The sequence below is a fragment of the Schistocerca serialis genome, chromosome 7, assembly GCF_023864345.2.
Source record: "Schistocerca serialis cubense isolate TAMUIC-IGC-003099 chromosome 7, iqSchSeri2.2, whole genome shotgun sequence".
Lineage (NCBI taxonomy): Eukaryota > Metazoa > Arthropoda > Insecta > Orthoptera > Acrididae > Schistocerca > Schistocerca serialis.
The window spans coordinates 317318546-317390634 of NC_064644.1; positions in this window are offsets into that span (position 1 = coordinate 317318546).

Below are 72089 nucleotides of genomic sequence, written 5' to 3' on the forward strand. Positions count from 1 at the left end.
GCACGTTACTAGGCTGACCGTCACATTTATTTGTTGAACATCGTCTGAGGCGATGAAGCATAGGTTCATTACTTCGAACCGGAGACAACTAGTTAATTCATGCCGGCCGATGTGGCCGTGCGGTTCTAGGCGCTTCAGTCTGGAACCACGTGACCGCTACGGTCGCAGGTTCGAATCCTGCCTTGGGCATGGATGTGTGTGATGTCCTTAGGTTAGTTTAATTAGTTCTAGGCAACTGATGACCTCAGATGTTAAGTCCCATAGTGCTCAGAGCCACTTATTGATTTGATAAATGCCGGCCGGTGTGGCAGTGCGGTTCTAGGCGCTTCAGTCTGGAACCGCGCGGCCGCTAAGGTCGCAGGTTCGAATCCTGCATCGGGCATGGATGTGTGTGATGTCCTTAAGTTAGTTAGGTTTAAGTAGTTCTAAGTTCTAGAGGACTCATGACCGCAGATGTTAAGTCCCATAGTGCTCAGAGCCATTTGAACCATTTTGATTTAATTCATGGAGTGTCACGACACCACCTTTTCTCCGAGGAAAAAGTTAAAAGCAACACCTCCAGGTGGTAAAGTCGTGGCTGCAGTCTTTTAGGACTCTGAAGGGATAATTCTGGTTGATGTCGTCTCTCATCATTGCAACTAATATCTCTTTAGGTGTAGTGACCTGCCAAGAGGAAACTGAAGAAACGACTTCAGCGTGTTCGTTGCAACAAAGATGCTAATTTGTCCGATCTCCAGCGTGCCAGCCGGTCGCACACAGCTGTCACTTGTCGTTACGTGCAGACACACTCATTCGAGGTGATCGACGGATCACAATCAAACACCTCTGCTCAACTGGACGTCTCTGGTGGTAATGCTCACATACTCGTCCGTCAATCTGGGTACTCAAATTAGTGTGCCTCGTGTATTGCTCGCCGCCTAACAGAGGACGGTAAAGAGCAACAAGGGACCTCCCGTGTGGAATTGCTTGCACGTTACGAGGCTGTTAATAATTTTCTGCCGAACATCGTCACAGACAAGGATACATGGGTTTATCATTTTGGTCCTGAAGCAAACGGCAATTCTTGGAGCCGCACCACAATATCTCTCCTCAAGAAAAAGTTCAAAGCCTCACCACAGCCGCTAGTCATTGACATCCTCTGGCATGGAACCACGGTCAATTCTGAAGTGTCTTGTGCTATCCTCAGAAGATGAAGAAACGACTTCAGCCTGTTTTTCGCCACCAAAATGCAAACGAACGTCTCCTTCCCCAAGACAACGCGAGTCCTCACGCAAGTCAGCGCATCGGAGAGAAGCTCAGAATACTTCATTGGACTGTTCTTCCTCATTCACCCTACATCCTGAAACTCGCACCTTCCGACTTCCGTTTGTCTGGCCTATGAAGGACGTACTCCGCGCGAAGCAGAACGGGGGTGATGGGGAGGTTATTGACGCAGCGAGACGATGACCTCGACGTCACCAGTAGAGATCTACCTTACGTGAACACAGGCCCTCAAAAATGGCTCTGAGCACTATGGGACTCAACTGCTGTGGTCATAAGTCCCCTAGAACTTAGAACTACTTAAACCTAACTAACCTAAGGACATCACACACATCCATGCCCGATGCAGGATTCGAACCTGCGACCGTAGCAGTCGCATGGTTCCGGACTGCGCGCCTAGAACCGCGAGACCACCGCGGCCGGCTCATAGGCCCTCCCGGTAAAGTGACGTAAGGACGTCGCATTGAGTGGTGATTATGCTAATAAGTAGAGTTTTGTAGCCAAAATAGTGGGTAATAGTATTTTGTATTAGATTCTGAATGAAACCAACATGCACTCAGAAAAAAATGTGTTAATTTACTTACGGAACGCCCCTCGCCATTGACATTAACTGCATGTCGTAGTTACACCCATTACTTTACGTTAAGGTATGATTACGCAGATAAACAGAACAAGGAAATTAGTGAACAATCACTTCGTTTTACGCATTACATAGATCGGAATGTGCTCGAGAAAGGGACAAGGAAAGGAAAATCGACCTCTTTTCGCCGGTGAATTCATTAGAGAGAATTACGTGCTCGCAATGAGGAATGGAGGAGAAGGAAATACCGTTGGGTACCATTGTCTTGAACAGTTTGGGAAAATCACAGAAAATGTTAATCTGACCTAACGGAGATAGGAAACACAATCCCCGTCGAGTTTGAGTAAAGTATCTTAGCACTGTCCAGGCTAACTGCGTCGTTATGCTGTTGATTCTTCGTGAGTGCTGTTGCTACTCACTGTCAGCTGTAGCAGTTCTTACAGAGCTGCGCAGCATGTGACTAATACAATCTGGTGCTACACTCCTGGAAATGGAAAAAAGAACACATTGACACCGGTGTGTCAGACCCACCACACTTGCTCCGGACACTGCGAGAGGGCTGTACAAGCAATGATCACACGCACGGCACAGCGGACACACCAGGAACCGCGGTGTTGGCCGTCGAATGGCGCTAGCTGCGCAGCATTTGTGCACCGCCGCCGTCAGTGTCAGCCAGTTTGCCGTGGCATACGGAGCTCCATCGCAGTCTTTAACACTGGTAGCATGCCGCGACAGCGTGGACGTGAACCGTATGTGCAGTTGACGGACTTTGAGCGAGGGCGTATAGTGGGCATGCGGGAGGCTGGGTGGACGTACCACCGAATTGCTCAACACGTGGGGCGTGAGGTCTCCACAGTACATCGATGTTGTCGCCAGTGGTCGGCGGAAGGTGCACGTGCCCGTCGACCTGGGACCGGACCGCAGCGACGCACGGATGCACGCCAAGACCGTAGGATCCTACGCAGTGCCGTAGGGGACCGCACCGCCACTTCCCAGCAAATTAGGGACACTGTTGCTCCTGGGGTATCGGCGAGGACCATTCGCAACCGTCTCCATGAAGCTGGGCTACGGTCCCGCACACCGTTAGGCCGTCTTCCGCTCACGCCCCAACATCGTGCAGCCCGCCTCCAGTGGTGTCGCGACAGGCGTGAATGGACGGACGAATGGAGACGTGTCGTCTTCAGCGATGAGAGTCGCTTCTGCCTTGGTGCCAATGATGGTCGTATGCGTGTTTGGCACCGTGCAGGTGAGCGCCACAATCAGGACTGCGTACGACCGAGGCACACAGGGCCAACACCCGGCATCATGGTGTGGGGAGCGATCTCCTACACTGGCCGTACACCACTGGTGATCGTCGAGGGGACACTGAATAGTGCACGGTACATCCAAACCGTCATCGAACCCATCGTTCTACCATTCCTAGACCGGCAAGGGAACTAGCTGTTCCAACAGGACAATGCACGTCCGCATGTATCCCGTGCCACCCAACGTGCTCTAGAAGGTGTAAGTCAACTACCCTGGCCAGCAAGATCTCCGGATCTGTCCCCCATTGAGCATGTTTGGGACTGGATGAAGCGTCGTCTCACGTGGTCTGCACGTCCAGCACGAACGCTGGTCCAACTGAGGCGCCAGGTGGAAATGGCATGGCAAGCCGTTCCACAGGACTACATCCAGCATCTCTACGATCGTCTCCATGGGAGAATAGCAGCCTGCATTGCTGCGAAAGGTGGATATACACTGTACTAGTGCCGACATTGTGCATGCTCTGTTGCCTGTGTCTATGTGCCTGTGGTTCTGTCAGTGTGATCATGTGATGTATCTGACCCCAGGAATGTGTCAATAAAGTTTCCCCTTCCTGGGACAATGAATTCACGGTGTTCTTATTTCAATTTCCAGGAGTGTATCTCGACTCTAACGTCGTTGCTGCTTTAAATGTTGTCGGAAGTTCGGCTGCTAACCGAAACTTCTAACAGCATTAACATTTAATGGCAATGGAATAGCAACTAGTGAAGGAATTAACGTGCTACGAGGGTCAGTCAGAAGGTAGTGTCACCTATTTCTTTATAAGAAAATTGTTTGAGCTGTACGTAGATTAACAGCTATACTCGTAACATTGATTTGTCACTTATCAGTATAATAACCATATTTCTCCACAGTTTTTTCTTCACCTTGGAACGCAAGCATGTCTATCTGTGCCGTACAGATCATGGTTCTGCCTCATCAGCCATAGAAGTTTTCAAGATCTGCACCTCTTCCAAGTGAGGCCCCTGATGAGCTTCTATGAGTGAGCCGAATAGAAAGAAGCCTCATGGTTCAATGACCTATGATTTGGTGGAAACTCTAGATGTTGTGTGAAGTCACTGCACACATTGGCCAGCTGCTCAGTGTTGCATCAGCAAACTGTGTTTGCAAACCGTACTGGCGCAAAACCCTTTCGGACCCTCTGGCTACAACTGTGTGCATTAGCTTTTACTGTTTCTTAGCTGCAACGTATGTATTTTTCCCAATGGAAATCCGAGGTACACATATTCGGATATTTATCTTCTTCATCATCATCCGCAACTACTGCCAACTGTTGGGTTTCGCTAAGAAAATATCAGCAAGTCAGTAAACCAGTGTGCAGCAGATCGTGATGGTGCGCAGCAGCTCGTGATCACCACAATACATGGATGTTGTACATTCCACTATGTATTTGAATATTGTTATTATGCAAGTTAGTTATTGAATGATCATTTTACTATTTATCACAACAGAGAATATTTCGTAATTAGTTATTTTAGTCCCTAAAATAAAGCCAAGTGTACAAAGTATGTTATGAAAACGGGTTCAAATCTCGGAAATAAAAACTTTAAAAAAATCACCTAAGAGCCTTAACACACAAAAAATTTTCCTTGCTCCAGAAAAAATTCACGTGTGAAAGGGTTTAATCTGCGTACCGATCCTGGACTTAACGTGGGACCTTTGCCCTTTCGCAGTTACGTTCTCTACCAACTGAGCTATTTTATTAACTCATGATTTTTTTGTTTACTCCGTCTAAGCTAGACCGGTATACGTTAAATATTATGACACCTTTATTTCATAAAAGCTAGAATTGAATTGATAAAGTGCTTAACGAAGTTATTTTTGAACAACAAATAATTTTTTTCGAATTATATATACAAATTTATACAACATGAAGTTGTACATTAACAAACATCAGCAAAATTTAAAACTATCAAAGTTAAACTTTTTTTTGAAGTGGTTTTTAATATCGGTGCGAAGAAAAACATCTCTGCAGTGCTGCGACAATGAAGTAAATTAACACAACTCCGCAACCATACATTGTATGAGAAAATAATTGAAATTAAAGCTGTAATCAGATCTTCTCATTCATATAAATATTAGGTATAAAGTACAGGAGATAATATGTAACCGAGACCTGTTTTTCAGTTAATTGTTGGAAGTGGATTTGGTGGATGATCTGTGGAGCCTTTCTTAAGCATTTCAACTTGACTTCGAAGTGAATTTATTCGCAATCTGCTTGAAAATTGCTGAGGAGTAACTGACACTTGTTAAGGAACACCTGCCAACTGCTACGTAACAACCGACTATTGCTACGGAACACCTGACCAATGATAGCTAATAGAAGTGTAGGGGACGGGAAAAGTTATCTGCAGTGAAGCCTATGCATGAACGCTCTATATGCATTCTACTGTTCACGCAGTACCGTGTTTGACAAAGGCAGTTGTGGAATCTATTAGTGCGACATTCGGTGTTTTGCTGCCTGTCTGCAAGACATCATTTGCTCGCTCGTGGACGAGGAGCTGGACGGCTTGAAGTCGATCAAAGTTTCGCTATTGTGACCATAGTAATGTGTGTCCCCAAAAGTGTCATCTCACAACTAAAACAAGCCGCTGAAGGTGAAATACTATGCTACAACATGCTGGTAGTCATAGACGGAGCATCACACCAGCAGAGGATCGATACAAAGATCTAATGGCAAAATGGAACAGACATCTCAAACCTAGGCAGATCGCTGCAGACCTTGCAACCGCTAAGGCTGACAGAAACAATCCGCAGTGAATAAATGAGGCAGTTTTGTATTCCTCGGAAGCCTGTTAAAGGCGTCCCTCAACAACCACGCCATCTTCGAGGAAGAGTTCGTTGGTGTAGGGAGCATGTAGGGTTGGCGACAGCAACAGTGGTCCAGATGATTTCTCCGAGGAATCCTGTTTGAATGTGGCAACTGATTCAGGCTACCAGTTAATGTGGACAAAGTGGAAGGCCCGTTACACACCACAGTATATTAATGATCGTCATCGGTGTGGCCTACGCGGGGTTGCGTACTCAGGCATTATGCATAGTTGAGAACTTTTAACATATCAGAGCGTCAGCAATCGTGAATAATTTAATGATTATAAAGAAACGGTCTGGATTGCAACTAGAAACCGGATGTTGACCTAGGTTTCGGCGTGGATAACCACGTCTTCGTCGGAACACAGTAAAACTAGAAACTACCTAAAGAGGCATGGTCCAACATTAACACAGAACGCCCAAAAGGGCAAAAGACTCGCATAAAATGTAAAATAAACGATACGTGTGAACCACGTCAATAGCTGTACTTAGCTCAAACGTCAGAAGCGTGCTTCCTCACCCCAGCCAACATTCGATGGGCCGCGGGCTCTCAGATAAACTAAGCCCAGTTTACCTGAGAGCCCGCGGCCCACCGAACGTTGGCTGGGGTGAGGAAGCAAGCTTCTGACGTTTGAGCTAAGTACAGCTATTGACGTGGTACACACGTATCGTTTATTTTACATTTTATGCGAGTCTTTTGCCCTTTTGGGCGTTCTGTGTTAATGTTGGACCATGCCTCTTTAGGTAGTTTGTAGTTCCAGTGTGTTCCAAAGAAAGCGTGGTTATGCGCGCCGAAACCCAGCTCAACATCCGGTTTCTGTTTTCAATCGAGGCGGATTCTTTATAATCATTAAATTATGCATAGTGGCCGAACACGGCTGGCGTGTGTTGTCATTAAAGCACAGTAGTACTGCAAGGAGATTATTCTGGGTTATATGCGGTAGGTCTCGACTTTCTGTTTATGTACGACAGTGTCCACCCACACAGTATCGCTGAGGTGTCGCACACACTGGAAACTGAAGATATTGAACGTATTGAAGCGCCTGCGTACTCCCCGGATCTAACTCCTAAAGAGTTTGCCTGGGGTGCTATTGGCAGACGTATTTCTCAACGAACATCCCCTCCCCGAACCGTGCAAGAACTGAAAACTGCCTTGAGAGAGGAGTGGGGCAATACCTAACGAGGACTCCTCAGAGTTTGCTAGGTAGCATGAGCAACAAGTGCATAATGTGTATTAGTGCCCGAGGAGGGCATGGTCCTTACTGAGAATCCGATATAACTATTTATGTGGGAGTCTGACCTGTGTCAAACATAAATGTTATTTTGGTCTTTCACCCTGCTTTCCCACGGGGTGAAATGTGTACCATTTTTCGCTATAAATGCCGAATCCCAACTCTAATACGTATGTGCTATGTTTCATGTCGTGGTTATTCCTGTCCGACAATGTCTGTGTTCCTTACCAGTGTGGTATGAACAATATCAATTCTACAACAATATGTAGGGGAATCATCATATTTGACTCTGTTGGTGGCTCGCTGCGCAATTTTAGAAAGAATTCATCGTCCGTACACCACAATACAGCTGCCGCCGTGGTAACGCCAGACACCACATCGCTAATTCATAGCTGTACGAACATTCGCAAAGATCGACGCAGTCATCCGAAAAGCTCAAGGAATGATTTCTCGAACTTGCTCCCAGGTCTAACCAAACATGTATTTTTTACATTTCAAGATCGTATATGCGTCTCTACCGTTATCTCGTTACGTAATAATGATACCCAAGCACAAATAGCGACCCGCCAGTACGGCTTTACCTCTGCCTGCCCTCCAAACTTCACAAAAGCTGTCCAGCATACTTTGCGGGACCAGCACTCGTAGAAGGGAGGAGTATTCGTGCCGCAAGCTAGGTTGGAGATCATCTGTGATGTTTGAAGGGAGGGAATGAGGTACTGCGTGACGGAAAGTTATGAGGGCGGATGCTGAGTGGAGCTTGGATATCTCAGTCTGTAGAGCACTTAACCGCGAAAGGCAGAATTTCAGGTTCGAGTTCCACCAAAGCACACAGGATTTATCTGCTAGGATGTTTCACGTCAAGACACAGTTCGCTGCATATTCAACATATATTCTACAAACTAAATTTGCTTTTCTGCTCCTCTACCGCCATGAACACAGAGTTTAATAGTGCTGACTTCCACTGTAGCACCTCCATACAGCGTCTTCAGCATTTCGTGAATACTATTGGGCGTTTCAAATTATCAATAATGAATTCAATGAGAATTCTCTCTTATACCTGAGTCAATGTCGAACATTTGCCATCTGTTGATTTATGACGACGTTACTAGAAGGCAATAGAAGATTTACGGAAGTGGGCCAAATTGATGGTTAGTATAACATCAATTTATTGACGAAGAAAAAAATAGAAGGTAATACTTTCTGACTCACCTTTCTGTATCACTTTTGTGTAAATGAAAATAAAAGGTAAAAACTACCTTTCGGATCGTTATTACTGGTTCAGTACTATATCCGGTCTCGGAAAATGAACGGATGTACTCGTATAAGGCTAGATGTGGCAAGTGTTGCCCTCTACACTGCTGATATGTCCAAAGCAACTCCACCAAAGTGTCATATTCAGTACGCTGATGACACTGCTTTTCTCGTCGTCTACCCTAAAGTCCAGAAATACCTGCGATCTCTCCTAATCCACCTCAATCAGTTTACCAATGGCGCTTGTAGATTAACCTCTATAAAACACAGGCAGCAATTATAGAACGAACCACCCGCACCTTTCGTCTCCATGACTTTTACTTTACCGTTTATGATCGTCCTATCCAGTTTAGTAATATACTAAAATTTATTGGGCGAACACTCGAGCGGCAATTAATGTGAGAGCCCCCCAACTAACCATCCAGCAGAAAACCCCAAAACTACGTAAAATTTTTAATAGGCCATACTTACGGATTACACCTCTCCACTAACCACCAAACCTACAAAACGCTGATCCGATACGTCCTCTTCTACGTAAATTTCTCATGGGTCACGATCCCACCAGAGCTCTTTATGGCCCTCGAAATCCTCGAAAAGCATGCACACCGTATCGCTGTCCGCAACCGTTTACCTCGTCCCCACATGTACCCGCTATACCCTCTTCAAATTCCCACCACTCCTCACTCACACAGAACACCTCCGCATCTCTTGTACTATTCACAAAGATTTGATAAGCCCCATTGCGTCCTCTCTGATCACCAACTCTGGCACAAATACGTTTCACCTTCCCTACAATTACACACACTCCGTATCTTAGTCCAACACAACTTCAACCAACTCTTTCTTCCAGACAATGAGATCTGCTCCAGTATTTACTTCTCCAATTAACTTTAACTCTTCTACACCTATCACGCTTCACTTTCGTTTCGCTTCTCCATCCATCTACATAACTGGCCTCTTGTTACCAGTAAACTAAGCACATACGCCGAACTCCTCCTCACCGTCTGACTTTCCCATCTTCTGTCTTTCCACTAGTTTTTCTACCAACAACATACTCTCTCCTCCTCAAATATTCTCTCCCAGTGCACATCCTTCAGATTTTAACTGAAAGTGAAATTCTTCAGTGCTTTTACTTGGAAGAATTTCACCATTCCACGATACATTTTCAAGATGTAGCACTACATTTTTTCGTTTTTTTAGTTGTCTATTTATGATGTTCAACTTAAAAAAGAAAGAGAGTTCCAAAGTTCTTTTCTCATCCTTAGTATATTTTTTAAAATGCTCTTGGCCGAGTAGCGGAAGATGGTACAGCTGGCAGCCCATCACTACACATCTGAGGCCAGGGGGATGGAATAACAATAAACCAGAAAAGGGAACTGTTACGTACAATCCTGATATGAAACCCTCTCTCTAGCTCCGTCAGGAGGTGTAACTCGAAAACGTCAAAAACACGGCGAGGCTGCCAAACAGTGCCACAATGACAGAAAATACCTAATAATGAATTCTACAGCATAATTTATGATAACATTTCACTACCTGCTGCATCCCACTTCCAAAAAATTAAACAGGATTTTTATGCAATTTGCATTTTATCTGCGAGAAATTGGACATGATTACGGAGCGCTAATTTGCCGCTGATGATCCATTACCTCTGATTGCTGATGGTAATTGTACGTCGAGCTCCCACGCCATTAAAACCACAGCACGAAACAAGGGCATGCGGCCGCGTTTCCCTCGCCGTAGCGGTAGTTGGCTTTTAGGCCGAAGTTATAGCCCTTCATATATTTTTCCTTGGCGTTGTATGCACCGAAAGTCTTTCGCCGTTTGCTCATATATATGCTATGAATAGCTTCGTCTTGTGGTAGATTATCCAAGTTCTGCGGTATTTACCATATGAAAGAACTAATTGTGGTATTAGTAACAATCATAATGATAAATGACACTGTTCGCGTCACTTGATATAGAACATGTTTTATTAGGATAAACCGTTTCGACGTTTGGTGTAGGTTAATCTCAGATCCACACCAAAAACAAACGAGGAGAAAATGCTGGGAAGCAAAAACCTGATGATACTATAACATACAACATTTACAGTGTAATTGTTTAATTACTGTGAAGTGCGTTGTTAGCAGGGCGTAGAATCGGTTAAACGTACGAAAACTGTGCTAATGTAACTACGAGAAAAGTTTTGTATATGCGAAGTAGTCAAATGGCTGGAAATATACTACAGCACCCCTTTTACTCTTTCGTCAGATGCGTTGATCTGAGAACAACTATCTTTGTTCATTATTTCATGAGACGCAAAATATGAAGATTAATTGTCAACACCTGGTGATGAACTCCACCGGCAGCGGCTCAAGCTCTAGTGGTAGTAGCTAGTACTACCTACGTAAGTAATCAGAAGATGGGGTATTGTAATACAATCTCCTGTATTATACTCTCCAGCATCCACTGTGCAGTGGAGTGAGCAGTTTTTTGTCGCTGTAAAATATTAAATAAATGTTATTATTTTATAAAACACTTGTTTTCGAAATTAAAGTGGACATATACCGTTCATAATAATTCAATGCTTAAGAAAGTTTTAAGTGCTCTACTTTCATCGTTGCACTTTTGTTTAAGATTTCCTTTCTTTCCTTAGTGTCACCGTTTTTCACAGCACAAATTGCGTGTGTCTGTGTCCATTAAATTTTCTAGTCCAATATGAAATCCGTGTAGATGCTAATAATTATGATGTAGGAAGGCCTTAAAAAAAAGCGGTGCTCCACATAGTGGAGGAAGAGAAGCCTTGTTTCCTGAGGCATATCAAACATAGAAGGCTCACGTGGGTCAGCAATATGCTGAGATATGATGGTATCATCAAAAGTATCATTGAAGGAACAATATAAGCGACGAATGCAAGAGGCAGACTGAGACTAGAGTACGTCAACCGGATGTACCACCTATACCGCTTTCAGCAGGAAAGGTGCTACTAATCTACCTGATGATCGAAAGCCGGAGAAGAGTCACACATCCATATTTTGAGAGTGTGACGTACAAACTTCTACAAAAATTTCGCGTTACTCCTTCATAACGAAATTATTGATAAAGAAAACAGGTATTGGTTCTAAGAAATGCGTGTATATTCATTTACAATGTGCCTAATTCATCAAAAATAAATAAAAAATAAAAAATGTTCAAAATTTTTCACGATAAGATCTCTGTTTTTCACGGGGGATTTTTCACAACACTCCTGAGCAATGTCAAGGAGTCGTGGAATGACCCCTCGCTTGAATGATGTACTGAGTACGTCGTGGCATGCCATTTATGCGATCATCAAGCTAACTCTGGTCATAATTGTCCCACTCTGCAGTATTGATTCTGTGTAAATAGTGCAGTATGTTGTCGTTACAGACCTCCAAAAACACCTCGTTTCAGTCGATTCCACACATTTTGGATTGGCCTCATATCTGGGGAATGGGCAGGCCACTCCATTCTGGTGGGTCTAGCTTGTTTAAGAAATGTGTTAACGAGAAATTACTTCTGTTAATCAAAACCGTGTAGAAATATTGTTATTTCCTATTATATTGCAGTTTATAGAGGTAAAGCTCAGAACTGTAGCTACGAATCCCAAAAGTACACTCAAAGTCCAGAAACAGCTATGAAATAGTTAAGAACGAATCAAATATAGGAATTACTTAAACCATATTAGTCCAAATGGCTACAGTCGTGGATGGACAATAATGTTTACTGTGTCTTAGCTGCAAGAGAAATATTTACTCCAAAGGAAATAAAAATATGTATGCATTCATGAAGGTTCACCCTTTTCATCAGCAACAAGTGCTGCCAATGGTTGGACATCACTATAAAAATATCGACAAATAAGTGTAATAATGCTTAGCAGCTTGTGACCGTCAGAATATACGGAAGCAGTTAGTTAGTTATATTCCAGCGTAGAAATAAATATTATTATTCTTATTTGGGGTGTGGTAATCAGTGAATTATCAGTTTATTTATTTCAATAGTGAATTTCCAAAATTAGATATTTTAGACCATGAAAGAAGCCAATTGTAAAAAAGTACATTTTCAGAAAATTAATTTTTGTATAAATCTTGCAACTAAAATCTCTAAATTATTACAGTGTAAAGAAAATTTCTCTTCTTCCAGTAAAAATTCAAGTCTGCAACGGTTAAGCCCCTTTACCTTATGGCTAAAATGGTAAAATTGCACTGCATACTGTAGTTTCAAGTCTGATGTTGTTCCTAGCTAGGCACATGTGCCAAATGCTGGAGCGTGTTTTATTTTATTTTATTTTACTTTTTTTTTTTACTTGAGCACATCTGTTCTTAATTCTGGCAATTGCTTTCTCGCAATGTAATTTTATGGTTTCTCAAAATTTCATTCTGGTGAAGACATCCCTAGAGGTGTCGAAACCTAGGCCAATGTACCGAACAGCTATTTGCAACATGTTGGTTGTGCGATTCCTGTGTTGGAACTGGATATTGTATTTGAGCGTGGAAATACACTGTTACGAATACGTACGAATCTTCTTCGAAGAATATCATTTGCCTAAAGGACGGTATGAAAGAATAGGTACATAGTGCGTAGAAGTTTTGCTAGCCAAAAATTCAGATAGGCACAGTCGAGGGTCCTACACGATTACGCTAAAGCGGTGTCGACAGCGTGGTTCGTTCCACAGACAATGGCACGGCTCAATTCTGTAATACGTACCTACTCGAAAGCCATCGGCAGCAGAGAATGCGGCGCTCACGAATTTCATTTCAAAGTTTCACCTCGAGAACGCTCATATACATGCAAATAGTAATAAAATTTCTTATTTGCATGTAAACACGGCGTGAGAGCGACAGTTGTTGGTGCAGGCTATTAAAAGTTCTCTCTGTATTAAATTAAAGAAGACGACCTTATTTCCTTTTCTGAATTAAATACTCGCTCCTTCAGGTAACAGCACAAGATTAATTTCCCCTGAGTGTCGTCTTTGATGCTGTTCACTTATTTGAAGAAATGTAACAATATTATCCACATGAGCATGCAGTATAAGCGGGATATAATTCTCGTGTTACGAGAATTAAGAAAAACACCACTTCATAACCAAGCTTCGTTGGAATGGCAGTTGAATCGCTTTCACCCTAAAAAATCTGATACATACTCCAGCTTATCGTTCTGCAGTAATTTTCATACATCGTAATAAGCGAGTAAAAACGTATTCTACATTTCATTTACCAATTCGTCCTGAGATGAAACCAGGAGTTAAAAAATATTCCGTTAATTTCACAAGACTATCCTCGGTAAAGTTCTTCTAACGAATAAGTTTTTATTAATTTTGCGGCTATCAGGTTCAAATTTGGGAGTTTTACAGCGAAAACGCGCTTCTTTACTACCCCAATAATGAAATGTGGCTCTGCGTATACTAAGTCACATAAAAATGAAAAGAATGTCACTTTGAAATAACAAATCAAACGTTATATTACCTTTATTGTACTTTTGGCGTGTAACACATTTCCTACCAACGACTAGGCTCAATCAATCTTTCGTAAACTGTTAAGCTCATGTGCACTGAATTTCTACATTAATTTACTAGGTTATCACTATTCGCGGAAGCCGCGCCGTATCTGTTCAAATATCATACGTTCCGCCAACTGAGATTACTGGCCAACGACCATGAAACTGTTTCTTGTACAAATTCGTAGATAATTCCTCGCACCTTTCCGCTAATAACCCGAATCGCAAACTACTTTTACTTCTACAATCTGACTAATACTTGCAGCTTATGATCGCATTCTAACGAATTCTTTAGAGCATTGCGACATGGCTACTCGCGACCGCTTCATACGGAACCCAAACAGCAACTCTCTGCTCACATTTATGTGCGTGATAAGGTTGGGATATGGAAAGACAAACATCGATATTTGGTATAATCAAATACAGTAGGACTAAACATCGGTACCGACATTTCGATATATCTCTGCCAATGATTTACTTTCAGAACTCAGATTATAACGTATGGATTCCGTGTTATTTAAAACAGCGAAGAATGGATAATTTTTAATTTATTTTGGGTGGAGTCACAGTGATGGTAAATTTTGTGAATGGTGGTGCCGCCATTTCGTTGCAATCATTTTTATTTTATTGTTCGACGATCCAGATTTCAGCCTTAGGCCATTTTAAAGTACAGAAATTTATTTGTATCTCAAAAGACTCAGACTGGTATAAAACACAGGGCCTAGTGAGATATAGTTGTCATATCAGTCTGATGTCTTTAGAAGTATAAGTAAGTTTTCGGACTTGAAAATGCCCACAGGTCGAAATCTTAATTGTATAATAGTAAAATAAAAATTGTTACAGTTAAATGTGAAGAATGATATTGATGGATTAATAAAACAAATAAGGAAAACCGGATTTAATAATAGATTATTTTGCATATAAACACAAACTTCTTTGTTGTTGTTGTTGTGGTCTTCAGTCCAGAGACTGGTTTGATGCAGCTCTCCATCCTACTCTATCGCGGGCAAGCTTCTTCATCGCCGAGTAACTACTGCAACCTACGTCCTTTTGAATCTGCTTAGTGTGTTCCTCTCTTGGTCTCCCTCTGCGTTTTTTTACCCTCCACGCTTCCCTCCAGTACTAAATTGGTGATCCCTTGATGCCTCAGATCGTATCCTACCAACTCCTCCCTTCTTTTAGTAAGGTTGTGCCATAAATTCCTCTTCCGCTCAATTCTATTCATTATATTCTCATTAGTTACATGATCTACCCATCTGATCTTCAGCATTCTTCTGTAGCACCACATTTCGAAAGCTTCCATTCTCTTCCTGTCTGAACTATTTATCGTCCTCGTTTAACTTTCGTACATGGCTACATTCTACTTCAGAAATGGTTCCCTTACACTTAAACCTATACTCGATGTTAACAAATTTCTCTTCTTCAGAAAAGCTTTCCTTGCCATAGCCAGTCTACATTTTGTACCCTCTCTACTTCGACCATCATTAGTTATTTTGCTCCCCAGATAACAAAACTGATATACAGTTTTAAGAGTCTGATTTCCTAATCTCATTCCCTCAGCATCACCTGAAATAGTTCGGCTACATTCCATTATCCTCGTTTTGGCTCTCCCTGCTAGCCGTGCGGTCTAACGCACCGCTTCCAGAGCGGGAGGGCGTGCCGGTTCCCAGCACAATTCCGCCCGGCGGATTAGTGTCGATGTCTGGTGTGCCACCCAGCCGGTGGATGGTTTTTAAGGCGGTTTCCATCTGCCTCGGCGAATGCGGACTGTTCCCCTTTTTCCATTCAGTTACACTATAACGGTGATTTCTGCGCGAACATTGTCTCCACGCGCTGGTACACCATAATTACTGTACCACGCAATTGGTGATGATGATATTTGGTTTGTGGGGCGCTCACTTGCGCCGTCATCAACGCCAGTAAAAAGTCCCAATTTTCTCACAGTCAACATTTTCACATTCCAATCTAGCCCGTCATGGATGATGATGATGACGGTGCCCAGTTCGTGGGCAAAGAAAATCCCCCAACCTGGCCGGCAATCGAATCTGGGACCCTGTGATCCAGAAGGAACAAGAACATAGACGTTGGGGTTACACTTACACTCGCACTCGTCTGGAATGAGACGTTTCCGGAGGGGGTGTGAGGGGGGGGGGGGGGTGTCCACTGAGGAGGTTTGGGGTGGGGTCAGTGGACTGTTGTAGCTGGTTGTGTACCACTGAAGGCTACGACAGGGGCGAAGCCTCTCCGGCCTTTCTAGGTCCCCAATTCAATCCGTTCAATAAATACTCGTTTTGCTTTTGTTAATGTTCATCCTATATCCTCCTTTCAAGACACTGTCCATTCCCTTCAGCTGCTCTTCCAGGACCTTTGCTGTCTCTGCCAGAATTATAATGTCATCTTCGAACCTCATAGTGATTATTTCTTCTCCGTGGAATTTAGTTCCTACTTCGAATATTTATTTTGTTTCCTTGTTCAATATACAGATTCAATAACATCCGGGACCGGCTCCAACCCTGTCTTACACCCTTCTCAACCACTGCTCCCGTTTCTTGCTCCTCGATTCTTATAACTGCAGTCTGGTTTCTGTACAAATTGTATATAGCCCTTCACTCCCTGTATTTTACCCATGCCACCTTCTGAATTTGAAAGAGGGTATTCCATTCAACATTGTCAAAAGCTTTCTCTAAGTCTGCAAATGCTAGAAACGTAGATTTTCCTTTCCTTAATCTGTCTTCTAACGTAAGTCGTACGGTCCGTATTACCACGCGTGTTCCAACATTTCTACGGAATCGAAACTGATCTTACACGCGGTCAGCATCTGCCAGTTTTTCCATTCGTCTATTAAGAACTCGTGTTAGTATTTCTCAACCATGACTTATTAAACTGATAGCTATGACTTATTAAACTGATAGTTCGGTAATTTTCACACATGTCGACACCTACTTTCTTTGGGATTGGATTTATAATATTCTTCTTGAAGTGTGAGGGAATTTCGCCTGTCTCATACATCTGGCTTCCAGGTGGTACAGTTTTGTCATGGCTGGCTCTTCCAAAGTTATCAGTAGTTCTAATGGAATATCGTCTACTCCCGGGGCCTTGTTTTGACTTAGGTCTTTCAGTGCCCTGTAAAATTCTTCACGCACTATCATAACTCCCATTTTATCTTTATCTACGTTCTTTTCCATTTCCATAATATTGCCCTCAAGTGCAATACAGTTGTATGGACCCTCAATATACTCCTTCCACCTTCCTGCTTTCTCTTCTTTGCTTTCGACTGGTTTTCCTTCTGAGCTCTTGATATTCATACAGGTGGTTTCCTTTTCTCCAAAGGTCTCTTTAATTTTCCTGTAGGCAGTATCTATGTTGCCCCTAGTCATATATGCCTCTACATCCTTACATTTGGTCTCTAGCCATTCTTGCTTAGCCATTTTGCACTTCCCATCGATCTAGTTTTTGAGACGTGATTCATAGTTAGTATTTCCCTCACCACAGATCAGGTTTCTGTGTGATGCCTTACAAGTAGCTTTCTACGGTACGATCCGGTGATTTGTCCTGTAAGATATTTCAGAAAAACATTCTCCGAATTTGGGTGTACAAGATCATATGCACAATCACAGTTATCTAGAAATTATGAAGGCTGTTCTCTGTCTCAGTCAAACTCGCTATGCACTAGCTTTGTGGCCTCACCATAACTCAAATACTGGTGGTCTACACGCTTCATAGATCTAGATGTCGAATCAGCGGCAGTTGTCATCCACACCGACCTTCTGCTGGTGTTGCACAGCTAGTTGTACCAGTCTGCACACTGTCTGGCCCTTTCGTACGGTGGGCCTCTCGTTCATGATGCAGGTAGTGACGCCTCTGGTATGGTGAGCCTCTCGCTTTTGTCTGCTGTAGATGCTGATGACACATGTGTGGTTAGCCTCTCGCACACGTCAGCTGCGATGCCTTGCGTATGGCGAGCCTCTCGCTCCGGACGGCTGTAGATCGCCACGCTTCTCTTGTCCCCAGACCTTGGCCTATTCTAATGATCTTCCTAACACCTATTTCAGTATTCTGTGTCTCTTCCCTATAAACCATCCCTATAAACCACTGATCGATATTACCAAATACCTCGCACCAGTTTTTCATCCGTCCTTGTCGTATCCTGAGGGGGAGTTAGAAGGACACGTTGCTATTACACCGGTGTCTTAGTCGAATATCTGGTTGAGTGAAAGTAGGCGTCAGCCACTTGCAGAACTCTGAATGTTGTTGGACACAAATTATAAGTGAAGCTAAGTATGCAACTCGGTGAGGGTATTTTAAGGAGGCAGTGCAGAAAAGCTCACAACCCCGTTAACGGAAATGGAAGGCTCCTCTATCACTACCATTAAGCCTGACTTCTCATCAGTTTCCCATCTACTACTCTGGGTGTATCTCCGAATCGACACCTGGCGCAGAGGCTAGCAACTCGGCCCATCTCCGACAACCGGTGGCATGTGGCACAGAGGCGGTGTCGTCTGTATCTCGTCTGTCCTGTGTACTGATGTTCATTTACTTTATGTTTCGTAGGCCGTCACAAGGAAGTTTCTACACCAGTCGGCGACGCAGGAGGCGGGGATAGTCACGTACACGCTAAGCTTTCATTACATTATTTGGCTACGTCCGGAAATTTCCCTTGGAGTTGCGCTAGTTTTAGCTTGCTATGGGTTACATAGACCTGCCTGTGAGTCAGCTTATCAAACACTTCCTGCCCATATCCGGTTTCGGCGTTTCTGCAGCACTACAATTCTCAAGTGACCAGAATGAGATTTGCACTCTGCAGCGGAGTGTGCGCCGATATGAAACTTCCTGGCAGATTAAAACTGTGTACCGGACTAAGAGTCGAACTCGGAACCTTTGCCTTTCGCGCGCAAGTGCTCTACAAACGGAGCACAACTCACGACCCGTCCTCACAGCTTCAATTCTGCCACTACCTCGTCTCCTACCTCCCAAAATTCACAGAAGCTCTTCTGCAGAAGAGTAGTCGGAACGGTAGCTCACTGTGTTCAGTCAGAGGGTTAGCAGCCTTCCGTAATAAAAACAAAAACAAAAAAAAAACAAAAAAAAACAACTGAGTGCATGAATCAACGATGAACTCGAATAAGCTTCAAAGGGCGTCCTCCCAGAACAAATACAACGACCAATAACGAACAAAATGAGATTTAAAAAATCTGTTAAAACAATTTCCAGCGAAAGGCAAACGTCCCGAGTTCGAGTCTATGTCCGGCACACAGTTTTAATCTGCCAGGAAGTTATAATTCTCAAGTGTTCTAATGAATATATCTGGCGAGACTGAGATTTGCAACACTACTTATGATAACAGTGGCTGTTACGAAAATTTTTATGTAACACCAAAATGTCATAATCTGTTAACTGCGATCAAGTTCAGGAAGTTTAAATTTAAAATCTAAAATTCTTTAGAGTACCAGCAGCAAACGAAGAATGACGTTAACACGAAGAGTCAAGTTCTTGTATCTGTTGATGCTCGAATGAGGAGGATTAATGACACATGGGAAGTAAAACAGCAGTTATATGTCTAACAGTTAATAAATAAATTTATTTTTATATAGAAATATGTCGATATGAGGTGATAACTGAAGTTGGGAGAAAATGTGTTCGAGAAGTATAAGAAACGTTGTAAATATACAGTGTTTCAGAAGTCATGGTGAATAATTCACACATGGGAAGTGCAGGCCAAAAGTAGGTAAAAGGCTCCAATGTACATGGGTCCGCAAATCAACCGTTGTCGAGATACAACACATTTTCTGTTGCAGTTCATCAATGTCTAGCAACACATGGCATCTCTAAATGTTAAAGTAGGGGTTCGAAATGTTGGCCATGTGCCTGAATTCAACACTGAACTCGTCTTTGAAAATATTTGTGAATCCTCTCTGGTAATCCTGGGGAATTCTATAAATGCCGGAAGGCTGCATTAGTCCACAAGCGTAATTCCTCGAGAAAGTTGATCTCGGTAGAGTAGACCAGGCATCTGACTTGACCCCACATGCTGAAATCCATGGAATTCGGAGATCTTGGTGGTCATGGCACAGGTCCTCATCTACCTAGTCAATGTTGACCATACGTCCGAGTTAGAAACCGGTGCACTCTTAAATGAAAATGTGCTAGAGCACCGTCATGGATGAACCACACGATCAGGGTGGTTCAGTGGACATTATCATGTACATAGGGAAGTACAGTCTGCAGAAACCGCATGTGCTGTTGTCTGGTTAGTTGCTGTGGTAGGAAGAATGGTCCAATTATGCAGTCTCTGAGCAATCCCGCCCAGACGTTCAACGAACAACGCTGCTGACGAAGTGATTCTTGTGTTGCATTAGAATTGTCATCGGCCCAAATGTGATAGTTATGGTAGTTAAAAAGACCATCACGGGTAAATCCAGCCTCATCCGTTCACAGAATACTGCCTACAAACAGGGGATTCAGGATACACTGTTGTTGCACCCATTACCAAAATTTCTCTCTACGAGAGAAGTCTGCTTTCTTGAGGGCTTACACTCGCTGGAGATGATATAGATACACTACTTGCCGATGTAAAATCGTCCACACACTGCTATGACTCAGGCCACGCTCTTGGGTAGCAATCCTCCTTGTTGAAGTAGTCGGGCGTTCGTACATAATACCCTTTCCTCAAAATTGGATGTTATGGATATGGGTCGACGTTCTCGTACTTAGTGTGCGAAACCCCCGGTTTCCCTAAGGCTCTGATGTACACCTGTCGGGCTGCCTGCGGAGAGGAAAAGCTTCTTCATAGAATCGTGCAGCCTCAAGGACATTGCCATTCGCTTTGTCATACATGAAGTGCATGTCAGCGTGTTGTTCATTGGTGTAACCTCTGTCCATGGTGCCTTCACGTTTGTAACTGATTATGAGGCCGGTAAGGCAAAGCGCATGGGGGGGGGGGGGGGGGGGGGGGAAGGGAGGTAGTTGCGCATGCGTAAACAAACTGATAATCTATCCCGTACCTTGAGATTCCAACTTAAACACCGCGGTATCCAGGAGGGTTTACAGTTGGTTCCTAACTCGAATTAATGTGATACCTCAGCAACGGTTGATTTGCGGACCCATGTGTGTTGGAGCTTTTTAGAAACTGTTGGGCTGTGCTTTCCATGTGTAAACTATTAACCTTCACTTCGGAGACACCCTGTATGTTCATATCCATCTTTCTTGAGGAGGAAAACTGTTATGAGCGGAATGAATAGTGTTCCGTGTAGTGATGATCTAAATTTATGAGAGGCCTATAACCCTACTAGTATCAGTTTTAGAGGGAAATTTATGAGAAATACCGCGAGTATCCAAGTAGTAAGTCACGTAAGGAGTTGTTTAAAGTTGCAAGTCAACTGTTTCGAGAAGGCTTAGGTTCTTTATTGCTATTCACATCTATGGATATTAGTAAGATGCAGTCTTTGGCCTGGAGTTCAATGGAGTCGAATTAGGGTACTAATGTACTGTAACCAGTAACTGTAACAAATTCAATGAAACGCTATTTAGAAAGACAAAGCGCTACCTTCATTAGAATAACAGAAATTAGTAGGCAATAACAAAAAGTGTTTATTTGAAGACAAAAAATGTTTAGCTCCAAATGATGAATAACTGATAGACGTATATTTAATTATAAGAGGTACTGTGGTAGTTCGCATTACGGCGTGGAAATGATGCGCGACGATAGTAAACAAACCATTAGTAACAAGCATTTCGGTAAAAGGTCGTATGAAAGGCGTCTACAGCGATGATTTCGTCGCGGTGCAACTGGTAATGACGCAGGCCAGAGATAAATGTCATGTCGGTTATTCACGGCGAGCAAAATCATGACGAGAGGTAAAATAATTGGCATGTATGGGTATTTCCTGCAGGCAGAGAATATTATTAATATGTCTGTTGTATGGTGCATTTGGCTGGTGAATTTCTGCGATGATGTGTTCGGGAGAGAGTGGCCCATTGACGCAGAATAGTAATAACACACACGCGAGTGTAATGAGAATTACTGACGATGCGATAAGAGCGCTTCAGGCTGCAATCACCGCGCCAACTCATCGCTGCCAACAGAGTTTGTGCGGTCAACAAGCAAGAGACTAGATAGAGTCAGCGGAAACTGTTTTAGTGTTCTATTTCCTTTTGTGTCAATGTAGTGACCGCACAGTGAGGACCTAGAGAGGACGTAGTATTATATCTGGTATGGACAGCGATCGATGGTAGCCTTCAGTGTTGCCTCGGGGAAGTGAGTTGGGACCGTTGCTGTTTATATTGTATTTCTGTGACCTGGCAGATAGTACCGGTAGTATTCTCAGATTTTGTTGTCGATGATGTAGTTACTCATCATGAAGTGCTCCAGGAAAAAGCTGCAACATCATCGAGTCTGAACTTGATAAAATTTGAATTGGTGCAAGGAATATCAATTGGAATTAACTGTATCAAAATGTAAATTTTTGCGGTTCAACAACAGTCACAAACATAATATCTAACGACTACAACGTTGTGCGTCACAATTTGAATAAATCAACTCGTAAAAATTCCTAGGTGTTACAATCTGGAGGGATATAAAAATGGAATGATCGGATAGGTTGATTTGAACGAAAGGCTGATTGCTGACATCGATTCGCTGGCAGCATGCTGGATAAATGAAATTGTTCTATAAAAGAGATTGTTTACAGGTGGTTTGTGTGCTTCTTCACAGAATATTGCTCAGGTGTGTGAGACCCATGCAAGATTGCACTAACATGTTGTGTTGAACATGCACGAACTAATTCACAGATTTGTTTGACTCATGCGGCATCATTAAAGAACTGCTGGAAAAGCTGAATTTGTGCACGCTTGAAGATAGGTGCCCTATATCCAGCGAAGTTCCACCTAAAAAATTTTATAGAAACATTTCTATGGTAGCCACAAGTTTGAAGAAGGCACGATACGACTAATCACAGGACGCAAAGGTGCGTTCAAGCAGTCACTCTTCCCGTTCTCTATACGTGATAGGAGAGAGAAGAAACCCCAAGACCAGGGACAAGGCAGAGAACGTCTGACATCACAGTACTTATCAGGATAAGCAAATGTCGATGGAGAACTGTGAGAAATAGTCTCGAAGACTCGTAAATATAATAGTTGTGACTAAAAGCAAAAACCAGTCCAAAACTTGTGTCGCTGAATGATTAGAAGAGACAACATTCAGCAGTTGAAAAGGGCTGCAGAACTAAGGCACGTTATGATGCGCCTGATTACTTTCACCGCTGATATGGTGTCTATCGTCACATTATTCGCCAGCAGAACTGCTGCCATGATCGAAGAGCACACAAAACATCAGGGCATGAGCACTGACAACACATTACCTGATACTTTTAAGAGTACCTTCCAACGGGCACTGTTGCATGCCACCCCACCACAGTGTGATTCTGATTTCACACTGAATGATCAACCCTGGAGGGGACAACAAAATACCCTTACTTTTTATTGACAAGATTTTTGTATTAGCTGGATGACAAATATTTATAGCCTACACGTGTTTCACTACAGAGACCCAGAAAGAACAATTCACACATATTGCTGGATGTTCTCCTAACGGATATCGGGTGAAATTTTGTCCAACTGGCACGCTAGATCGTCAGAATCCGGAGATGGTTGAAAGGCTCTGCACATAACACTCCAAACGTTCGCAATTCGGGAGAGATTCGGCAATGATGCTGACAAACACAAAGACAAAATGTACAAACTCTCGCTCAGTGCTTAGTGTTACCTCACTGAAATGTAAGCCCAGGATGGCTGGCAGTAAAGGGAAGCAAAACGGATTATAGAATATCGCCGGCCCACCGTTGTGCTGCAAGAGTGTCTTGGATAACAAATGAAGGGTTCTTGCAATGAACAGAAATGGCACCTCATACTGTTCTCTGTCGGGCCGAGAGAGCCAGGTTGTTATCTCAAAACAATTCCTTGGCCTGGAATCTCAGTGACAGAAGTAGTATCGTCTTTACTGATAATTCAAGCTTTGGACTGAGTCCGGATGACCAGCGAAGATGCGTCAGGAAACACCGTAACGGCAGGGCGGTACGTCGTTGTTTTGTTGCCCTTCGTGGGAGGCTATCCTGGTCTCACGCTTCTGGAAGATATGCGTCAGGAAACACCGTAACCGCAGACGGCACGTCGTCGATACTCTACAAGCTGTTACGTTGCCCTTCGTGGCAGGCCATCCAGGTCTCACACTTCAGGAAGATAATGCCCGCCCCCACAGGGCGATGGTTTCTGCTGCGTGTCTTTGTGCAGGTCATACCCTACATTGGCCAGCAATGTCACCCGATCTCTCCCACATTTTCGAGATTTTGAGTAAGTTACACGCCAGCTGGACAGAATTTGGCTCGATTCCCTCAGCAGGACATGCAGCAACACTGTTAGTCAATGCTAAGAAGGGGACCCTCTACTGTAAATCACGGATTTTGATGCACTTCAAATATGTTGTAGAGGCACTTACCCTGAGTATCTGGCTATCCGGTTTTTCAGCGACGGGCCTTGGTTTTGGATAAAATCGATTTTGAAGTTCATTGCGCGCTTTGTGTACACGTAACATTACATGTTCTCTCTGGGAGTCAGGGTGGCGCAGCGGTGAAAGTTCGCGGCTGCCGCGCAAGAGAAACCGTGTTCGAATCCTGACCAATATGTTTTTTTTTTAATGTATGCAAAAACCGTCCGGAAAATTTGGTCCTAACGTTCAAAAACGAGTAGACGAATTAAATGGGAAAATGCAGTAATGTAGTCGTGTCCGGCAAGAAATCCGGGAAGTTCACGAAACTGGTGTACAACAAATTTTTGCGTTCTGTAATTCTTCCGTACTTGGGACAGAAAAATTGTTTCTACATTGTCGATTCGAGGGAAGGGCAAACCGATTAAACTTTATACGATCATCTTTTCGCTGATGAAAGGAAAGTGAGCACCTGCACCCTGAAAGTGGTCCAACCAAAGTGCACTCTTTATTGCTAGCCCTGCGATGTTTATTTTTACCGACAGGTGAAAAATTTCACGAAAATTGTTGAGAATGATCCCGACTTGATGAAAGACAATAGAGAGATCGCTTATAGGGAAGATTCGATAAAATAACATTCACTAATCCTACATCAGTTCAGGGCACCTAATGTTGAAAGCATGATTAGATACGCTTGGTTCGCACCGAAATTAGCGGATGAAAGAGAAATCTTTTTGAATCCAAAAGAATTGTATTCCTCGGTATTGCTCATGAAGAAACCGTGTGCCTGCAAGACGATTGCTTTCATAATATGCTCGTTGTGCAGGAAAATTATATGCTTCGGCTGTTTCTATGATACGTATCACCCACAATATTGTTGTGGCATATCAAGCAATGTGGACGATGAAAAATAAGATTTTGTAATATTGTATGACAGAAAAAATTAATAAGTGAATATATTTTTATAATTTCGCACACGTTGCACTGTTTGTTGATATTCTTTGAAATCAAATCGAAAAATTCGTCGATTTTGAAAAAGAAAAAAAAACAAGTGTACATAACACCGATTCGAACATGGTACTTCCAGCGCGGTAGCCGTGAACCTTTACCGCTGCGCTACAGTGATTTTCTCTGAATATATGTAATGTTAGGGTACACAAAGCACGCAATGAATTTTAAAATCGATTTTCTCAAAAACCAAGGCCCGTCGCTACGAAACCGGATAACCAGGTACTCAGGGTAAGTGCCTCTACAACATATTTGAAGCACATAAAAATCCGTGATTTACAGTACGGAGGGTCCCCTTGTAAGCTGAATAACTGCTTGCATCAATGCCAGCGGGGGATCAACGGTTATTGACTTGGAGAAGTTGTGAATACCTCTTGAATAAATCATCAGAAATTATAATCATTTGTCTCTACATGTACATCACATCTATCGATTTTCATCCCATTTGGATAACTCCTTCGTTGTACGTTTTTTCTTTCTTTCTTTCCTTCTTTCTTTCTTTCTTTGTCTTAGAGTGTAACTAGGTAAAATTTATCGTCTAAATATTGAATCTTTTGCGTCTCGATTCGTAAGTTACTTACATTCCTAGCATTAAATATTTATTAACTCGTTTGTGAAGAAGTCAAACGTTTGACGCTCTTGTTTACACCAGAGTTCGATTCTTTAAAGAATTGGTGGTGACATTGAACTGGTTTTCAACTGATACATAGCTGTAGTTCTATTGTTATTCGGTGGAGATGTACGTAATGTGTTAGTTAATAGAAATTGAGCTACTATATATATCGTGGCATCCGTAGAGAGCACAAGTCTTTCTTATAGGCGAAGCGGCATCGTCGGCGCTTACAGCGTATTCCAATCCTCAGCGACAGCCATTCCGCGTATCGCTACAGTTTGCACCCAAGAGCTTAGAAGTGGCAGATAGCGCGGCAGGCCCTGTGCATTTTCGCAGCGGAGCCTCTGGTGTGGGCGATAAGCCGACAGCCAGCCCCGGGCGCTCGCAGACGCCTGAATACCCGGCCGGTGCGTGGAGCCAGCAGCGAGCAGTACCACATAAAAAGACGGCGGCGCGGGCGCCCCTGCTGATAGGCAACACCGCCTGCGCGACACAGCTGCAGGCGCCCGGAGCAGTGCGCTGCGCCGTTGTCGGCAGAGAGATTATTACCACCACAGAGGGCGCTGCCAAGCCCTCGCTTAGCGGCTGTCAGTAGCAGCTCGATTTATTCTTCCTCCTATGTGAAGTCAAAACAATTTACAGGGTGTTTATAAATTAGTGATACCAAAGTAAACTTCAATTTCGAAAAAGGTAAATAACTTACAGAAATGTTTGACACAGCACCTAATGCAGCACAACAAATGTCCCATCTTTAAACAGTTTCCTGCCTAAGTCAGGCGAGTCCCGTACATTTTCGATTACGTAATGTGCTGCTGCTCATCCCCAATCTGAACATTATGCCGATTCACTTTACAACAGGTGCGGAAGGCTGCATCGTGACTGAAGACAGTTTTATTAAGAAAATCGTCTTCAGTCTGCAGTTTGTTAAGCATTTATACACAAAACTCAACTTGTTTTTCTTTGTCACTTTACCTTGAAGCAAACAACAGTTCCAGTTTGTAGGGTTTGATCGACAGGAATATCTGTAATACCTTCGACACTAAAACACCGTGTATTCAACTCTAGGCTGACATGTCTCATTGATCTACCCGGACTACGAATGTGAGAGTGTCGAACTTGTTAAATTGTTGCTTCACAGATATTCATTACAAATTGTCTTTGAGGTGGTGGCTTGTAATACTGAGGCCCCCAATTTCTCTGAACGGTGGTAGCTCATGTGGTTACATGAAACCATAAACAACAGTGTGCACGATCAGCACAGTTATAAAATTCCATGATGGCTGTTCAAAGAATTCTTTCGCCCATACCGCCTGGCGGCAACGTGGAGAATTAACACTGTTCAACGGGAACAAAACTTGGAGACATATTGCATTCAGTGCTCTATGAAATATTTCTGTACGTCATTAACCCTTCTCACAATTAATGTTACTTTTGTATAACTAATTTATAAACACGCCGTGTATTACTAAAGCACTGTACCGGAGCCTCCTGGGGTGGCCGAGCGGTTCTAGGCGCTACAGTCTGGAACCGTACGACCGCTACGGTCGCAGATCTGAATCCTGCCTCGGGCATGGATGTATGTGATGTCCTTAGGATAGTTAGGTTTAAGTAGTTCTGAGTTCTAGGGGGCTGATTACTCAGAAGTTAAGTCCCATAGTGCTCAGAACCATTTGAACCATTTTTGTACTGTACCGGAACCCGGTACCAGTTGCGGGATAGAGACAACACAACTTTTATGTCTATTTTTTCGCGTGATTACTAACAGAAATGAAATGTTTTAGTTGCTGTCATGGCCTGTTCATTAAGAGGCATAAGCGTATGCTAAAAGTTTAACACAGTAAGACAAGTATTAGAGCTGTAAACAATATGTTTGTCTTCAGACAGCCTTACTGACGGTGCAGAAATACACTCGCGCAAACACACGTACTTCATTCATCCAGTTTTGAGAATGACAATACTTTTCGGTGTATTGTATTCGGATTTTTACTAATTAATGGCTGGTTAACGAACTGGAGTTTTTGAATTGGAAATGTTTTCTGTCTTTTAAGTGTGAAGTCATAAATGGAAGTTAATAAATGCTTTTACGGTCGGCTGCCGAATAGACACCATCAAACATATATGGAAGATACTTTGTAGGAAACGTTATAGTAAACGTTCATAGTTGTTTTTTCTTCTCAGTGGGAAACTTTACCTCTCCTTTCTGCTGCGATCGTCGTCTCGAATACAGCTGCCGTAGAAGTTGCGGATTATTGGCCGTGTTGCCTAGTGAAAGAAACTCCTCTATCGATGCTGAATGATTAACAATTTTTCAAATAAATAAAGAGGTACTGTAACTGAAACAAGTTTCTTTATATTAACCAAAATAACAATCTTCAGAACAAATCTGTTTTAACAGAAAGAGCAATAAAGGTGTTCGCATCCTCTCTTTCTCAACAGTCCGCAGCTTGTGGTCTCGCGGTTGAGTTCTCGTTCCTAGAGCACGGGGTCCCGGGTTCGATTCCCGAGGGGTTAGGAATTTTCACCTACCTCGAGATAACTGGGTGTTTGGGTCGTTATCATCATTCATGAATGTGGCGAGTTTGGACTGAGCAAAGGTTGGGAATTTGTACGGGCGCTGATAACCGCTCAGTTGAGCGCCCTAAAACCCTTTCATCATCATAATCTTCCTCAAGACACACCACAGACTCTTCTCTTTCTGCCGACTAAAAAGAAGTGACAGTCACATCTCTCTCATCTACCATAGTCTATGCTGCAACGAATCGCTTCGTTTTTTTTTAATGTTACGTATACTCCTTTGGAAACATCTAACAAGTGCCATTACAACGGCTTCCAACCAAGTTTACATATAATTTGAAACCTTAACGAAAGATTTTTCACTTTGACACGCCCAATTAAATGATGAAAAGAAAAAAGTGTATCGCTTACCACATATTCACTCATCATGCAGTCAAACTTCAACATCAGCCATGATGTTAGAATTTATCACTTGTTTAGTGCTAACTCTACGCGCAACAAAGTCTGGAGACAGTACGCACATATAAAACCGAATGTGCCTGTAAAATTATGCCATAGTACGACACACAGAGCAAGAGACTTGGCGCTGTAAACATTTAGATGGGTGAAAAACTAGCTTTTACGTAAAATGGTACGCTGTAAAACTTCAACATTAGGCATGAGAGTTCATTTAATTTCTTCTTTACTGCTTCCTCTGTTCCCAGTATACTAGCAAATAGTGTTTCAATTCATCATGTACCTATTAAATTATATTATGCTATGACATATAGTTCAGGAGATATGACGTCATAAACATTTAGGGGCGTTAAAAAAGAAGCTTTTACGTAAAATAGCGCACAGTAAAACTTAAGCATCAGGTACAACGTTTTAGTGTATTCCTTCTTTGGTAATAAGTACATTTGCAACTTGTTATGCACACCATACCTAAGAGTAATTGTATCACTTAATGAACCTGCAAAGTTATGTCATTTTACGACGCATAGTGCAGCAGATATCACATAATAGACACTGAGATGTGTGGAAAACTAGCTTCTCCTTAAAATAAAGAGTAGCTTCCCTGCTCATATTCCTCCAGTGTTTAATAATGAGAGCACTCAGCGACTTTAAGCAAAATATAAATATAATTTTAAGCTTTTCCTAAACGTTTGCTCGCTTACATACTTAAATTCAAATATTTAACAAATTAACTAATTTGTAAGGTAAACACACGTTTGAAACTGCTTTATTCACGGGAGTTCAAATTTATTAAGGAATCGAGAATTTAATACTAGGAAAATCATTCGAAAACTAACACTGCCAGATTTTTTTAAGCAGTGTATTGAGGTGTTGGGTGTTCAGTATACTTTTACAGACTAGGCTGATTTTTTTTTTATTTTGTCTGTCGATCGCTGTTTATTTTAAAATCATCGGTTTCGGGCAATGCTGGCCAGACTAGGTCACATGTCATAGCTACAGAGTAACATGTTCAAGTGGAACAGTCACTTTACTGTCATTGTTGTTGTTGTGGTCTTCAGTCCTGAGACTGGTTTGGTGCAGCTCTCCATGCTACTCTATCCTGTGCAAGCTTTTTCATCTCCCAGTACCTACTGCAACCTACATCCTTCTGAATCTGCTTAGTGTATTCATCTCTTGGTCTCCCTCTACGATTTTTACCCTCCACGCTGCCCTCCAATACTAAATTGGTGATCCCTTGATGCCTCAGAACATGTCCTACCAACCGATCACTTCTTCTGGTCAAGTTGTGCCACAAACTTCTCTTCTCCCCAATCCTATTCAGTACTTCCTCATTAGTTATGTGATCTACCCATCTAATCTTCAGCATTCTTCTGTAGCACCACATTTCGAAAGCTTCTATTCTCTTCTTGTCCAAACTATTTATCGTCCATGTTTCACTTCCATACATGGCTACACTCCATACGAATACTTTCAGAAATGACTTCCTGACACTTAAATCAATACTGGATGTTAACAAATTTCTCTTCTTCAGAAACGCTTTCCTTGCTGTTGCCAGCCTACATTTTATATCCTCTCTACTTCGACCATCATCAGTTATTTTACTCCCCAAATAGCAAAACTCCTTTACTACTTTAAGTGCCTCATTTCCTAATCTAATTCCCTCAGCATCACCCGACTTAATTAGACTTTACTGTCATATACTGATATGTAACGAATATCTGCAGTTTTGATAAAATAGAACATACTTCTGTTATGTGGCTTACGTTTATAATTTAGAGCTATAGTGGTGTTAGATTTTCTGTGTGGACGCTGTTAAGTTCTTTTTCTCAAAGAAAAGTGCAAATAAAATTCTCTTACAGGTAGTCTTTGTGTTACACAATCTGAATAGGCTTGATCAAGGTTTGCAGATCAAATAGGGTGCTGCATAAATTCAGTTGCAATCCATCGAATAATTAAACAATAAGAATAATAATAAAATTTTTTCCGCGTCTATTTAGATATATTTCTATTAAAATTGTTATTACTCTTGTTGTGGTCTTCTGTCGGAAGATCGGGTTGATGCTGCTCCACGCACTTTATCATCTGTGCAAGCTTCTTGTCTCTTCCTAATTACTGCATGTGCAGCCGTTTGAACCCGCACACTGTACCGAAGCCTTTCCTCCCTCACACCTCAACTAGCAAAATAACTATTCCTTGACGCCTCAGGATGTACCGTGTCAACTAATTCCTTCCTTTAATCATACTGCGCAACTGTTTTCTGTTTACCCAGTTCGATTCAGTACTTTCTCATTTAATAATCGATCTTCCCCTCTTACCTTCAGAATTCTGCTATACCAACAGTTTTATAAAGTTCCTACTCTCTAGTTTTCTGCGCTTTTCATCGTCCCTGTTTCACTTACTTACAAGGCTGCAGTCCGGATAAATAACTTCAGAAAATATTTCCTAATTTCTATTTTTAAAAAGCGCTTTTCTTCCTGATGACAGCTAGTATTTTATATCCTCTCTTCCTCGCCCATCTCAAGTTATTTTGTTGCCCAGATGGATTGAACAATTTCCTCTTTCTCACTTCCTATTCTAATTATGTTATCATCACTATACTTAATGCAGTTGCATTCCATTGCCGTCGGTTTTTCTGTTTTTATTTTGAAACAGAAGTTCTTTTCAAGACATTATCCATGTCATTCAATCTTTTTTTCCCCGTCATTTGCTGTCTCGACCGAACTGCAGTGTAACAGGTAGCGCACAAATTTTTCTATTTCTACTCTCCGAAGTTCAATTCGCATTCCAAATTGGTCCATGTCGGTATAAATTGCAAATTGTACAGTGTCCACAACACTTTTTCATTTCCTTCTCAGCTATTGATTGCCTTTCATGTCCTTCGACTCTTATAAATTATTTTTGTCGCATTAAATGTTCATATATCTCGGCTGCTAATCGGTTGTCAGAACACTAAAAATCAGTAAAGGCAAATGATTCATGATTTACTATTATACAGCGAATGATATCGCTACCGGACGTCTTGCTGCTAGTGAATATTCTGGGCTCTATGGTCACAGTCTTTCATCTTTTCTGATGTTGTGTTTAGTTCTGATAATATCTACGACATCCGCTTAACAGACTAAACCGGTCATCTTAGTCAATATAGTCAATATAAAGGTTTGAATAAACCAGATCACGTGGCCCAAGTGACAATGTCATGTTTTTTCGAGTGTTTCTATACGTAAATTGAACTGTAGGAGACTATAACGTGGGGCGTATTTGCAAGCAGAGATAAATGGCATTATATCCACTTGCTCTGTCTGGTGGTTCAAGGTGAAATGCAAAACAATTTTATAGTTAGCTATTATGAAATTTAATCTCTGAAAAGATACAGGTTCGGTATATTCCCTTGTTATAATATAGATGGTTCCAATGGCTCTGAGCACTATGGGACTTAACATCTATGGTCATCAGTCCCCTAGAACTAAGAACTACTTAAACCTAACTAACCTAAGGACGTCACACAACACACAGTCATCGCGAGGCAGAGAAAATCCCTGACCCCGACGGGAATCGAACCCGGGAACCCGGGCGCGGGAAGCGAGAACGCTACCGCACGACCACGAACTGCGGACAATAAGACAGAATCTTATATGTGCCGCAAACTATAACTTGTATCAGTAATAACTTCCATCAACTGCAAAATCATTTCAAATGCGGAACACTGATTTATGAAACATTATTATTAATTGTATTTATTCAGTCAGTGCCATACAGGCAACTTGAAGCCTATCATCCTCGGTATGGGGCAGCGGATGAAAATACTTACTGTGTTTATTCGAGTTTAAACAGTGTTTGGTAGTGTCGTGGGACATTTGGTTACCGGAGTCTTTTACAACGGACTGAAAATTTTTGTGCAAACAGCCAGAAAGCGATGGAGAACTTGCTGTTCAAAGTCTTCTGTCCACAGGTCCCGCATTCACTTCGCTGAAACTGAAATAACAGGCTCTAACCGTCTGAGGACACGTGGTCTAAGAGTGGCTTCTTTGATTCTTAATCAGAATGTCTTCGGTCGCGGGTTCGAATCCCACAGCTGCTTAAATATTGATTAATAATCAGCATTGGCGGCATACGAAGTCACACCTCACTCTGCCAACGGCCTTGTCAAAGAGTGCGAAGGATTGGACAAAATTTCAGGGCACTCTCTTGTCCTAGGGGTGAGAGACTACCCCTAAATGCGGATGAATCTTCAGTGATCAAAGGCATGAGAATGCAGAAGGCCGTGGAAAACACTGCGTTAAAGACACGTAAAGTGTATCCACAGGACATGTGGCATGTAATTGAAAAGTGTCATGATGATCTCTCCATTGGCAAAAGATTCCGTAACAGTCCCCCATTCAGATCTCCGGGAGGGGGCTGCCCAGGGGGAGGTTACCATGAGAAAAAGACTGAAAAGTCAACAGAAAGATAACGTTGTACGAGTCAGGGCGTGGAATGTCAGACGCTTGAATGTGGGAGGGAAACTATAAAATCTAAGAAGATAAATGCAAAGGCTCAATCTAGATATAGCAGGGGTCAGTGAAACGAAGGAGAAAGAAGACATGGATTTGTGGTCAGATGAGTATAGGGTAATATCAACAACAGCATAAAATGGTATAACGGGAGTAGGATTCGTTATAAATAGGAGGTAGGGCAGAGAGTGTGTTAAGATGAACAGTTCAGTGACAGGATTATTTTTTATGAAAATCGACGGCAAACCAACACCGACAACGATAGTTCAGATATAAATACCAACATCGCAAGCTGAAGATGAAGAGACAGAGAAAGCGTATGCAGACATTAAAAGGGTAATACAATACCTAAGGGGAGAAGAAAATCTAATAGTCATGGGAGACTGGAATGCAGTCGTAAGGGAAGGAGTAGACGAAAAGGTTACAGGAGAATATGGGCTTCGAACAAGGAATGAGAGAGGAGAAAGATTGAGTTCTGTAATAAACTTCAGCTGGTAATAGCAAATACCCTGCTCAGAAATCAAAAGAGGAGGAGGTATACTTGGAAAAGGTCGGGTGACACGGCAAATTTTCAGTTAGATTACATCATGCTCAGACAGAGATTCCGAAAGCAGATACTGGATTGTAAGGTGTATCCAGGAGCAGACATAGACTCGGATCACAATGTAGTAGTGATAAAGAGTTGGCTGAAATTTAAGATAAGGAAGGAATAATCGATACGAAAAGAAGTGGGATACGGAAGTACTAAGGAATGATGAGATGCGGTTGAAGTTCTCTAAGGCTATTGATACAGTAATAAGGAATAGCTCAATAGGCATTACAGTTGAACAGGAATGGACATCTCTAAGAAGGGCCATCACAGAAGTTGGGAAGGAAAACATAGGTACAAAGATGGTAACTACGAAGAAACCATGGGAAACAGGAGAAATACTTAACTTGATCGCTGAAAGGAGGAAGAACAAAAATGTTCTAGGAAACTCAGTAACAGAGATATACAAGTCGCTGAGGAATGAAATGAATTGGAAGTGCAGGGAAGCTAAGACGAAATGACTGCAGGCATAATGGAAGACATCGAAAAATATGATTATCGGAAGGACAGACTCAGCATACAGGAAAGCCAAAACAACCTTCGGTGAGATTAAAAGGAAGAGTGATAACATTAAGAGTACAATTCCACTGTTAAATGCAGAGGAGAGAGCGGGTGGATGGAAAGAATAAATTGAAAGCCTCTATGAGGCGGCGTGGGGTTTGTTTGATGTTGTAGAAGAAGAAACAGGAGTCGATTTCGATGAGATACAGGATCCAGTATTAGAATCAGAAATTGCCCGTCGCTTTGGCCGAGTGGTTCTAGGCGCTTCAGTCCGGAACCGCTTTGCTGCTACGGTCGCAGGTTCGAATCCTGCTTCGGGCATGGATGTGTGTGATGTCCTTAGGTTAGTTAGGTTTAAGTAGTTCTAAGTCTAGGGGACTGATCACCCCAGATGTTAAGTCCCATAGTGCTTAGAGCCATTTGAACCATTTTGAGAATCAGAAATTAAAAGAGCGTTGGAGGACTTAAGGTGAAATAAGGCAGAGGGGATAGATAACATTCCATCAGAATTTTTAAAACCATTGGGGAAAGAGGCAAGAAAACGACTTTTCACGTAGGTGTGCAAAGTGTGTGAGTTTGACGACATTCCATCTAACTTTCGAAAATGCATCTTGCACAAAAATCCCAATGCAGCAAGAGCTGACAAGTGCGATAACTGCAGTACAGTGAGCTTAATAACTCACGCATCCAAGTTTTTTACAAGAATAATATATAGACGAATGGAAAAGAAAACTGAAGATTCTTTAGATGACGATCAGTTTGGCATCAGGAAAGATACAGGCACGAGAGAGGCAATTCTGACGTTGCGGTTAACTATGGAAGCAAGACTAAAGAGAATTCAAGAATCGTTTATAGGATTTATTGACCTGAAAAAAGTTTTTGGACAATGTAAACTAGTGCAATATTTACGAAATTCTGAGAAACGTAGGAGTAAGCTATAGGGAAAGACGGGTCATATACAACACGTACAACAGCGAAGAGGGAATAATAAGAGTGGACACCAAGAATGATGTGCTCGTATTAAAAAGTATGTATGACAGGGATGCAGCCTTTCGCCCCTACTGTTCAATCTGTACATCGACGAACTAATGATGGAAATAAAAAGAAAGGGTTCAGGAGTGAAATTAAAATTGAAGATGAAAGGATACCACTGATTCGCTGATAACACTGCTTTCCTGAGTGAAAGTGAAGGAGAATTATATGATCTGCTGAACGGAATGAACAGTCTAATGGGTACAGTGAATGGATTGAGGGTAAATCGAAGGAAGACGGAGGTAATGAGAAGTAGTAGAAATGAGAACAGCGCGAAATTTAACATCAGGATCGATGGTCAAGAGGTAGATGAGGTTAAGGAATTCTGCTACCTAGGCAGCAAAATAACGAGTGACAGACGGAACAAGGAGGACATCAAAGGCAGACTAGTAATGGCAAAAAGGGCATTCCTGGCCAAGACAAGTCTACTATAATCAAATATCGGCCATTATTTGAGGAAGGAATTTCTGAGAATGTACGTCTGGAATACGGCACTGGATGGTAGTGAAACATGGAACAGAAGAGAATCGATGCAATTGATATGTAGTGCTACAGACGAATGTTGGAAATTAGGTGGACTGATAAGGTTAGGAATGAGGAGGTTCTGCGCAGAATCGGAGAGGAAAGCAATATGCGTGAAACAATGATAATGAGAAGAGACAGGATGACAGGACATTTGTTAAGACATGAGAGAATGACTTCCATGGTACTAGAGGAAGCTGTAGAGGGCAAACACTGTAGAGGAAGACAGTGATTGGAATACATCCAGCAAATAATTAAGTACGTAAGTTGCAAGTGCTACTCTGAGATGAATTCTTGGCGGGCCGCATCACACCAGTCAGAAGACTGATGCCAAAAAACAGGAACAATATCATTTAAATCAGCAGTATATTCTGACATATGCGAGCTATCCGAGGTCATCTTTTACACTTGTCAGTCTCCCGATACACACCTGGGCCAAGGTGCCATCAAAACTTCGCTTGACTATGACATCCAGGAATTGTAGCCTTCTTTCTTATTCAGAATCCCCAGTGAATTCTGTGTGGGTTTGTACGGAATTAGATGTACAAGCAGATCAGGGTGTGAGTCCCTTCCATGGGGTCAGATGACGAACATGTCACCCACTTAACGGAAAGAGCAGGTAGGTTTCCATTTTCATGAGGTCAGGGCCTCTTCCTCGAGATGCTCCATATACAGATTTGCAACCACTGCCGAGAGTGGGCTTCCCGTTTGTACTCCCTCCCTTTGCTCTTAGTATTCTCCTTTAAAATGAAAATACGTGGAGGTAAGTTCTAACGACTCTCGCAGAGGCACCCTGTTGAATAACGAAACGGCGTCAGGCGTCAATGTTCACCGTGATATGTGAGTCAGTCCACTGCCACCACGTCCGATGTAGCAACTTCGGGGACGGTAACCCGAGTTAAGGCAATTCCGTCTGCACAAGACGAGACCCTAGGGGTGAAACATATTCTCGGAAACGCTCTGCCATTATCGATGACGTTCCTCTCCCCCGTACCCGCTCCCCCCCCTCCCGCCAACCCCGTCCACCATATACCATTCGGCATGTCGGTCCAAGTACGCCACAGCAAAAGATGCGTTAGCCCCTTACCTTGCATTTATCGTGAATCTGAAGCCCAGCACTAAGTTCCAAGTTGCTCCAAGAAAGTCCAGGTGACTACTATACATCAGAATGGTAAAAGGAAGGGCCCACAAAATTACAGAACAATATGTCCAACTTTGGTTTGCTGCAAAATCCTTGAACATATTCTCATTTCGAATATATTAAATTTTCATTAGGCTGAGAGGCTTGTGTAGACGAGTCAGTACGGTTTTAGAAAGCGTCGCTCATGCGAAATTCAGCTTGCCCTTTGGATGAAGGGCAACAGACTGGCTCCACATTTCTAGATTTCTGGAAAGTATTTCACACAGTGCCCATTGCAGGCTGTTGACGAAGTACAAGCATTTGGAATAAGTTCACATGGATGTGAGTGGCTCGAAGACCTCTTATGTAATAGAACCCAGTATGTTGTACTCGACAGCGAGTGTTCATCAGAGCCAAGGGTATGTTTAGGAGTGCCGCAGGGAAGTGTGATAGGATCGCTGTTGTTCTCTATATACATAAATAATTTGGTGGACAGGATGGTGAGCAGTCTGTGGTAGTTTGCTTGCGATGCTATTTTGTACGGTAAGATGTCGAAGTGAGTGACTGTAGGAAGATACCAGACGAATTAGACAGATATTCCGATTTGTGTGATGAATGGCAGCTAGCGCTAAATGTGGAAAAATGTAAGGTAACGCGGATAAACAGGGAGAACAAACGTATAATATTTGGGTACAGTATTACTAGTGTTCTGATTGACAAAGTCAAGCCGTTTAAATATCTGGGCGTAACGTTACAAAGCTGTATGAGATGGAACGAGCGTGTGGAACTGTGGTAGGGAGGGTGAACTGTCGACTGCTGTTTATTGGGAGAATTTCAGAGTGGTTCGCCTATAAAGGAAACCGCATACAGGACGCTGGTGCGACCTCTTTTTGAGTACTGCTCCACTGTTTGGGAACCGTACTAGGTCTGATTGAAGGAAGACATGGAAGCCATTTAGAGGCGGGCTGCTAGATTTGTTTAGCAAAATGTGGTTCACATGTAAAGGAGAATGCATAGACGACGCTGGTGTTACGGAGATGTTTCGGTAACTCAAATGGGAATCCTTGGAGGCAAGGCGAAGTTATTTTCAAGGGAATAACTGGCATTTACAATTGACTTGCCGAATGATTCTACTGCCGCCAGAAGTACTGCGCATAAGGACCGCGAAGATAAGATACGAGAAATTAGAGTTCATTAGGAGGCGTATGGACAGTCGCTTTTGCCTCCCTCTATTTGCGAGTGCAACACGGTTGGGGAATCACTGGTAGTGGTCCTTGGTACGTTCCGTCACGCACCGTACACTGGCTTGCGGAGTATGTGTGTAGATGTAAATGTAAGTGTAGAAGGTGCAGAGGGAAGTCGCTATGCCTGCATCCTAACAGGAAAACACAGCTTTTTCCGACGAGAAGCAGTAGAAGCAATTGCGAGAGTGCTTTGCTGAAGTGAGCGCGACAAAATCCTCTAAACGGCCCACTATCAGTGAAGCCAGAGGCGCTCCTAAGGAGCGAGCACGCAACATAAGGTTTCGCAAAGCCTACCGATGGCGACGGCTTCATATAGCCTAGCGGCAAGCAGACCGCCAGGGCTGTAGTACAAGCACCGGGTGCAGCCGTATAGACCAGCAACCGCCTCAGATACCTCAGCGACGCAGTCAAAAAGGAAAATGTGTACGGGAGACTTCAAACCCTTCCAGGGGAAGGTCAAGACCGTCGTATAGGGCAACTTTACAGTTCGCGTGTTTGGGTGCGAGTTGTCAAGCAGACTGCAGATGACTACCGCAAAGTCGTGGACAGAGGGTGCATTGCTTCAGCTACCCTTCAGAGCCGGTGAAGACAATGAAGGTCACTTTTCCAAGCTCGCCTTCAGCATGGATCTAGGGTCCTTCAGGACGCCACGGAAGATGGGCCGTGTCGTCATCTCGGAGACAGACGCGAAACCCAGAGTGCTAGCCGACGCTGCACGGCTAACTTGACAACTATGAAAGTCGAAATTGACGCAAACAACAGTCATTTGTGGAGGATGGCTTCGGTATTCATGGCAAACCAAGCCCACGATGACGTGATCGAAATTATCAGAGAGAACGATATCTCAAATGAGATCGCAAATCTGCTGCCTAAGAAGTTTGGAGGCGGTGACGGGATGGACAATGTGTTGCTGAAACAACTGCCGCCAGAAACTGTGTGCAATCTGGTGCAATATTCAAGTCAATCCTTAGGACCTACAACTACCCCGTTGAACGGAAACATGCGGAAGTGGTGGCCATTCCTAAGGCTGGAAAAGACGTCAGGCTGGCATGAAATTGTCTGCCCATCAGTGGGGATGAAGTCCTGCTTGCTGACGAACAGTGTGGTTTCCGTGATGGTCACGCGATAGCAACTACTACGGCTGATGGAACAGATGATGGGAGCGATGGAACGTCGGGAGAGCACTGAGGCGTTTGACAGCGTGTAACATTACGGCCTTCTGTAAAAGATGCTACCCGAGTCGTACGCCTGCCTGCCGTAATCGAGTGGGCACAATTTGCACAAGCGTTTGGACGGCAGCACGCTGACAGCAGGTCCTATTATAGCGTCCTAGGCCCCATCTGTACTCTCTTTTCAGAAAAGACTTCCAGAAGACACAGAGGGTGCATCTGCCTTTCTGTGCAGACGATACAGCCCTATCTGCGCGATGTATGAGCGATCAAATTAAAGGCCAATCGCCTGCAGCAAGCCTGCAACGAACTGTGCGCAGGGGCCATCAAGTGGTGCCTCTGCCCTGAGGGAGGCTGTGACGTTCCTCACAAGGGAATTTCGACACATCTTCAGCAAGTGCGGATAATAGAAGGACCCTTTCCCTGGTCACACAATGACAGATATGTCGGAGTCACCATGGATCGGCGCATATCCAGAAGGTGAAGGAAGAGTAAAGCATTAGTCTCGATGCTCTTGTTCTACCCCTTACTGAACATGACGACGCTACCTTGGCACTGCCGACTCACTCTACATGACCTCCATCAGACCTGTGCTTGAGTGCGCGTTGGGAAATGTTCCCCACACGTCAGTCGGAATACTGCAGAAGGTTCACACTTAGGCTCTCAGGCTGGCACTGCACCCGCGCAGAGACTTCAGTACCAGAAAGCTAAAGCAGTTAGCCGGAATTCCGATTCTTAAAGCACGATTCCGGTAAACTGCTACAACTTTCTAAGAGGCAGCGCGGGAACTCGTGAGGGCCACGACGTGGGCGGAATCTGCTGTGTGAGTAGTCATACCACGCAGTACGAGAGAAGAAATCACTAATGTAAAACAAGAAGACAATGCAAAAAGAGATGTGCACCTCATCAAAACGAGAATGAAGTTGGAAGAGCAGCGTTTTAGCTTAACCTAGAGCTCACAGAAGTACGACAACTTCAGGAAGTCACAGAACGTTAGGAGCTCACTTCATCAAATCGTCTGAAGATGTCGACATGTATTATTGTGCCCATTGGCCACCATGAACCGGCAGTAAACCAGTGGACTGTTCGATCATGCCTCTTTCCCGTTGTATCTGCTGTCCAATTACAATATCGTACTGAATATTGGTAAACTTTCACTATTACCGATATCAAATGCAGTGTGGCATTTTTGCTTATACACTAAGATAGATGATTCAACTCATTTTCTCAATTTTTCACACGACTATCATCTCTTTTCATAACAGGTCTAAAAGTAAAGGAGGTAGCTTATAGAAACCTATACCATACGTTTTTATGATAAGCTGAACTTAATTGCAGAGGCAAAGCTAGATTCAATATTACACGATTTTAAGGGATCGAGAAAGTGTAAAATTCAAAAATTAAAACCTGTACAGAATGTTTTTATAACGAACAAAACCGAATTCCAGAATTACCACTTTCAATGGTTAGTATTGCATTGATTTAAAATTTTAAAAAACCGAATTTTTGAAAAAACTACTAATCATCAGATGTTATGAGACTCGAAACCTTCGACATTGGCTTGGTTATACGTAATTCGGCCCAGGTTTAAACATTTAATTTTAGATAAGATTATTACGGAATCTTAGATATCAACATTTCGCGGCCCTGTCAGCAACTGTATAAATATTAATTTTAATTATGAACAGCCTCAGTTGCACCGTTTACCTGGAATTTACCTAGGTTTCAATTGGTATAACTCAACCTTCTTCACTATAACAGTATGTACTGTTTGTCCATAGTGGACAGTAGATACTGTTATAGTGAAGAAGGTTGAGTTATCCCGATTGCAACGTAGGTAAATTCTAGGTAAACGGTGCAACTGAGGCTATTCATAATTAAAATTAATATTACGCAATTTCCCTGTTCGCTCTCTTCGTGGAATGCCCCTTGACCTTGGTAGAGCGACGGAGAACAACCAATATCTCGCTCAACACGCCATTCACACGTAAAAGTGCTTGCTTCCCCATACCGGGAAAGAATAAAGACTGTATGGCACTTAAAATTTACCAGATTATTCATCTGTAGTTTCTTATGTACAGCGAGTAGAACAGAAAGACCACACATAGGTTAATTTTCACTCACAAAGTGCTTCTGGAATCCTAGATGATCGCTAACAGAAATAGAAAAAACAAAATCGCGAATCACGCAAATACGATTTGATGTATTACTAGGCGATGATAATTGCCTGGGCAGAGTAGTGAACACGTCTATGATTCACAGTCCTAAGATATTCTTCATGTGCGATAACTGAAAATCAGGAATGCCAATGACGTTGCGTGGAATATTTTAAGGAATCACTTTCTAACTGAGCCCACATGCTTTAGCATTATTACATTCACAAACGTAGTGCTGATGAATGAAGAAGAATTAGTCAGGAGTGCCTTCTTCAGGTGTAAATAAACTTTCATCAGCCACAGTGAGAATGTTCCAGAAATCATCCTGGAGAATTCACAATCCAAAACGAGCCATGTCAATCGTACATATCACGTAATGAACACGATACCGAAATTTGAAAATTTCGTGACGTTTCCGTGAAGTGCTAACACCGGTCTATCACCATCAGTTACTTGAACTTAATTTTACCCATATTGCACGGAACTGTTTTATACAGATTGTTATTTGCATATATATTTAATTATCATACTTCATCTACAGGTCTGACTCACTAGGCTCCGTCTAGTGAAACTTTTTTAACGTCAGTACTACCATTCTCTTCTCTTTCGTTTTCCATATATTCTTTGCCCTCGTCATTTCTGCAGACCACCCCCTCATTTCTTATCTCAGTAATTATTTGTCAGCATCTTTCTGTATTACCACATTTCGAAAAATTTAATTATCTTCGTTCTCTATTTCCCCTTTCATCATGTTCCACTTACGTACAATTTGGTGCTCGTACAATTTGGTGCTCCGCATGTAAATCCTAGGAGTTCCTTTCTCAAGTGTTTTTTTTTTTTTTTTTTTTTTTTTTTTTTTTTTTTTTTTTTTTTTTTTACAGTATCATTTTCTCTGTATGTGTTGTTCGTACGTGTCATAATCTTATGACGCCTATCAACGTTACATTACTTACGTGATATCTGGTTCTGGTATCTTTATCGCTAATGCTGCCTTTATCCTTCATGCCATCTCTGTAGAATTTCAGTTCCCTCGTCTGCCTGCGGCTGGCTCGCTCTCAGTTCATACTGTCTGCATAGCACACTACGTATTTCATTCAACAGGTCGTGTAATTGTTTATCAACTTCACAGGACATAGGAATATTATTAACAAATTTTATGACGGATAGCGTGACACACTGAGATATAATTCCATTTCCAAACATTCCTTTTACATTTTCCGTCGCTTCATCGATATACAAGTAGAGGTGACGCGCTTCATCCCTGTCTTACTCCCAATGTAACCTGAATACAACCCTCTTAGTCTTCCATTCTTATTGCTAACTATTCTACTTGAAAATTTCTAATATATTCCTTCCTTCCCTATAGTAAATATCTATTTTTCTCAGGGTTTCAAATATTTTGCAGGACCTTACGTTGCTGAACACATTTTATGCACGAAAAAATGCAAAGAAACTTGTTGCTTTCTTTTAAGTACACTACTGGCCATTAAAATTGCTACACCAAGAAGAAATGAAGATGATAAACGGGTATTAATTGGACAAATATATTATACTAGAACTGACATGTGATTACATTTTCACGCAATTTGAGTTGATAGATCCTGAGAAATCAGTATCCAGGACAACCACCTCTGGCCGCAGTAACGGCCTTGATACGCCTGGGCATTGAATCAAACAGAGCTTGGATGGCGTGTACAGGTACAGCTGCCCATGCAGCTTCAACACGATACCACAGTTCATCAAGAGAAGTGACTTGCGTATTGTGACGAGCCAGTTGCACAGCCACTATTGACCAGACGTTTTCAGTTGGTGAGAGATCTGGAGAATGTGCTGGCCAGGGCAGCAGTCGATCGTTTTCTGTATCCAGAAAGGCCCGTACAGGACCTGCAACATGCGGTGCACATTATCCTGCCGCAATGTAGGGTTTCGCAGGGATCGAATGAAGGGTAGAGCCACGGGTCGTAACACTTCTGAAATGTAACGTCCACTGTGCCGTCAATGCGAACAAGAGATGACGGAGACGTGTAACCAATGGCACTCCATACCATCACGCCGGGTGATACGCCAGTATGGCGATGACGAATAGACGCTTCCAATGTGCGTTCACCGCGATGTCGATAAACACGGACGCGACCATCATGATGCTGTACACATAACCTGGATTGATCCGAAAAAATGACGTTTTGCAATTTGTGCACCCAGGTTCGTCGTTGAGTACACCATCGCATGCGCTCCTCTCTGTGATGCAGCGTTAACGGTAACTGCAACCATAGTCACCGAGCTGGTAGTCCATGCTGCTGCAAACGTCGTCGAACTGTTCGTGCAGATGGTTGTTGTCTTGCAGACGTCCCCATCTGTTAACTCAGGGATCGGGAAGTGGCTGCACGATCCGTTACAGGCATGCGGATAAGATGCCTGTCATCTCGACTAGTGATACGTGGCCGTTGGAATCCAGCACGACGTTCCGTATTACCCTCCTGAACCCACCGATTCCATATTCTGCTAACAGTCATTGGATCTCGACCAACGCGAGCAGCAATGTCCCGATAAGATAAACCGCAATCGCGATAGGCTACAATCGGACCTTTATCAAAGTCGGAAACGTGATGGTACGCATTTCTCCTCGTTACACGAGGCATCACAACAACGGTCCACCAGGCAACGCCGGTCAACTGCTGTTTGTGTATGAGAAATCGGTTGGAGACTTTCCTCATGTCAGCACGTTGTAGGTGACGCCACAGGCGCCAACCTTGTGTGAATGCTCTGAAAAGCTATCACAGCATCCTCTTCCTGTCGGTTAAATTTCTCGTCTGTAGCACGTCTTCTTAGTGGTGTAGCAAGTTTAATGCTCAGTAGTGTATTTCTTACATTATAAAGCATAAATCGCTTCTTTGGGGCCTTTAGCTTCCTAAAGTGAGACTGATACCCAAATATTTCTCAGTCTTTGTATCAATGCTTCCGCATGGGTGTACTACTATGACATTACATTGTACGAGTATTGTGTTATAACAGGCATTTAAGAAGCAGTTCGTTGGCAGCACGAAAATTTGTATATGTCGTTATTTTGTTGAAGAAATATGGTAGTTACTAAGTGGCACATTGCTCACCTCATCTCTACGTAGGGCAACAGCATCCACTTATCTCAGAGCGGTTTAATAGCAACACCAGTTGCGTGAGAATGTGTTTATTGTTACAATCGATTTCGACAGCTGTAATTCCTGGATGCTTGTGGGTTTCCCGAGCACTCAAGAGCACCAAAAATCTGATAACTTGCTCTGCCAAGTATGTCAGCTACGATTATTATGTTCAGAATTCTTTCAATGCCTCACCATTTGAAGCTTGTGTTTCTATACTAAATAAGTTCTAGGGGACTGATGACCATAGATGTTAAGTCCCATAGTGCTCAGAGCCATTTGAACCAATCTATACTAAATAACAAGTTATACAGTCACACGTATTTGTAGACTGAAAAGTACCTGACACTGGAATAATCACCTTTACGTTTTGTTTTCATCTATACAACTACCAGTGATAATATTCCGATACCATTCGCATTCAATATATTGATAAATAGTACCTACAGTGACCATACCTGTATTTTTATTTCACAGATCCGTAGGAACACTTTTATGCTTGTAAAGTTGCTTATTTGATAAAAGAATAATTAACGTTGTTATTGATATACTACTCTGTGTAATTTCAGATCCAATTACTTTGGTAGTGTTTTAGTTCTGAAGTTTGTATGATACAGCTTGTTTCTAGGCGAAAAGGCACTGACGTTACTGGGGCAAGTGAAGTAGACAAAACAGTTACGCAAATGTTTTGTGAGCCATACATACAAAAAAATTTAAGAGCTCGATCAGCAATTCAAGTTTTGTGGATGGTAAGTATTAAATTCATAAAAATGGACACATATAGACAGAATCTTCTGGTATCAAAAATTGTCATCTTAACCTGTCGACTGTGCAGGAGAAGCATCGTAATATTTCAAATAGCGCGTATAGTATTACGCAACTGGAACAGCAGCTTTACAGAGTGTGCGTTATAAGCTATGATATGAGAGTGCAGGTACTGCTGAACATTTAAACAGGCAATTAGCCCAAGGGACTTCAGATTAGAGAAGGATTACGTTGGGCTACCCAGTGATGACAGAGCTGTAGAACAAACAGTAATGTAGAAGTAAATATACCACAAATGTACAGTGTAAGTCCAATGCGCAGATATATGGGAGAGCTAAGTAACTAAAAGTTCTATTTTAAAAATACAAAATTTATATTTCTCCCTACTAGATTTCACTTGCTCACACCTCTGTATCAAATTTCACAAAGCTGAATGAATGAATTGTTAAGGTTAGTTAAAATGTAACAACTGACGTTATGATCGCTGCGGACGACGTGGTTTGTATAATTTATGACTTTCAGAGTACAGTGATGGAAGATTAACCAGCACTCGAAATTTAATTTGCTCTGCAATGATATTGGAACCATTCACTACAACAGCGTTACTTACAACATTTGCTGCGTCTAAAAGTATACTTGTTTCGATAAGCGAGTTATTTATGTTAATAAATTGTAAGAGTCGTAGATGTTGTAATCTCGTATTCCAAACTATAATTGTTTTTATGTTGCTGTGATCGTATGAACCACAATTTGTCGAAAAAGTAAACTGCAATTCAGACAGATATAAGCTCATTTAAGAGCATTCTGTCAAATTATTTTGTAGAGTAAATTGTATTGTCTCTAGCTAAAGGTTGTTTCTTTTCCAAGATGCTACTCCAGGCGGGTGTATAATGAATGTGCGCCACGGAAAATAATAAACACAAAAATGAAGATTTGGTCCTGTCAGACTACCCCTGAAGCAGGACTTAAGATCTCTTAATGCTCGTTAATATATAAATTCCAACCTAAACACAAATGAATGATTAAGGGAACTAATTATACTAAATGGTAAACGTTGTTGCTGCTTATACATTTATTGTATATTGTAAACTATCTTTATTATAAATGTTTATATTTCCTAACTACAATTACTGATCCATTGAACAGTTCTGCCCTCTTATCACGACTGTGCGATCTTATATAAATACCACGAAATTACTGACATCATCTATGTACCAAACACAAGAAGACACTACATTTTAAGATGATCTACAATGGAGTGAAACGTCAGTGGAAATAAATACTACACGATCACAGCTGTTTGGCCTTATAGCCCCTAGTACGCCAAAGCAATTAGCAATATCACTGCAAGTACTGCGTCCAGTGTGTTAGAGTGATGGTTCTCGTACATGTCTGCGACGATCAAAGGACTAAAGACACAAAATAAACTCTTTCCAAGAGTAGGACGGCTGAAGGTGGTCCTCTGACTATGATACTCCAATACTGTCCTCTCCTCTCTGTGTTCTACAGACGAGAAACGTGAACTCCCAGCCACATGGACACAGTTCAGATAACGTCTCAACGTAAGTATAGGCAGAAGAAGTGCTCCCAATCACTGAACGCTGCGTACTCAACGACGACTCCCAACTCGGAGGCGAAGTCAAAAATCGTATAAGTTCACAACAGTACAGTGCCTAACAGTTATAACTACAAAATCTGGTGAAAGCAAAGACAGCAAGTCCGTCCGTATCAACAAGAAGCCGTTACTGAACGACCATCATACACGGGAGCTCAAAAGGGAAGACCTAGTCTCTCCAGCGCTGGCTTTCCAGCAAGGCTTGGCTCGCCACCATCGTAGTTCCGAGAACGAATCATATTCCCGAAACCACGGAATATTCTCTCTCTCTACAGATTCTTGCGAACACCGAACGCCGATCAACTTTTGTTGTCCAGCGCGGAAAGTTTGCGAGGAAAAACCTATACTAGTACAATGGTACGCTTCTGAGTAAAAATCGTGGGAAATAACCCAGCCTGCGTGGTTTCCGAGGTGCCGCTTCTTCATTCCTCTCACCTTTGTCCAAGATTTTCATCGTTTGCGAAGTATAATCCTTCCAGTTCGGTTACAATCGGCCGGTCGCGACTCCATTGTGCTCCAGCGCTTAGGTGCTACGACGTCCATTTTGCTATTTCCTTTGTTTAAGCAGGACCGACACACCAGTATGGGCCTCCCACCCAGGGCTTCAGTTCCGCCATCCGTTTCATTTCCACTCGCGTTCCAACCTTTTCCAGTATAGACAATCATTCACTACACCGTTTTTATAATAAAGACATTCCATCACCATTCATGCAATAACCGTTAACAATTATTTACAAGATGTACGTCTCCTTTATCTATTCATATACTACCTATCAAATAATACCTAATGCAGTTGTAGATCACGGCAAAGTATGTGGAAGAGTTCTTGTAAGGAGCAGAATTATAGCCACCTTACACTTTGGTCAGCACTCATCATTACAAATTTGTGTTGCTCTATTGTTTTTGCTTGTTTGCTGTCAGAAGTGTATTAATTTTGATGAGTGGTTGATGTCGAGAGGTGAAATTCTTTTCTATGTAGTGTGGCGAAATTTAAAATTGAAATGTCAAACTGTAAGTGTTCTTCATTTTAACTTCCACAGTTCTGAGATTAGATTCTGTGAATGAGCAGATTATGTTGGCGGTAAAACTAAAATTCGGAATTCCTAAAATTGTTGTGATTCACCAACTTATCATGTCCTATACCAAACATGCTAAAACAGGGTTCCAATGAGCTTCTTATCCTAGTAATCACATTTCTCAAGGGATTCCATTGATGGATTTTATTTATTTATAAACTGACAACTATAATACATAAATATATTTACATAAGTACCACAAAGTGTTTCTTTATTATTATAGCAGAAAATACTATCAGATAATTTTTCATACTGAGAGCACTTCAAAAATCAGCTTTCACATTATTATGTGAGGACGATTCACTTTTATTGAATGCTGCAATACATGTCAAAGTGATACAGGTACACCACACTGTTTTTCAACACAGCCATCAAGTCTATGTACACAACTGTCGGAATGTTCTACCAATCGTTCAGTTCCTCAGTGTTACAGACCCGCAGTTCAGCCATCCGAAAACTGCTGTGTGAAAGTCCTCATCGCGGAAAAATTTGCGATTATTGCATATCAGTTCATCGATTGCCTGGATAATGTTTCCTGTGGCTATTGCGTTCTGATCACCCACGTCGGGGCGGCCTTGGTCAAACTGTTGCCACCATGTCAGCACGTGGCATTTCATTTCGCCCATATACCGTCATAATATCACAGCGAATTTGTGTACAATTTGAAGATTTGCCCGCGAGAATCACACTGGCTCGCTTACCTCGTCTTCAGCTTCCGAGTGCGTTTCAGTTCCATAAACTGATGCACGTATTATCTGTATAATGGAAGAACTGTGTCTGTATGGCACTCACAACTTGTACTCTCTTCTTACCGTGCGACTGTCTTGTTGCACGCAGATTTTAGTGTGGTTACTGTTTGAAGACCCTACGTATATGGTCCATTCTGTTATTTTTTTCGCAGTTGCAAAAGCATTCCTCTTTTTCTGTGAAACAAAGGTACATTCTGCAGTTAGTGCACTGCACTGTTTGTAAGTGTAGTTGCATGAGTGGAATTAAAAAATCATACATTCAGTCATGTTAAAACTAATCATGTATATTGGGTGTTGTGTGATGTCCTTAGGTTAGTTAGGTTTCAGAAGTTCTAAGTTCTAGGGGACTGATGTTAAGTTCCATACTGCTCAGAGCCATTTGAACCATTTTAATCATGTATACATGTCCTGTACACTGGCTTATTCTACATCTTTCTATTGAATAATCGCTCAAATGGTCTAAGGAACATGTAAGTAACTAACAGCTGTATTACAGAGAGCGATTGTGTCACCACGAGGACCGAAATAGATAGGCGTTTTATGTGATCTTGTAATGGCTGTTGGCCTGGCATGGAGGCAGAAAGACGTAGAAGAGCGATATCAGGACATTTGCAAATCAGGTCGGGAGAACGTGAAACATGCGTCATTTCTACATTCCATGACGGGCAGATTCTGGGACAGCCATATGTCAAAATGTGAATAGAATTCAGTCAGTGACTCGAAGCGGAGAAAACTATCTCTGATCGGCGTGTACAACAGCTGTCTGAATGTCTACGTTCTATTCAGCTGTACGGGGATACAGACAACAAAGAGACGGGTCATTGAGTGTCAGGTTACAAGCCTTATAAGAGATGAAACACAACAGCTAGTGGGGAGCCACAAACACATACAATCAACGGTCTTTGCGTTTTGTGGTATGGAGAGCACAGCCCTGTCCTCGTGCAGTGTTCACTGCAAATCACATATACATTTGCATCACCGAACTGACACTGACTTTCGATAGACTAAGGACATAGCAGGATCTGGATTGAAGACACGATGTACGCTTTGGTATCCTTCAATCCCAGGGTGAGAGTACTTCTAAACTACGTTAGATATGAGGCAATCATTCTCTTTTGCGCCGTTCAAGCAGGTGGTAACGGCGATCTCGAGTAGGGAGTATTGACACTGAACGTAACTGGCCTTATTAGACTTTCAAGTATCCTCCAATGAACGTTCCAGGAACTTAATGTCTGATCATGAGCATCGATTTTTAGCTTATGGCTCTCCGTAGGCGACCTCTACCTTAGATAATGCATCGTTCCAATGTTATGATTATGTCAAGAATGGTTTGAGACACACTTCACAGTGTGGGGGATGTCTGAGGGCCCTCAAGTCACCTGGCCTCAATCCTGACATCTGGACGCAATGGTGCAATGTTTGGGCACCCTAAACGCAACTGCAACGATTGCCTATGGATTGTGGGTGGTTATTTGCTGACATTCATTTGCTGACTGAGGATTCAGGGCTGGCCGTTGTGGTCGAGCTTTTCTAGGTGCTTCAGTCTGGAATCGTGCTACCTCTAAGGTCGCAGGTTCGAATCCTGCCTCGGGCATGGATGTGCGTGATGTCCTTAGGACTGCTGTGCGATGAGGTGAGAATTACTGTTTACTGCGTATGCTAGTACTGAGAACAAACCGATGGACCGGGCATACAGTAAGGGACTGCGAGACAAGCTCAAGTACGTGTGTGTTATATAATTAAGTGGCGACGAGAAAAATGATTTGGTGGGTGAAACGCGTTAGAAAGGAAGAGTGGCCGTTACTGTTGGTCGGGAAATTGCGAGATGTGGAGAAACCTAATCTGAAATCTTCACTCTCATACTGTAAAAGAGCTGTGCGTGTTGTTGATAATCGATATGGCTACAGCGTGGTGTCACGTTTGAGTTGTGTGATTTTCGAAGACTAGCAACCATGGGATCATGTCTATTAACGTACACATGCGATGGCCGCCTGACCATCAACATTACCCTAACGACAGACTGCAGAGGTAATCCAGGAAAACAGTGCAGAGTCAGATTATCATTAAACTTAACGCCACCACCATTCCTCCCCTTGCCGGGCAAATGCTGAAAGTTTCTTCCGCTGGCAGGATTCGAACATGTTATCTCAGAGACGAGAGCAGCCGCCCCGTAGACATACATTAGTGATCTGCGTATCCGACGGTGGAAGGCGGTCTCGATTGCCGTAAAAAAATAATTGTGGCTCAGTGATCTCAGAAAAGAGAGTCGTCTTGAGGAACTGCACCACCCTGTTGGGTAGCTTGCAATGTTGCCAACGACTTTGCTGCATGATACACGAGAACGAGAAGGCATGAAAGCATGAAGCACTGCGTTGACAAGGTGTCTGCCATCAGGGAGTTCTCCTTCTGCCTAAAATACCTACGAGAAATAATACTGCAGGGAATGGAATACTGCAAGAAGTAACGCACATCCGTTGTTGCTGATACAGTAGGTATACTATGGAATGTGACATGCAAAAAATACTAAGGATGTGTTGAAATTAAACATTTATGGCATACTGTATGCCCCAAATAAGGTAAAGGAAGGAGTATCGATTGTGACACCAGGATCTGACTCATCTGCATGACAAGCCGGCCAATGTCACACAGGCCGGCTGGAGTGGCCGTGCGGTTCTAGGCGCTACAGTTTGTAACCGAGCGACCGCTACGGTCGCAGGTTCGAATCCTGCCTCGGGCATGGATGTGTGTGATGTCCTTAGGTTAGTTAGGTTTTATTAGTTCTAAGTTCTAGGCGACTGATGACCTTAGAAGTTAAGTCGCATAGTGCTCAGAGCCATATGAACCATTAGCCAATCTCACAGGAAATGTAGCTTATAGGAAAACAATTGAAGTCATTACCAGCCCACCAGCTAACACAACATCCCAAGATACCATAAAAGTCTCTTCTGGCACAGTAGTCTCCACAAAAAATTGACTTCATATACAAGTTTCAGAAGTTTGTTGCATGGTTAAGACACAGATTTCAAATCATACGTAAATAAATTGAAGTCGTGGTGTAAGTCAATTACATCGCGGAAATGAACTCCATATTTCATACCAGATTGGTAGAGGTGTGCCCAAAAATGAGCTGAATAAGGAAAACACGAAAAAAAATGCAAGGAGTAGCAAGACAAGTAATTGCTTAACTGAAAAATTTATCTGATGTCATCATGAAGATTATAATAAAATAAAAATTTGTAAACAATAACACAGACAATATTAACTGTTATTAAGTGCGTAAAAATCAGATGTAAAGGCAATGCTGATAATTCAAATAATGAAATACGCGCCGTGGCTCAAGGGTTGTGTAGAAATAAATGACGAATGAGAAAGCGTTGCAGAAAGGAACAAACTAACACGAGCTGTATGAACAAAGTAATAGTAAAGGTCATAACAGAAAGAATTTGGTCAGTGGCTAATGTCCGATTTATATTAATACTTGGTATATGGGACCAGTATCTGACAAATGATGCAGTCGTATCTCACACATCAAGTGATTCTAAAATAAGTAACTGCGTCTGCTGGTTATGTTATTTAAATAGTTCTATGAGACTTAACATGCTCAGATATCTGGAGAGCGCGATACGTGTATTTCAATATTTAATTCCGCTTCTGTAGATGGCAATTTGTAAAAATATAATGCTAAAAATATAATGCTGGTTTCACCAGTCATGGCAGTTCCCGTCACGTTGTTAAAGTATGCTTGCATTTTGTGCAGTCACATACTGTACAGTTAAGTACCGAGTCATTTTTTAACTAGCAGCGTCAGAACCGTCTCCTTTGTTCCTATATCTCTCCGCAACCAAAACTGGTCTCCTTCGACGTTGGCTTGTGCCAGTTTTTCCCATTTATTCTATAAATAATTTTAGCCTTTATTGTGTAACAGAGACTTATTGAACTGCTGTTATAGTATTACCCGCCTGTTCCGGAATATGAATCATTGCATTCTTCTTGAAGCGTGAGTCTATTTCGTCTGTCTGATATACAATCCGGCACCAATGTTATCACCGCCTATCTTCGGCGTCAGTGGCCAATAACCACTCACAAATGGTAAGGTTCCGGGGCAGAACTAGCAGTGGAGGGTATATAGAGCGTGTTGGGGGGACGCGGAAACATGTGCAGTAGTTGTCATAAAGCGGAAACGGAGCTCTTCACCTGGTGCCCAAAAGGACATGAAAATAAGCTTTCAGATCAATGGTGGAGACATTTTAGAAACGGCTAAATTTGTATACTGTTCGGATGCCGATGTGGTTAAAGTATACCGTGCATGGCAAAATGGCACCATCCAAAATCGGCGGAAAGGTAACTGTGGGGGCCATTGGCCATAGATGACAGGTGTGTACGACGACTGCAGAGATGTGTATGGAAGAATAGATGTGCAACAGTTGAGCAACTGATCGCCGAGAGGAACCAGGGTACCACCAACAGCCTTTTCGTCTCTGCAGCAGGCACCCGGTGCATGCACCCATGCTGATTGCTGTTCATCAGCCAGTAAGCTGGAACTTACTGCCAGTAATGCAGCTGGTTGTCCACTGTGTGGCGACAAGTGACCTTTTCAGATGACAGACAGCTGTAGGCATTTACGGCGTAATACGTCCGGAAGGACCCTAAAGCAATTTTGGAAAGTTTAGAGACCGGACGAGAGGGTCTTACGGTATAGGAAATGTTCTTACATCATTCTCTATGCAATCTCGTTATTCTGTAAGGCACAATGGATCAATACTTGGGGTCCATGTCTACAAGCAGTTTGCTTCTCTTATGCTAGATGGCGTCTACAATCAGGACAATACAACGTGTACGTGGATGATTCCAAGGGCACCAGGATAAGATTAATGTAATTCCCTGTGCGCGAAACTCACCGGTTTAAACCAAGTCAGGAATCAGTGGAATCACCTCCATTGGGATGTTCGCTGCATGACTCCTCAACCGAGAAACCTAGCGCAGTGGCGTACTGCACTGGAATTGGTATGGCTCCACATCCATATCGGAACATTCCTGAACCTCACTGACTTTCTTCCTGTTTAGATCGGGATGTTCGCAGCATTTATCCTCAACTGAGAAGCCTAGCGCAGTTGCCAACAGTACTGGAATCGGCATGCCACCACATCCCTGTCGGTACCTTCCTGAACCTCACTGACTCTCTCCTGCCTCGATCGGGATGTTCGCAGCATGGATCCTCAACCAAGCAACCTAGTGCAGTTGCCTACTGCACTGGAATCTGCATGGCACCACATCCCTGTCGGTACCTTCCTGAACCTCACTCACTCTCTTCCTGCCTCGATCGGGATGTTCGAAGCACGGATCCTCAACCGAGAAACCTTAGCGCAGTTGCCTACTACACTGGAATCGGCAAGGCACCACATTCCTGTCGGTACCTTCCTGAAACTCACTCTATTCCTGCCTCGATCGGGATGACGACTGCATGGATCCTCAATCGAAAAACCTAGTGCAATTGCCTACTGAACTGGAATTGGAATGACTCCAGATCCGTGTCGGTACCTTCCTGAACCTCACTGGCTCTCTTCCTTCATGTCTCGCAGCCATCTGCACTGCGAAACGTGGTTATTGTGGCTTTTGGCCGGTGGTCACATTAATGTGACTGTGTTGGATGTATGTAGCATACAAACTTCAATATCTTTGTCACAGCTGGTTCTCTGATGATCCTCACTGTTGGCCAGGAAGTGTGATGTACTGCAGGTAGCTTGTTTCATAGTAGGTGTTTCAGAGCACTGCAAATTCTTCTAGCAGTAACATTCAGCCTACCTCAACTTCTTTGCTTTCATTCCTTTTACTATAACATTGCCTTCCAGTTAGTTTTAGTCGTAAGGACGCTCTATTAGTTCCTTCCAACTTTCATCCTTCTCTACTTTGTTTAATACTGGTACTGGTATGCCATTGGTCCTCTTCCTATTAACTGGGTAGTTTTAATTTTCCACAAATGTCTTCCTAAGCAACCTGTGCGCTGATCTAACTTTCCTGTAGTCATGCGTAGTTCTACAGGATAGCATTCCTCTTCTAGCCATCCCTTCTTAGCCACTTTGCACCTCCTCTCAGTGTCTCTTTTAACCACCTGTATTACCATTTGTTTGCGTCATTTGTCGCATTTCACTTTGGTCATTTTAACTCACTACGTCGAGAATTATACAAGTAATTCTAGTGGGGCTTCTCTTCTTGCCTTCGTCAACCTCTGCTGCCTCCACTATTTCTCAAGGTTAATAATTCGTCTTGTACTATGCTCTTTACCGAGTTTCAGTCGATAGTTATTTAATGTACCCTTTTAAACCCTCAACAGTTCTGATTCGTTCATTATAATACTTACTCCCAAACCTGTCTCAGTAGCCCTACAGGATTTTTACGATCCTTAAACTGGCAGAACAGAGAAGGAATACTTGTTAATGGAACGTGTGTGAGGAAATTTTGTTTTGCTGGTGACATCCTAGTGAAAGCCTCTCATACAGTCAAACTACAAATCCAAATGGGAGCATTTAACAGACTATATTTGAAAGTAGGTCGGATAATCACATACAATTAAATATAATCGAGAATCAACGTATCTAAATTAACCAACGTAACAATGAAGTTATAAATAAAGTAGATGACATTTAGTGTTCAGTAGAGTTGATGGTAACGGATGGATCGACAGTAAAAGGAATGAACCTAAGACTGAACATGGAACACAGTGAATTTGATAAAGTACACGGACATTCAAGTCCAGACACACGGTGTGTCTGAAAATGTACTAAATTTGCCTTAATTGTGTCATGCTTTATCTGATATTTGACAGTGAGACATGGACTTTTAATTTGAAAAACTTTCGAAAACTGATGGTTCCTCATCAGGCAATGGAGAATTACATTTTGGAAAATAATAGAAGTGACAGAGAAACGATCAAAAAGGCCGTCAAAAATTTTTATTAAATGTAAGTATGACTGTAATGAAAAATGAAAACGTGTTTATCGGCAGGTGGATGCTAGACAGAGAACCAATATTTCCGCTGTATTCTGGGATTCTGGGAGGTTTCAACAGACCTAGATGGTAACGTAATGGATGATGGGTAGAGACATAAGACAATATGCAGCAGCGGCATCAGCGCGTGTATCTGAAGACAGAAACGGTAAATTCTACATTCCTTTATCCAGTATTCTAACGGCTATTTAGGACACATTACATAGTGACAACTGAAAAATACTATCAGACTTTACTGTTAACGAAGGAGAAAGTGAGATGTACTTTGTATCGCCTTAAGAAATATGTTTCGTTTTCATCCGAGGATGATGCTCTCTGCTGAGGTAGCGAACCATGTCCGCTTTAAGGACGAATCAAAGCTTCTACTTCTCACTAAGCTCAAAGAGGCCTCTGTATGGAAATACACTATGGGATTGGTCACCAACATAATTTTCATTTATCGTTTCGTCATTACGTTATAACTGTGTATGGTTTTTGACAGACCTTGTAAAACGCGTAATAGTGACATAATAAACAAAAATTCCGTGGGACTTCTTGTCGAAAGTTATAAAAAAAACTTTTGTTTTTAAGTTTCAGCAACAGCACCTTAAGAGAAACAAAACGTAACGAGAGACTGGCTCAAGTCACAGACACCTTGCTTAAAGTATATCTTACAGTTTATGGATCAACAAACTGATACAGTTGTGTAGTATCAACTTCATTTGACAGATATAAAATACTCACCCGTTTAGTTACTTTATTTTACTTTGATGTTAGAATTTGCATCTCCTGTTTAAACTCACGTAACATATCTGGAACGGAAGTTCATTAAATTTCACAGACCACACCACAATCCTTCCACAGAATATCACTGGACAAGGCACTGAAATTAATGCGCGTGCTAAATCTGGATAAATGAAAAGCTGATTTCGTATGGTATTCATATTTACTCGATTGGTTGTTGTTAGCTGCGAACGTAAGCCGGTTAGCGTAATGGAAATCCTATTCGACAGTTATTTATGAAAAACTGGGTTAATAGATATTACAAGAGTGCACGATGAACAATATGGACGAGGCGAGTGCTGGGTGTATTTGTTGCAGATAATTTTGATAATCACATTATCGGGATTATACTTTATCCTCGGACAAATGTCTCAAGATGTAGATGGTAAGCGCAGTACTATATTTTGTCCCGTTGGTACCATGGTGTTACCTGTTGCTACACACAATCTCATTTTGAAAAATCTGAGCATATTGTATAACTAAAGTACACTTTCTTAATTTGAGTGTTAATTTCATGATTTCAAATCGTAATTTCACTAAAAACATCAATGAGAAGTCTCAGTCGTGCCCATGAACAAAAACCTCCAGTAATATAAAGAATGTGAAACTAGTTTTATCCTTATGACGGTTTCGTCACAAACAGCAGCTGGCCACTGTATATTCTTTTGAATTATTTGTTTCTGCATGGACTAAGTTTGGAGATCCAGGTGGTTCATCACAACGATGTATAGTTTGCTGTTACTCATATCGTAGAACAGGAGGACAATCTTGCTAAAGTTACAGCATAAAAAAATTAACTAGACATTTCCTCTTTAATCTACCCTGCAGCCTCTACTATCTGTCAACTTACGTACGTCAAGATATAGCAGACGAATACCGGCTGAGATAGGATTGTTTTGTGGAGAAAAGTATCAGCGTTGGATCGAGACTGTGAAGTGAGAAAGAAAATATTTTGTCTGCTATTAGAAAAAAGGGTGTTCTATGCCTAAATAATAGTTTACCAATAATCGGCGTTATATCAAATAAAATTCTTGTGAGCTTTGTCATTTTTGCCGGCCGCGGTGGCCGTGCGGTTCTAAGCGCTACAGTCCGGAACCGCAGGACTGCTACGGTCGCAGGTTCGAATCCTGCCTCGGGCATGGATGTGTGTGATGTCCTTAGGTTAGTTAGGTTTAAGTAGTTCTAAGTTCTAGGGGACTGATGACCTAAGATGTTAAGTCCCAAAGTGCTCAGAGCCATTTGTCATTTTTTGTCTTCGGGGGTAGAACACCTCCGACCACAGCTGAAACGCTGTACGGTCGAGACAACAACGCCATCGGATTGAGGAGAAAAATGACACATTTTAGGAAAGAAAAGTTTGGCAGATTCTTGTGGTTCCGGCCCTCAGTGGGAGATGACGTCACATGGCTGTAGTTACTGACGCTCCCACCTGCATGTAAGTGACTAAAATCCACTGTTGGTTTCACTCCACGTCGAAAGTCAGCAACTGCTTTACTAGTGCGCAGCCGTGACATGGAATTTTTAAAATGTAACCTAATCCTGGATGCATCTTCTCTAAATGAATCCCAATGCAATGACATATGGGCCATTTTTAATGGTATTCTGTGACCGTTCTGCCTACAGCTCTGTTGCAAGATTTGCCGGCCGGGGTGACCAAGCGGTTCTAGGCGCTACAGTCTGGAACCGGGCGACCGCTACGGTCGCAGGTTCGAATCCTGCCTCGGGCATGGATGTGTGTGATGTCCTTAGGTTAGTTAGGTTTAGGTAGTTCTAAGTTATGGGGGACTGATGACCTCAGCAGTTAAGTCCCATAGTGCTCAGAGCCATTTTGTTGCAAGCTTTCCGCTCTTATGGATGTCGCTGTACGACTTCCATGACACGGTACCATAGCAACAGAACGTGCTTCGGGTTCTTCATTTCGATAGGTACAATTCAGAAATTTTTCGTGAGTACGTTATTGAATCACCTATAGCGAAAAAGAGCGTACGGATCACGCCTTGGTCTCTAAGGTTACTGACCTCAGTAGACGGTATTTCTTTCCTTTTTTATTAAAAAAAATTACGGAGGGCAATGGGCTCCATTTGCTACAACCCAGTCACTTGTAGTACAGTTGCTTAAATGTGTTTTCCTTCTTAATTTATTTTAAGCGTTCTTTGAATCATCTTAGGAAATGTGCCGATGCACAGTCAAGATCACGGATCAGACCTTAGCTATAATAGGAATGCAGACCAACTAGCTCTGTGTGTAATGTCTGAAAATATTCATTTTTCATGGCAGGTTGACTACTCAGCTACTTAATCGTAAATATAAGTTTATTGGAACCCTTGACATAGGTTTCTATATTTTTAGATGGTCTTCTTCGTGAGGTATTATGGACCTTATTACATCACATGTTGATAAAATATGCTGAATGAAGCCAAAAGAGTCTTGTCATATGAGACATTCATCTTACGAACACAAACAATGGGTTAAGTGTGCAATATCATATTATTTCAAGTGTGAAGATTAACTGCCAAGTGTAGCGGCCCATTAGCATATGGCTTCGTCGACGTAAGAGTTGACTTACATACACTAAAGACAACAACGGCATCTAGATTATGACCCTTGCTATTTGTCATATGTATTTTGTTTGGATTATATTAGATTCAGTTTTCGTTCTATATACCCAAAAATGAGATGATTCCCGTGGATGTGGAACAAGTCAGAAAATCTGAAATAAAAAACATACAACATTTGAGAATAATATCGCTACATCGAACATTTGCCAGGACACTGTCAAAATATGTGAATACATTACAGTGAACTGATAATATTTACAGAACTACTACGCTGTCAGATATAGGTATCGTTATACGATTTTAATAAGCTTATCATTCACAGAGTACCAAATCTTGACTGTTCTGACCAAGTTGCTATCAAAACTGATATCTAACAGATATTTTTATTTAAGTTCCTGTTAAGATCTTCATCTATAGGGTAAGAGGAGCTGCCTATCACGAAGTCTTTCATACTCTGTCTTTAACTGTACTTTATCCGAAACCAAGCTTCTAATGGTTGCTCGAAATTTATTTAAAATGTGTCTTCCTGAATATTGGACCCCTTTTTGGACCAAGGTATGTGCTTGTAGGTCTTTGTGTAGATTGTTCTTATTCCTAGAATTGACACTATGTATCAAGATACTGACAGCCACTAAAGACATATTACTTGTTACAAATTTCATTTAGCTAACACTTGGTTCAAGAATCACAAAAGAAGGTTGTATACATGGAAGAATCCTGGAGATTCTAGAAGGTATGAGATATTATATAGTGGTATGACAGAGATTTAGGAACAAGGTTTTAAATTTTAAGACATTTCCAGGGGCAGATGTGGACTCTGACCACAATCTATTGGTTATGAACTGTAGATTGTAACTGAAGAAACGGCAAAAAGGTGGGATTTTAAGAAGATGGAACCTGGTTAAACTGACTAAACCAGAGGTCGTACAGAGTTTCAGGAAGATCATAAAGGAACAATTAACCGGAATGGGGAATGAACTACAGTAGAAGAAGAATGGGTAGCATTGTGGGATGAAGTAGTGAAGGCAAGAGAAGATGAAGTAGGTAAAAAGACGGGGGCTAGTAGAAATCCTTGGGTAACAGAAGAAATATTGAATTTAATTAATGAAAGGAAAGAATATAAAAATGCAGTAAATGAAGCAGGCAAAAAGGATTACAAAAGTCTCAAAAATGAGATCTACAGGAAGTGCAAAATGGCTAAGCAGCGATGGCTAGAGGACAAATGTAAGGCTGTAGAGGCTTTTCTCACTAGTGGTAAGATAGATATTGCCTACATGAAAATTAAAGAGACCTTTGGAGAAAAGAGAACCACTTGTATGAATATCTTGAGCTCAGATGGAAACCCAGATCTAAGCAAAGAAAGGAAAGCAGAAAGGTGGAAGGAGTATATAGAGGGTCTATACAAGGGCGATATACGGGAGGACAATATTATGGAAATGGAAGAGGATGTAGATGAAGATGAAATGGGAGATACGATACTGCGTGAAGATTTTGACATAGCACTGAAATGCTTGTGCCGTAACATGGTCCCGAGAATAGACAACATTCCATTAGGACTACTGACAGCCTTGGGAGAGCCAGTCCTGACAAAACTCTACCATCTGTTGAACAAGAGGTATGAGGCAGGCGAGATAACCTCAGACTTCAGGGAGAATATAATAATTACAATCCCAAAGAAAGCAGGTGTTGACAGATGTCAAAATTACCGAACTATCAGTTTAATAAGTCACGGCTGCAAAGTACTAACGCCAATTATTTACAGACGAATGGAAAAACTGGTAGAAACCGACCTCGGGGAAGATCAGTCTGGATTCCGTAGAAATATTGGAATACGTGAGGCAATACTGACCCTACGACTTATCGTAGAAGATAGATTAAGGAAGTGCATACCAAGTTCCTAGCATTTGTACACTCAGAGAAAGCTTTTGAAAATATAGTCTGGGATACACTCTTTCAAAATCTGAAGGTGGCAGGGATAAAATATAGGGAGCGAAAGGCTATTTACATTTTGTACAGAAACCAGATGCCAGTTATATGAGTCGATTGGCATGGAAGGGAAGCATTGGTTCGGAAGGGAGTGGGACAGGACTGTATCCTCTCCTTGATGTTATTCAATCTTTATATTGAGCAAACAGTAAAGGAAACTAAAGAAAAATTCGGTGTAGGAATTAGAATCCATGGAAAAGAAATAAAAATTTAGAGGTTCGCCTATGACATTGTAATTTTGTCATAGACAGCAAAGGACTTGGAAGAACAGTTGAACGGAATGGACAGTGTCTTGGAAGGAGGATATAAGATGAACATCAACAAAAGCAAAACGAAGATAATGGAATGTAGTCGAATTAAGTCGGGTGATGCTGAGGGAATTAGATTAGGAAATGAGACATTTAAAGTAGTAAAGGAGTTTTGCTATTTGGGGAGCAAAATAACTGATGATGGTCGAAGTAGAGAAGATATAAAGTGTAGACTGGCAAAGGCAAGGAGAGCCTTTCTGAAGAAGAGAAATTTGTTAACATCGAGTATATATTTAAGCATTAAGAAGTCGTTTTTGGAAGTATTTGTATGGAGTGTAGCTATGTATGGAAGTGAAACATGGACGGTAAATTGTTGGGACAAGAAGAGAATAGAAGCTTTCGATATGTGGTGCTACAGAAGAATGCTGAAGATTAGATGGGTAGAGCACATAACTAATGAGGAGCTATTGAATAGAATTGGGGAGAAGAGAAGTTTGTGGCACAACTTGACTAGATGAAGGGATCGGCTGGTAGGACATGTTCTAAGGCATCAATGGATCACCAATTTAGTACTGAAGGGCAGCGTGGAGGGTAAAACCAGTAGAGGGAGTCCTAGAGGTGAATACACTAAACAGATTCAGAAGAATGTAGGTTGCAGTAGGTACTGGGGGTCGAAGAAGCTTGCACAGGATAGAGTAGGGTGAAGATCTGCATCAAACCAGTCTGAGGATTGAAGACCACAACAACAACAACATAAATTTCTTTAAGGATTAAATGTACGGAGAGGCAGTGGCTGGTATACAAAGTTCCTTGAAACTGTGTCTACATGATGTTCTTGAATTTACACGACAAATGAGTTTTATTACACACTTTTGCACGCTAAAATCTTTTGCTCTGTTTGACGAGTCACCGCATAATATGAATCCATATGACATAATAGAACGAAGGTTATTAATCTTTGCTGCTTTTTTATATTTATATCTCCTACATTTGACACGATTCTCACTGCAAATGCGGACTTGTTAGGCGCTTCATTGGTTCAATGGTATGCTCTTCGGAGCTAAATTTATTATCGAATTGTAATACCAGAAATTTAACTCTGTGAATCTCTTCCATCTTCATGTCTTCATATGTTATACACATGTTAGAAGGAAATCTCTGACAGGTTCTAAACTGCATAAAGTGGTCCTTTTCAAAGTTTGATGACAGTGAATTAGCCTTAAACCATTTATTAACGTCCGTGAAAATTTGATTAGCAGCCATTTCTAGATCTACACTTGACTTGCTACTCATTGCAATGTTTGTATCATCTGAAAACAAAACAAACTTTGCAGCTGACAATGTAACAGACTAGAGGTCATTAATGAACACAAGAAAAAGAAACGGACCCGAGATGTAACTTTGAGGAACAACACATGAAATTAATTCCAGATCAGATGAAGACTGGCTGCTTACTCCACAGTTATCTCGCAACGACGCCCTTTGTGTCCTGTTACTTAGGTAAGACTCAAACCAGTTCGCTGAGCTGCCGGTGACACCATAATATTATTATTTGTTTAAGAGATGCCATCAATGCATTTTAATGCACATAATTTAACGTTTACCTCGACTAGAGCCTTATTTTAGTGGACCACCACACTCGGAATTTAATCTTCACACCAGAAATACTATGTTAGGGCAGCCTTAAGTCATAATTTGCGATTATTTGTTTTCGTAGGAGGGATGTTTCCCATGGCAAGAGCCGTCGGCTTAATTCAATGTCCTTTATCAACATGTGATATAAAAAGGTCCATTATACCTTCATAAGTAGACAATTTTAAAATGGTCGAAACCCAGGTTGAAGGGTCCAGTGAAACTTTATTTAGCACTGTCTGCCTAATTTTTCAATCTCTCCAGGTTTAATGTCATGCAGTTGCGGAAAGTACAGCCATGTATAAGATTTTATTTCTTTTTTCGTAGCTGATGATATAAATATACCTAATAGTTAATAGTTAATTATAATGAAAATAGCAGAAAAGTGTTGAGCGTACAGAAAAATAGTTTCTAAAATTTCTGTAAACATTTGAGAGAGCCACGGTATGTTAGTACTTACTCCAAAAGTGAAATTTCTTGATTCACGTTGGTAGGCCTAGTGAGTTAGTGCGAGTCTGTAAATGGTGGTGATCGATGTAGAATGACAGATTCGCTGATTTCCGAATGTTGGAGTAACGTGTTGCACCAGATCGACGTTGTTAAGCTTTTGATGGAGGAAGACCGTCAGTAGCCCATTGTTTTACGGAAAGAGGCAATATATATATTTCCATAGTTTGTTTTATACTAAATTACCTCGTTACATATAGTAGCGTAGGCTTCCGCGGAGACAGCCAGTCTACATAAAAGTGTTCTGGTATGGTACCGCGTCATAGTGTATAAACAACTGCTGCTGGAGAAAAACCAACGTTTCAGCCACGGTTACAGTGGCCGCTGCAACCGTGACCGAAACGTTGGTTTTTCTCCAGCAGCAGTAGTTTTTATACATTAGGACGTGATACCATACCCAGAAAACGTGTATCCACTACCTCGTTACAGTCACGTAACAATGTTATGTGACTAAAACTTGCTCATCCAGAGAATGTGAAGAATGTGACATAAAGTGATTGTAATTTTTAGTAAAGTCAATTCAAGTGGAATTATTTAATGGACCTTCGGTTTAACTGTGACTACAACTGATGAAATTCATGAATACATTTCCTATAAATTACGCACAACAGTTAGTTTTTCATGTAAAAACTCTTTTGGTTGTTACTGCAATACATTTAATGACACTAAAATTTATTTTAAAGATTAATATCGCTATAGACTTTTTTTCTCGTAAAATAATCACAGACAACTGTGATACATGTGTCACTCTACATAATCCTTCTGCCGCCATACACAGGTTTCACAACTTCGACACCATGATTCCATGGTCTCTGCGAACGCTTCTTTAGGATCCCGGGTTGACCATTAGAAAATTACTGATCCATTTGCGGCACTATTAATGAATTTACGAAAACGGATTGTGTCTTTCATCGCTGGAAACAGCTAAAAGTCGCTAGGAGAGAACTCAGGCGAATAGAGAGCATGAAAAGTCACTTAAGATTTGTGTTCACGAGGAAACTCCAGTGTCGTGCTCGCCCGGTGCCCTGGTGTGTTGTCTTGGTGAAACAGTACGCGTGCAGCGTCCGCAGCTCGTGGTCGTGCGGTAGCGTTATCGCTTCCCACGCCCGGGTTCCCGGGTTCGATTCCAAGCGGGGTCAGGGATTTTATCTGCCTCGTGATGACTGCGTTTTGTGTGATGTCCTTAGAATAGTTTGGTTTAAGTAGTTCTAAGTTCTAGGGGACTGACGACCATAGATGTTAAGTTCCATAGTGCTTTCAAGGGAACCTCCCCATCGCACCCCCCTCAGATTTAGTTATAAATTGACACAGTGGATAGGCCTTGAAAAACTAAACACAGATCAATCGAGAAAACCGGAAGAAGTTGTGTGGAACTATGAAAAAATAAGCAAAATATACAAACTGAGTAGTCCCTGTGCAAGATAGGCAACATCAAGGACAAGATAAGCTGAGGAGCGCCGTGGTCCCGTGGTTAGAGCGAGCAACTGCGGAACGAGAGGTCCTTGGTTCGAGTCCTCCCTCGAGTGAAAATTTTACTTTCTTTATTTTCGCAAAATTACGATCTGTCCGTTCATTCATTGACGTCTCTGTTCACTGTAATAAGTTTAGTGCCAGTGTTTTGCGACCGCACCGCAAAACCGTGCGATTAGTAGACGAAAGGACGTGCCTCTCCAATAGGAACCGAAAACATTTGATCGCAAGGTCATAGGTCAACCGATTCCTCCACAGGAAAACACGTCTGATATATTCTTTACGACACTGGTGACGGCATGTGCGTCACATGACAGGAATATGTTGTCGACCCATCTAACTTGCACACTTGGCGAATGGGTAAAAAGATTCTTCTACCTTGCCCGATTTAGGTTTTCTTGTGGATGTGATATTCACTCCCATAACAGTGATGGAAACATAAGAGTTTGTCACATAAACTGCAACAAATGAATGCAACAGTTTCACAGTCGCACAGTTTTCCCTGTGCTCTGTCAAAACATACGTTTTTTACGTTTTCAAATGTTTCCGTGCGTAGACCGACAAATCCTGCATATGTCCTAGCAAATCTGAACATGTCCTGGAATTTTGGAGAGCGAAGTTGATTATCTGTGAGTGCCTGAACTTTGATAATTATCTGAAAATAAAAAATTAAACTTTTCACCCGAGGGAAGATTTCAACCAACGACCTCTCGTTCCGCAGCTGCTCGCGCTAACCACGGGACCATGGCGCCTGTTAGCTGACACTCTCCTTGATGTTGCCTAGCTTGCACATGGACTACTCAGTTTGTATATTTTGCTTATTTTTTTCATAGTTCCACACATCTTCTTCCTGTTTTCTCGATTGATCGGTGTTCAGTTTTTCAAGGCCTATTCCTGTGCCAACTTATAACTAAATCTGAGAGGGGTGCGATGGGGAGGTTCCCTTGTTAGTGCCACTTGAACCAAGTACCCGAGCAGCCATTTCCGGTTGATCTCCGCAAACCTGCGAGGAGACTGTCCTCCAGAATAGCGTGGTAGGCTGCACAACTCACCCTAGTAGTCTTTTGGGACAGAGTGAGTAAGGATTTCGTGATTGCTGTCCCAGAACGTGACCACGAAAACCTTTTCAACTCTGGCGCTTACCAGACTTATTTTCGGTGGCGGTGACTGTGTGTGCCTCCATTAAGCAGACTGTCTCTTCTTTCGGGATTGGAAAACGACATCCGTGCCTCATCCATTGTTGTAATCAATGGAAAGACAGCCCCATTCATGCCACCATCGAGAGGCAACTTTGCCAGAACTAGCAACACATACAGCCTTGTGGCAGTCCGTCAATAATCATGGCACGTACCCAGAGGATACTTCTCGCAGTTACGGGCCTTCAGGTCTTCATGCAGATCTGTGAACAGACAGATTCACGGAAATCCGACCTTTAGAGGCGATGTTTCCTACAAGCATTCGGCTAACCTCCTAAATGACTTTATCCAGTCGCTCGATCACGTCGTCGACTGGCTTGTGCGAGGCCGAAATTGTGTTGGTTTGTTGTCACCCAGCGTTCTGCCTTCTGTGACCTGTCGAACAGAAGGATGCACGTTGGACCCATCCTTGACACAGTCACTACGAGTTAACTAACGATGAATTTCAATCACTGTCACATCACGCAAATGGAGGGAAACGAATCCTTACCTGCTGTACTTTTAAGGAAAAGGCTGCCATTCCAAGCATCTAAACCAGTCCTGATTTCGCAAATGATGCTAGAGTTCTGTGGCGATACAGGCTGCCACCTCCATGACACAATCAATACACGCGCATTATAAAACGAACTGCATGTTTCTGTTTCCAGTCCTGAGGACCAAAGACTGAGGGAATGTAGCTTGAATACACCTCGAAGATGTGATATCAATCTGAATCATAAAGCCGCCGCAGTCGTTTCTTAGCCCAATACTGACTACAAAATATAGACGTTACTATTTTCCTTGTGAGTTTTAAATTCTGTATTTTTTGTGTGACATTAATTATAATGTAGTGCATGTATGTAACGTGAGTCTGCAGTTCTACAATACTAAAAAAAAACAGATAAAAATTCACTTGACGCCGTCCTAAGAGACAATCTCCACTCATTCGAAATTAATAATATAAGTGCAGACCAGATGTGGCTTAAGTTCAAAGAAATAGTATCGACAGCAATTGAGAGATGTATACCAAATAAACTAACAAACGACGGAGCTGATCCTCCTTGGTACACAAAACGGGTTAGAACATTGTTGCAGAAACAACGAAACAAACATGCCAAATTTAAACAGACGCAAAATCCCCAAGATTGGTGATCTTTTACAGAAGCTCGAAATTTAGCGCGGACTTCAATGCGAGATGCCTATAACAGTTTCCACAACGAAACTTTGTCTCGAAACCTGGCAGAAAATCTAAAGCGATTCTGGTCGTATGTGATGTATGTTACGGCAAGAAACAATCAATGCCTTCTCTGCACGATATCAATGGAGATGCTGTCGAAGACAGTGCTGCAAAAGCAGAGTTACTAAACACAGCCCTCCGAAATGCCTTCACAAAAAAAGACGAGGTAAATATTCCAGAATTCGAATCGAGAACAGCCGCCAACATGAGTAACGTAGAAGTAAATATCCTCGGAGTAGTGAAGCAACTTAAATCACTTAATAAAAGCAAGTCTTCTGATCCAGACTGTATACCAATTAGGTTCCTTTCGGAGTATGCTGATGCATTAGCTCCATACTTAACAATCATATACAACTGTTCGCTCGATGAAAGATCCGTACCCAAAGACTGGAAAGTTGCACAGGTCACACCAATATTCAAGAAGGTTAGTAGGAGTAATCCACTACATTACAGGCCCATATCGTTAAAGTCGATATGCAGCAGGATTTTAGAACACATATTGTGTTTGAACATAAGGAATTACCTCGAAGAAAATGGTCTATTGACACACAGTCAACATGGGTTTAGAAAACATGGTTCCTGTGAAACACAACTACCTCTTTATTCACATTAAGTGCTGAGTGCTATTGACAAGGTATTTCATATCGATTCCGTACTTCTGGATTTCCAGAAGGCTTTTGACACTGTACCACACAAGCGGCTCGTAGTGAAATTGCGTGCTTATGGAATATCGTCTCAGTCATGTGACTGGATCTGTGATTTCCAGTCAGACAGGTCACAGTTCATAGTAATTGACGGAAAGTCATCGAGTGAAACAGAAGTGATTTCTGGCGTTCCCCAAGGTAGTGTTGTAGGCCCTTTGCTGTTCCTTATCTATATAAACGATATGGGAGACAATCTGAGCAGCTGTCTTCGGTTGTTTGCAGTTGACGCTGTCGTTTGTCGACTAATAAAATCATCACAAGATCAAAACAAACTGCAAAACGATGTAGAAGAAATATCGGAATGGTGCGAAAAGTGGCAGTTGACCTTAAATAACGGGGTCATCCACATGAGTGCTAAAAGGAATTCGTTAAACTTAGGTTACACGATAAATCAGTCGAATCTGCCGTAAATTCAACTAAATACTTAGGCATTGCAATTACGAACAATTTAAATTGGAAGGAACACACAGAAAATCTTGTGGGAAAGGCTAAGCAGAGACTGCGTTTTATTAGCAGGACACTTAGAAAATGTAACAGACCCACTAAGGAGGCTGGCTACACTACACTTGTCCGTCCTCTTTTAGAATACTGCTGCGCGTTGTGGGATCCTTACCAGATAGGACTGACGGAGTACACCGAAAAGTTCAAAGAAAGACGGCGCGTTTTGTATAATCGCGAAATATGGGAGAGAGTGTCACAGGAATGATACAGGTTTTGGGCTAGACATGATTAAAAGAAATTCGTTTTTCGTTGCGACGGAATCTTCTTACGAAATTCCACCGACCGAGGTGGCGCAGTGGTTAGCACACTGGACTCGCATTCGGGAGGACGACGGTTCAATCCCGTCTCCGGCCATCCTGATTTAGGTTTTCCGTGATTTCCCTAAATCGCTTCAGGCAAATGCCGGGATGGTTCCTTTGAAAGGGCACGGCCGATTTCCTTCCCCATCCTTCCCTAACCCGAGCTTGCGCTCCGTCTCTAATGACCTCGTTGTCGACGGGACGTTAAACACTAATATCCTCCTCCTCCTCTTACGAAATTCCAATCACCAACTTTCTCCTACGAATGCGAATATATTTTGTTGACACCGACCTACATAGGGAGGAACGATCACCACGATAAAATCACGGAAATCAGAGCTCGTATGGAAAGATATACGTGGTCATTCTTTCCGCACGCTATACAAGATTGGAAAAATAGAGAACTGTGAAGGTGGTTCGATTAACGCTCTGCCAGGCACTGAAATGTGATTTTCAAAGTATCCATGTAGATATAGATGTAAATGTTGTCATACAGCGTTCTGACTTCTGTGAACTGTCGAACCTACGGACGCACATTGGACACATCCGAGACTATGTGTTAACTAACGATGAATTTCGATCACTGTCACATGACGCAAATGGAGAGAATGAATCCTTACCTGCTGTACTCCTAACGAAAAGGTTGCCATTCTAAGTATCTAAAACAGTTCTCATTTCGCCAATGATGTTAGAGTTCTGTGGCCATACAGGCTGCCACCTCCATGACGCAATCAATACATGCGTATTTTAAAATACACTCCATGTTTCTGTTTCCAGTCCTGAAGAATAAAGTGGGAGCGGTTGTAACTTGAATGTACCTCGTGTAAGTAGGCTGTTTAGGTTTTTATGTTGGTAACGTCACGTAGCGCTCTGTATGAAAATCACTGGCTGTGCGGTGTGTAGACTGTGGCTGGTTAGCATTGTTGTAATATTTGCTATTGTAGTGTTGGGCAGTTGGATGTGAACAACACGTAGCGTTGCGCAGTTGGAGGTGAGCCGCCAGCAGTGGTGGATGTGAGGAGAGATATGGCGGAGTTTTGAGAGCGGATGATCTGGACGTGTGTCCATTAGAGAGAGTAAATTTGCAAGACTGGATGTCATGCACTGATATACGAGGGTTATTCCAAAAGTAAGGTCCGATCGGTCGCGAAATGGAAACGACTATGAAAATCCGATAAAGCTTTGCACAGATGTGTTGGGTAGTGTCTCTAGTATAACCCCAGGGGTTATTCCAAAAGTAAGGTCCGATTGATTGCCAAATTGAAACCACAGTGAACATCAGGAATGTTTTACTTGTAACAATTAGCTACACCTTTCAGCTACTTCTCTACGTAGTCGCCGTTCTGACTTAGACTTTTGTCATAGCGTTGTACCAACTTTTCAATAGCCTCATCATAGAAGGCAGCCGCCAGTGCTTTCCGTCAATTCTCCACGCTGGCCTACACCTCGTTGTCTGTGTCAAAATGTTGTCTTCAAAGACAGCGGTTCATGTGACCAGAGATGAAACTCAGGGGGAGACAATTGCGGACTGTATTGTGGGTAATCTCACATTTCCATTTGAAAACGATGCAGGAGCATCTTCATTGCCCCTGCAGAATGCGGCTGAGAATTGTCGTGAAGACGAAACAGCACGACAGTTATGTAATGTTGGCTGCATAGCTTCAGGCGAAATTTCTCACCAGGCCCTCGTACTTGGCGGCAGACACTATTTTCTAGACATCTTTACGCACTCACTGCGAGCTCAGAAATGAGAAGAGCGACGTGATGCTAACTGGGGTTATACTAGAGACACTACCCAACACATCTGTGCAAAGCTTTATCGGATTTTCATAGTCGTTTCCATTTCGCGACCGATCGGACCTTACTTTTGGAATAACCCTCGTATATATTATGACTTTTGAACACTATTAAGGTAAATACATTGTTTGTTCTCTATTAAAATCTTTCATATTCTAACTATGCCTATCAGTAGTTAGTGCCGTAAGTAGTTAGAATCTTTTATTCAGCTGGCAGTATTGGCGTACGCTGCATTGCGGTAGTTTGAGTAACGAAGATTTATGTGAGGTAAGTGAGTCATGAAAGGTATAGGTTATTGTTAGTCAGGGCCATTCTTTTGTAGGGTTTATTGAAAGTCAGATTGCGTTGCGCTAAAAATAGGGGACGTTTCACTCGTAGATGATTCAATATGAATCAAAGCCGCCTCAGTCGTTTCTTAGCCCTATACTGACTACAAAATATAGCCGTTACTATTTCCCTTGTGAGTTTTATAATTCTGTATTTTTTGTGTGTTATTAATTATAATGTAGTGCATGTATGTGAATGTGAGTCTGCAGTTCTGCAATACTGTTACACAACGTACAATGGCTATTCAATTAAGAAACATATTTTTTTAAAAGTATTACGAGAGTGGAATTCCCCACCTAATCCACCTAAAGTTCTATGCACTTACGCCAGTTCTAGATTAACCTTCACTTTACCACATGCAAGGAATTCTTGAGGGAGAATGTGCAACCAGTAAGGCACTGCTGCCCGGGCTTCCTCAACATCCGCGAAGTTTGTGCCCCTAGGAACTTCTTTCAGTGGATTAAAAACGTGATAATGAGAGTATGCCAGTTCCGGGGAGTACAGGGGGGAGGGGGCAAGGTAATTAACAGCGAGTCGCCTCGCTTTGTCATCACACGAGGCCACTGGGCACCAGTTCACGTCGCTTCCTCAGAATTTGCTGGCTTCAGATTTTCACGAATAAGAGTTCCGTACGTCCACTGTTCACATTTTAACCTTTCGTCCTTGAATGCTCAACGTGTACGTCCGTAGCTGAGTAGGCGTAGAGGACCGCCATGTGA